The sequence below is a fragment of the Salvelinus alpinus genome, chromosome 6 (genome assembly GCF_045679555.1).
Source record: "Salvelinus alpinus chromosome 6, SLU_Salpinus.1, whole genome shotgun sequence".
Classification (NCBI taxonomy): Eukaryota; Metazoa; Chordata; class Actinopteri; order Salmoniformes; family Salmonidae; genus Salvelinus; species Salvelinus alpinus.
Window position 1 is genome coordinate 31,331,296 of NC_092091.1, and position 72,089 is coordinate 31,403,384.

Sequence of the window (72,089 nt, forward strand, 5' to 3'; positions counted from 1 at the left end):
CATGGTCTTGAAGCGGATGCGAGCTTCAACTGGAAGCCAGTGGAGAGAGCGGAGGAGCGGGGTGACGTGAGAGAACTTGGGAAAGTTGAACACCAGACGAAATCAGATCAAATCAAATCAAATTTTATTGGTCACATACACATGGTTAGCAGATGTTATTGTGAGTGTAGCGAAATGCTTATGCTTCTAGATCCGACAGTGGAGCAGTATCTAATAGGTAATATCTAACAATTCCACAACGAAACCTAATATCTAACAATTTCCACAACAAAACCTAATACACACAATCTAGTAAAGGAATGGGATGAGAATATTTAAGTATAAAATATGTGGATGAGCAGTGACAGGGCGGCTAAGATGCAATACAAAGTAAATAATAGATAGTGAAGGATACAGTATATACATATAAGATGAGTAATGGGAGATATGTAAACATTCTTAAAGTGGCATTATTAAAGTGACTAGTGTTCCATTTATTAAAGTGGCCAATGATATCAAGTCTGTAGGTAGGCAGACACTTCTCTGTGCTAGTGGTGGCTGTTAAACAATCTGATGGCCTTGAGAAAGAAGCTGTTTTTCAATCTCTCTGTCCCAGCTTTGATGCACCTGTACTGACCTCGCCTTCTGGATGAAAGCAGGGTGAACAGGTAGTGGCTCGGGTGGTTATTGTCCTTGCTTATCTTTTTTGCCTTCCTGTGACATCGGGTGTTGTAGGTGTCCTGGGGGGCAGGTAGTTTGCCCCCGGTGATGCGTTGTGCAGACCGAATCACCCTCTGGAGAGCCCTGCTGTTGTGGGCGGTGCGGTTACCGTACCAGGCGGTGATACAGCCCAACAGGATTCTCTCAATTGTGCACCTGTAAAAGTTAGTGAGGGTTTTCGGCGACAAGCCACATTTTTTCAGCCTCCTGAGGTTGAAGAGGCGCTGTTGCACCTTCTTCACCACACTGTCTGTGTGCGTGGACCATTTCAGTTTGTCGGTGATATGTACACTTTCCATTATTATTATTATTATTGTCTATGATTTTGTTGACTTAACCCATTGTATTATATTATATTATTATTATAAACTATTAAAACATATAGAAATGCTGTTGTTTGTCTTTTTTATTCTTCAGGAATGTTTAGCATGGCTATAAATGATAGAGAAGTTGACTAAAGCACAAAAAGACCTGGCCACTAGGCATGAGAAAGAAACATGCAGTTTTCATGTTTCTTATGACATTTTGAATGACATGTAAATGTTTTGTTGTTGCTTGGTTGAGTTATGGTCTCATTGTGCCTACCTATACTTTTATTCCTGTAACTACGCATGTGAAGTTGCAAGAAAATAATATTTAAATGTATCTCAAACCATTTTTAAATGTTGACCCTGATGTCAGACATTGGCCCCTTAATTTATGGGAAGACCCATAAGACCCCCAGGTTATGGGACTTGTCGGGGAAATGGCAGTCCCTGATGGATTCTATTAATAAGAGCAGCACCCTCTGAAAGGGTTTCATCTCACCCTCTTTCTCTCTCACACATAAACACACTGTTTACTAGAGACAAACACACATGGAAAGATGTTGTTTACTGCAGATAAATGGAGGTGTAAATGAAGAGTTGCTCTGATTCTCAGTGGAAGAGGAATGGAGTCAGGGATGGAAAAGAGGTCTATCTCAGTGTCTGGCTGCTCAGAATGCCTGGCATATCCTCTGTATATCAGCCTGTTACACATCTTAAAAATATTCACATATGATACATTTATATTAACATTCCAGTGAAGAATGGCGTACACCAATCATTGATCCCTTTATGACATGAAATAGGCTACTTTGATCAATATTGTAGGGAAGTTTAGGGCTGAACTTGGAATGGAGGGAATGGAGGGCAGTGCCGTGGTGTCGGAATGGAGGAAGATAAGGGGGTGAGCGGTGGTACTGAAATAAAGAACCACAATGCCATGATATATTTTTTTTCACCATACTTGCACCATGTGCACATACTTTCTGCAAGCTGACACAAATCTAACCTTTGAGCAGTCATGTGGATAATACAGATGTTATAGTGGTTGTTCTGAGAGGGAAGCAAAAATAGACTGTTTTTGTGAAATGTTGGTTATTTTTGATCTCTTCAAATACATGATTCTCTTCCATGGGAAGGTTTTACTACTACTACCGTCTACCATAGGGCTTATTATTGTTGCGGGCGTCCATAACAATCTAACAGTATTACAAAGAAGGGTTGTCCGCTAGGGGTTTCAAATACAGTAGCCAATCAGGATGAATTATCGATGAAATGTAAATTGTTTCATGAATTGAATAAATAATATCACAGGGAGTATTGTTAAACATATTTTGAGTATGTGTGAAATAGACTATCTCTTACATATTGACTGACATCCCATCACGCCCTCCCGCCTCGGTGAAGTAGCTTCGGCGTCTTCCATAGAATCAATCTAATTCATCATGGGGTTCGGAATCGGATACGGCAGCTGGAGTTTGTTACTCCCGTCGGTCTTTCCAAAACCGTGAATTTCCCGGTTTAGATACATGCTCTCTTGGACTAGGACAGTGCAGAATAAAATGTCGTGTAAAGATTTTCTCTCCGTGGGGCAGAATAGAGGGTGAAAACTATATTACCCGCCAAATAGGCTATTTCCCAAATCGCTCATTCGCTATCCAAGTCGGAGAGAGAAATTGTTTGGAAAGGAGAGGTGGAAGAGGCCCGACTTTGAGGTAAGATTTATGTTTTCAAGGGCGATTGTTTTTCTAACTTCAAACATATAATACACAAAATGGTAGGTGATTCAATGGCATTATTTAATCATTTGTATTGGTTTACACACTAATAACTAGTAATCACACAGCTACAACTAACTTTAAAATCCCTCCCTCGTTTTGACACTGTTGTTTCTCAACAAACTAACCTAGCTAGCCAGACAAGTAGCGAACAAGCTAACCTCGGTTATCATACATATTCCTATGGGACGCACTTAACTTTTTTCTTATGACCAACACTTAGCTAGTTGTGGCTTTAACTAATGTCTATTTCGTACTGTGTGACATTGTAGCAAAGTTACGCAAGAAATTGTTGTTTTTCTTATTTTCTAAAAGGCATTTGTTGTGAACGTTCTTTTCATAACGTAACCATTCTGATCCCAAATCTTGCGTTCTACGAAGTGGTCGTATTGTGTCGCACAAGGTCGTTATATTTCTTTCAATTGTACCTATGTAGTTTGGCCATAATCCCTGAATGTAACATCACAGCTCTTTCTTATAACATTCATTGGCACAGATACGCTTTCCTCCCGGACACAGAAATGCACACAAGTTTTGAGTTTTGCGCGGTTGTAGTGTATGTAATCCTACCGCTAGAACGTGTCAACATCTCTTGCCAGGGTTTCAAATGGTCTTTAATCTAATAATGCACGTCTGTGAATTAAATTACATTCTCCCAAATTAATATTTTATGTTGCGTTCTCCAGTCAACAAACGGTAAATGTTTTGTTGTGAAAAATATTTTATCAGGATATATTGACTGGTATAAATGGGGAGAAGGCGATCGAACGTATCTATACCACTTTAGTAGACGAGGTGAAGTCATTCTGTGTTTCTTTTACCTTTGGATGTGACTGGCATGATGACAGAGAACTTTGGAATGTAACAGTCTTGAACTTTGCTACATTCCGTACATTATAGTAGCAATACCTAGCATAATAGCACCCCGTTATATGCAGGAATCAGACTGTTGCCATGTAATCTTTTTATATGTGGAATAACAAAGGATTTACCCCCATACTACAGCTGCTGCAGGCGCTATGGCCATAGCTGCGGCATGGGAGTGACGTGACATTCAGTACGAAATGGCTTCCTAAACACAACCCCTAACCAACACTACCATCATGCTTGTCCCACTGAAGTAGAAGCAAAGCTCAGAGGTGGAGGCAGAAAGCATGGATGAATCAGTGCTGTTGGACTTGCTGGAATGCCCAGTGTGTTTGGAGCGGCTGGATGCCACAGCCAAGGTCCTCCCTTGCCAGCACACATTCTGCAGGCGCTGCCTTCAGGGCATCCTGAGCTCCCGGGCAGAGCTGCGATGCCCAGAGTGCCGTACGCTGGTGGAGTGTGCTGTGGACGAGCTGCCCAGCAATATCCTCCTGGTTCGGCTGTTGGATGGCATCAAACAGAGACCCCGCAGGGCGGGCCCTGTAGCTGGAGTCTGCACCAACGGCACAGCTGGAGTCAGGATGCAGGGCAACGGGCCCAGAGACTCAGGCGCTCCAGGAGCACAGCCCCAGAGAGGCCAGGCAAAGAGCACCCCAGTGAGGGTAAGTAGTCCACTTTCAGGGGGTTGTTAAATATGGATGAGTGAGCATGTATGTGGTTTCTCATAGTTTGAGCCAGGGCTGAAACAAATCAGAGCAAATCTGCAGGGATTAAATAGCAGCATGTTGCATTACTGGCTCTAATCTTTGGCCCAGATGAACAGTTATCATAGTGATCCTACAGCTGGCCAGCTGACTAACAGCCCAGTGCTGAATACAACAGGGACTACTGAGCAGATGACAGTTGAGCCAACAAATGTTTCCGTCCTCCTGGCTGCTAAATACAATAGTGTCATGAGGTTCATATTGAACTGTTGTTGAACCATTCGTTAGATTGGAACATATGTGTGTCAGGTCCATGTTGTTGTGAGGGTTTTGGAATGAAGGTGATGCAGGTGTTTGTTAGGACTGACAGTTACTGTGCAGCACAGAGAGATAGTCATCAGGGGTGATGCAGAGCCAGAGGTAAGTGCTAGAATCCTATTAGCTCTCCGACAACCAGCTTGGTGCTCTGAAGGCCAAGTTATGCAGCTGAGAGAAACCGTCTCCACTAGAGGTCAACCGATTATGATTTTTCAACACCGATACCGATTTTTAAAAATATATAAAATAAATAAAGTTTTTTATTTGTAATAATGACAATTACAACAATACTGAATGAACACTTATTTTAACTTAATTGATTTTATTGATGTATTATATTAAGCCTCAAATAAATAATGAAACATGTTCAATTTGGTTTAAATGATGCAAAAACAAAGTGTTGGAGAAGAAAGTAAACGTGCAATATGTGCCATGTAAGAAAGCTAACGTTTAAGTTCCTTGCTCAGAACATGAGAACATATGAAAGCTGGTGGTTCCTTTTAACATGAGTCTTCAATATTCCCAGGTAAGAAGTTTTAGGTTGTAGTTATTATAGGACTATTTCTCTCTATACGATTTGTATTTCATATACCTTTGACTATTGGATGTTCTTATAGGCACTTTAGTATTGCCAGTGTAACAGTATAGCTTCCGTCCCTCTCCTCGTTCCTACCTGGGCTCGAACCAGGGACACATCGACAACAGCCACCCTCGAAGCAGCGTTACCCATGCAGAGCAAGGGGAACAACTACTCCAAGTCGCAGAGCGAGTGATGTTTGAAACGCTATTAGTGCGCACCCTGCTAACTAGCTAGCCATTTCACATCGGTTACACCAGCCTAATCTCAGGAGTTGATAGGCTTGAAGTCATAAACACCGCAATGCTTGAAGCGTTGCGAAGAGCTGCTGGCAAAACGCACGAAAGTGCTGTTTGAATGAATGCTTACGAGCCTGCTGCTGCCTACCACCGCTCAGACTGCTCTATCAAATATCAAATCATAGACTTAATTATAACATAACACACAGAAATACGAGCCTTAGGTCATTAATATGGTCAAATCTGGAAACTATAATCTCGAAAACAAATCGTTTATTCTTTCAGTGAAATACGGAACCGTTCCATATTTTATCTAACGGGTGGCATCCATAAGTCTAAATATTCCTGTTACATTGCACACCCTTCAATGTTATGTCATAATTACGTAAAATTCTGGCAAATTAATTCGCAACGAGGCAGGCGGCCCAAACTGTTGCATGTACCCTGACTCTGCGTGCAATGAACTCAAGAGAAGTGACACAATTTCACCTGGTTAATATTGCCTGCTAACCTGGATTTCTTTTAGCTAAATATGCAGGTTTAAAAATATATACTTCTGTGTATTGATTTTAAGAAAGGCATTGATGTTTATGGTTAAGTACAGTCGTGCAACGATTGTGCTTTTTTCGCAAATGCGCCTTTGTTAAATCATCCCCTGTTTGGCGAAGGTGGTTGTCTTTGTTAGGAAGAAATAGTCTTCACACAGTTCGCAACGAGCCAGGCGGCCCAAACTGCTGCATATACCCTGACTCTGTTGCAAGAGAAGTGACACAATTTTCCTATTTAAAAGAAATTCATGTTAGCAGGCAATATTAACTAAATATGCAGGTTTAAAAATATGTACTTGTGTATTGATTTTAAGAAAGGCATTGCTGTTTATGGTTAGGTACACGTTGGAGCAACGACAGTCCTGTTTCGCGAATGCGCACCGCATCGATTATATGCAACGCAGGACACGCTAGATAAACTAGTAATATCATCAACCGTGTGTAGTTAACTAGTGATTATAATTGATTGATTGATTGTTTTTTATAAGAAAGGTTTAATGCTAGCTAGCAACTTACCTTGGCTTCTTACTGCATACGCATAACAGGCAGGCTCCTCGTGGAGTGCAATGTAAAGCAGGTGGTTAGAGCGTTGGACTAGTTAACCGTATGGTTGCAAGATTGAATCCCCTAGCTGACAAGGTAAAAATCTGTCGTTCTGCCCATGAACAAGGCAGTTAACTCACCGTTCCTAGGCCGTCATTGAAAATAAGAATGTGTTCTTAACTGACTTGCCCAGTTAAATAAAGGCGTAAAAAAAATCGGTGTCCAAAAATACCGATTTCCGATTGTTATGTAAACTTGAAATCGGCCCTAATTAATCGGCCACTCCGATTTTAATCGGTCGACCACTATTCTCCACTGACAAGAGTAAGCAGAATTATGTTCTTCGTTCTTATCCTTAGGAGTCACAGGGAGAAGACTGGTTGACGTGTTTGGTTATGTTAGGTGGATATTTGGGATCATATGTAGCATGAAACCAGTCCATGATGTTCTTTTCAGATGGTGCCTTCAGAAGGTATTCACACCCCTTGACTTTTTCCACATTTTGTTGTGTTACAGCCTGAATTTGAAATGGATACATTTAGATTGACATTATGGGGTAGTGTGTAGGCAAGTGACAAAGTGGAATTGTGTTTTTTGCAATTTTTACAAATGAAAAGCTGAGATGTCAAGTATTCAACCCCGTTGTTATGGCAAGCATAAATAAGTTCAGGAGTAAACATTTGCTTAACAAGTCACATAAGTTGCATGGACTCACTCTCTGTGAATGTTTTGTATATTTTATGACTACCTCATCTCTGTACCCCACACATACAATTATCTGTAAGGTCCTTCAGTCGAGCAGTGCATTTCAACCACATAGACCAGGTGGGTTTTCCAATGCCTTCCATAGAAGGGCACCTATTGGTAGATGGGTAAAGAAAAAGGCAAACATTGAATATCCCTTTGAGCATGGTGAAGTTATTAATTACACTTTGGATGGTGTATCAATAAACCCAGTCACTACAAAGATACAGGCATCCTTCCTAACTCAGTTGCCAGAGAGGAAGGAAACTGCCGAGGGATTTCACCTCGAGGCCAATGGTGACTTTAAAACAGTCACATAGTTTAACGGCTGTGATGGAAAAACTGAGGATGGATCAACACCATTGTAGTTACTCCAGAATACTGACCTAATTGACAGAGGAAAAAGAAGCCTGTACAGTTTTTGTTCTGATTACAGTGTTTGTTTGGGGTAATTCCAACACACTACATTACTGAGTACCACTCTTCATATTTTCAAGCATAGTGGTGGCTGCATAATGTTATGGGTATGCTTGTAATGGGATTTTTTTTTCAGGATAAAAAAATAAACGTAATGGAGCTAAGCACAGGCAAAATCCTAGAGGAAAATCTGGTTCACTCTGCATTCCACCAGACACTGGGAGAGGAATTCACCTTTCAGCATAAAAATAACCTAAAACACAATCTACACTGGATTTGCTTACCAAGAAGAGAGTGAATGTTCATGAGTGGCTGAGTTATTGTTTTGACTTAAATCTATACTGACCAAAAATATAAATGCAACATGCAACAATTTCAAAGATTTTACTGTTACAGTTCATATAAGGAAATTGGTCAATTGAAATACATTTAATTAGGCCCTAATCTATAGATTGTTGGTCACAGATACTTTTAATTAAAAAAAGGTAGGGGCATGTGTCAGAAAACCAGTCGGTATCTGGTGTGACCACCATTTTTCTCATGCAGCGTGACACGTCTCCTTCGCATAGTTGGCTGTTGATTGTGGCCTGTGGAATGTTGTCCCGCTCTTTAATGGCTATACAAAGTTGCTGGATATTGGTGGGAACTGGAACATTCTGTTGTACTTGTCGATCCAGAGCATCCCAAACATGCTCAACGGGTGACATGTCTGGTGCAGGCCATGGAATAATTGGAACATTTTCATCTTCCAGGAATTGTGTACAGATCCTTGCAACATGGGGCTGTGCATTATCATGTTGAAACATGAGGTGATGGGTGCGGATGAATGGCACGACAATGGGCCTCAGCATCTCGTCACGGTATCTCTGTGCATTCAAATAGCCACTGATAAAAAGCAGTTGTGTTTGTTGTCCTTAGCTTATGCCTGCCCATACCATAACCCCACTGCCACCATGGGGCACTCTGTTCACACCGTTGACATCAGCAAACCACTCGCCCACACAACGCTATACACGTGGTCTGCGATTGTGAGGCCAGTTGGACGTACTGCCAAATTCTCTAAAACAACGTTGTAGGCTTATGGTAGATAAATTAACATTAAATTCTCTGGCAACTGCTCTGGTGGACATTTCTGCAGTCAGCATGCCAATTGCACTCTCAACTTGAGACATCTGTGGCATTGTTGTATGACAAAACTGCACATTTTAGTATCCTTTTATTGTCCCCAGCACAAGATGCACCTGTGTAATGATCATTTAATCCACTTCTTGATATGCCAAACCTGTCAAGTGGATGGATTATCTTGGCAAATGAGAAATGCTCATTACAGGGATGTAAACAAATTTGAGAGAAATAATATTTTTTGTGGGTATGAACTTTTTTTGTAATAGGCTAATGTTGCACAATCCAGGTGTGGAAAGCTCTTAGGGACTTACCCAGAAAGACTCACAGCTGTAATCGTCGCCGAAGGTGCTTCTACAAAGTATTGTCTCGGGTGTGAATACAAGTATAAATGAGATACATTTGCAAAAGTTTTCACTTTGTCATTATGGGGTGTTGTGGGAAAGAAATCTATTTAAATTTTGAACTCCGGCTGTAACACAACAAAATGTGGAATAAGTCAAGGGGTATGAATACTTTCTGAAGGTGCTCTAGTTGTCATGGCATCTGCTCTTTCTCACCCGCCAACAAGAACTAGCATTATTTTCTTTTTAAATGGAATAATCTGGGAAAATGTTAAGTACAATGCTTACTGGCACGGCATTCTATCACTCATGTCATATGAAATGGCCTACCAGTGATGCAACATAAGATTACTGCATGTACTGTAACAGACAATCTGTAATGTTTAGCCTAGGTATTGTATGAGCTGGCTTCACTCAGTATTTAGGTATTGACAAGTTGTGTTTGGTGTATTGTACCTCATTCAATAATACTCAGTGAAGAAGCTGGGTCAATGGACAGGTTGTATGTAGTCAGTGGAATGTTGTTACTGTGTCTGTTTTAACCGTTCAGGTATAGAGATCCCATCTCCGCTGGGTGAAACTACCTAATGCTGGTTGAGCTGCCTCATTTACTGTAGTATCACTTCAAAAGTCAGCCCATTTCAAGCTGGGCCTGTTGGAACTTCCCTCTTTTGAAAAGCCTGTTTATTGGAGATAAGAGCTAGTCATACTTGTGACTGCTCCATTATATGGTCCTTTTGAGGTTTATATGATCCCCTCAGTAAGGGGATGGAACTCGCAATGCCCTGAGCTATCATGTTTAGCCTAAACAACCGCGTAACGCATGAACGCACGCACGCACACCCACACACTACACAATACTGGGAAATTATCCAGACTCCTTCGCTTTTTCCACATTTTGGTAAGGTTATAGCCTTGTTCTAAAATTGATTTAAATTTGTTTCCCCCCCCCCCCATCAAGCTACACACAATACCACATAATAGCAAAGTAAAAACAGGTTCTTTCAAATGTTTGCTAATACTTTATTACATAAGTATTCAGACCCTTTACTCAGTATTGTGTTGAAGCACCTTTGGCAGTGATTACAGCCTCGAGTCTTCTTGGGTATGACGCTACAAGCTTGGCACACCTGTATTTGGGGAGTTTCTCCCATTTGTCTCTGCAGATCCTTTCAAGCTCTGTCAGGTTGGATGGGGAGCGTTGCTGCACAGCTATTTTCAGGTCTCTCCAGGGCTGTTTGAGTTGGTGTTTTGGTTGGGCCACTCAAGGACATTGAGACTTGTCCCGAAGCCCCACCTGCATTGTCTTGGCTGTGTGCTTAGGGTTGTTGTCCTGTTGGAAGGTGAATGTTCGCCCCAGTCTGAGGTCCTGAGAGCTCTGGAGCATGTTCTCATCAAGGATCTCTCTGTACTTTTCTCTGTTAATCTTTGCCTCAATCCTGACTAGTCTCCCAGTCCCTACCGCTGGAAGACATCCCCACAGCATAATTCTGCCACCACCATGCTTCACAATAGGGATGGTGCCAGGCTTCCTCCAGACATGACCCTTGGCATTCAGGCCAAAGTGTTCAATCTTGGTTTCATCAGACCAGAGAATCTTGTTTCTCATGGTCTGAGATTCTTTAGGTGCCTTTTGGCAAACTCCAAGTGGGCTGTCATATACCTTTTACTGAGTGTCTTCTGTCTGGCCCCTCTACCATTTTGGCCTGATTGGTGGAGTGCTGCAGAGATGTTTGTCCTTCTGGAAGGTTCTCCCATCTCCACAGAGGAACTCTGTCAACGTGACCATCGGGTTCTTGGTCACCTCCCTGACCAAGGCCCTTCTCCCCCTACTGCTTAGTTTGACCGGGCGGGCAGCTCTAGGAAGAGTCTTGGTGGTTCCAATCTTCTTCCATTTGGTTGGTACCCCTCTCCAGATCTGTGCCTCGACACAATCCTGTCTCGGAGCTCTACGGACAATTCCTTTGACTTCATGGCTTGGTTTTTGCTCAGACATGCACTGTCAAATGTGGGACCTTATATAGACAGGTGTGTGCCTTTCCAAATCATGTCCAATCAATTGAATTTACCACAGGTAAACTCCAATCAAGTTGTAGAAACATCTCAAGGATGATCAATGGAAACAGGATGCACCTGAACTCAATTTCAAGTCTCATAGCAAATCTTATGTAAATAAGGTATTTCTGTTTTGCTTTGTCATTATGGGGTATTGTGTGTAGATTGCTGAGGATTTATTTTTTATTTAATCAATTTTAGAATAAGGCTGTAACAAAAAAAAATGTTTTAAAGTCAAGGGGTCTGAACTTTCCGAAGGCAATGTGCGTATTACCAAGTGTCTTCAAAGCACGTTCAGCATCATTTCTCTGCTGTAGCATGTTGTCTTTGTGAAGTCTGTTCTGCTCTCTCCCAAGGCATCTTACTGTAGAGAGAGAGAGAGAGAGAGAGAGCTGAATGGGAGAGGGGAGGGTAATGCAGGTGGAATATGTCAAAACATGAAAGGCACAGATCAAAGCCTGGCTGGGTGCTAGAACAGTTTTATCCCTCCCTCCCTCCCTGCCCAGTGAGTCAAGGAGTGCTGGTCGACTCCTCAGGGACCCTTCGCCTCGCTGCCCCCACTTGGTTCTCCTCATATTGAACTCAGTCCTCCACCACACCACACTGACTCCCTCTCTCCTATTGGACTCAGTCCTCCATCACCCCACACTGACTCCCTCTCTCCTATTGGACTCAGTCCTCCATCACCCCACACTGACTCCCTCTCTCCTATTGGACTCAGTCCTCCATCACCCCACACTGACTCCCTCTCTCCTATTGGACTCAGTCCTCCACAACACCACACTGACTACCTCGCTCCCTCTCTCCTATTGGACTCAGTCCTCCATCACCCCACACTGACTCCCTCTCTCCTATTGGACTCAGTCCTCCATCACCCCACACGGACTCCCTCTCTCCTGTTGTCCTCAGTCTCTCCTTCAGTTGTTGTGCGTCTCTCGTTCTTTGAACTGGCCCCTTCAGCTTGGCGCTCCTGTCCAGCCCTGCCTGCCCCTCTAATTATTATCTGGCCCAGAGAATGGACTTGAGGGGAGAGAGGGTGGAGCCTGACCGACAGATGCATAACAGGGTTTTGTTTCTGCTCTCCTCTGATCTGACTGACTGACATGGGTGTCAGGAGGGACTTGGGGAGAGGGGGCTGTGTTTTTTGGGGGGGGGTGCTGCCAGTGGCAGACAAAGGGTAAGGAAGGAATGCTATGGGAAAGGTGTTAATTGTAAAAGGGTCAATGGTCCCTCCCCTTCCTTGACCCTGGCCTGTCACAATGTAACAGAAGTCACCAGTGGTGTGACACCGTGGCCCTGGCATGTCTCTGAATAATGGGGAATAAAGGAGTTGAGCAGGCAGCCTCAGGGAAAGGCTGTGTGACTGTGGAGGGGACCTCATCACTGATGAGTCAGGTTAGCTCTATGGCTCTCCGATTACTGGGATGTTCTGTCCTCCTGGCTTTGTTGTTGAGTCATACTAGAACAACACAGTAGTTTTCCATCCTCCCACAGGTTTGGATGAGATGATCATTATCATGTGATGTGGGTAAAAGCCGTTGTAAGTGGAAGTCAGGGGTCAGGCTCAGGGGTCGTGGCTGTGTGGGGTCGGAGCCAGCAGAGACGGATTAAAATAACCTGCTCATTAACACAGAGGGGGAGAGGTCCCTCCCCCTGGATGTCTTTCATTTGCATTTTAGTCTTAGAGAAATTGTTATTCTACTGAAAGCTTAGGCTGGTTTTAAAACATAATATTTTGTCAGCAATGGATTGCTATAGATGTGTGGACGATTGGCCAAGTGTCTTCAAACTGAAAACTGATTTAGTAGAATGAATCAGTGTATCTGAAATTGTTCCACAGCTGGTGTCATTATCACATTGCCACTTTTGATGGGACGTTAGCTTTGTGTGAAACCCAGCGCGTACATTTTGTAGAGGAGGTTGTCTGACATCCTGCTCGACGGCAAATGTTGATTTAACGACGCCGGAGGAGAGTTGTGTGAGCTGGACCTCCTGTCGTGTGGGCACGCTAGCGTGTGTGCGTTGAGGGGAGAGATGCAGCAGTATCCTCTCCTGTCTAGCTGAAGCTCGGGGCTAGAATTAGGCCGTTGTTTCCTCTGTAGTAATGATGCGTTAGTAGAACTCATGGCTGCTTCCCTCTCTTTCTAGGGCTTGTAATTGCCGGAGACCTATTATCACGTTAGTTAGGTGCCGATACGATATGTATTACGATTCTCACAATTCTACTGTATTGCCATTCTCTATTGCGATTTGATGTTCCAAACATATTGCTCACTATATGTCTGCTGCAGAGAGACGAGGGAGCCATGAGTGAACGAGTTTTGAACAGTCAGTGCTTATAAGTGCTTTTTATCTTTTTGTTTTGTACTTGTTTTTTTTTTTTATAGTGAGGAATAATGTTGTTTACTGTTTTGTCCTGGTATAAGTGTCTCATTCAATTCCAGTGCTCCTCCTTGCGTCTGAGTCCTGCTGCTGCTGGCCCTCTTTGATGACGTCATATTGTTGTTGGCGGTGTTTTCTGCTGGCTGTCTGGCTCACTTCGGCCTGTGTGATGGAACCACCTCATTACACCCTCACTCTGCCCACACACTGGCAAACGCATACTTACACCTCCACTGGGAACAGATGAACAGGCCCTATACTTTTCCCTCTGTCTTTCTCTCTCCTTCCTCCTCATTTTTCTCACATTGCCTATCTCTCTTCTCCTCTTTACATCATTCAAAGAATGTTTTCAGCTCAGAAATGTAAGGTGTATGTAGGTCTGTCTCCCCGGACAGAACGGTGTGTCTGTGTTAATGTATGTCTGATCTTTTTATCTGCCTCCCCAGACAGACCTGAGAAGCTGTGCGTGTGTTCAGACAGAGCTTAGTGTGTGTATGGAATGCCACAGGTGGTCAACATCTCTGTTTTCCTAAACACTGGGCCTGTCTGGTCTCGTCCAAACGGCAAGCTCACACACTCAGCTTCTGCTTTTGTGCTTGTTGTTCGTGTGTGTGGTTTTCTGTGTCTGTCTAGTGAAGTTTGGTAACTGTTTGAACTTTAGGTTATGCTCTGGTATGATATACGGTGGCTGTACATTAATATGGCTTTAGCAGTGTGTGTTGAGAATCAGGCAGGCGGGCAGATGGGGAGGGGGGGCAGACAGGGAGGGGGGGCAGGCGGGAAGGGAGGCGGGCGGGCAGACTGGGAGGCGGGCGGGCAGAATGGGAGGCAGGCGCCAGAGCAGCTGTTGCCCCCAGGGCAGAGTCACCTGCAGCATCTGCCTCCTGTCCTGACAGACTGACACTCTCATATTCATGGGGGGGATGAGTCGGCCATCTTTACTTTCATTATGTAATGTAAGGCTTAAAGGGACATTTTTCTTGTAATCATTGGCGTTACTAAAACAACTGTGTAATTTTATAGACTGTAAACAGTCACAATTCAGTGTGTATGTATTTGTTCTGTTGTCTGTGAAGGTGTGGTAGGAATGTTGGTCTCTGTGTAAGCACTAGACTCTGGGTGGCCTAAACTCAGCATTTGCCAACCCCAGGCCCCCCTCCACATGCCCCCCAGGCCCCCATCCACATGCGCCCCATACCCCCAACAGCTCTGTCAGCATGAGGTTGGGGGGGGGGGGGTTGTTGTCTGACCTCTATTTTAATGCAGTGCTGACACACACCTGTGATGACCAACCAAACTCTGTCTTCCATCTACTGGGTCTCCAGAGTGACTGTGTGTGTGGTCCAGCCACAGAGACTTCCTGATTTTTATATACTAACAAACTCATGGCGCAAGTGTCTCAAACACACAACAGCAGGCGCCTGGCTATGCAGCCTTGGGTTGATCATAGGGTTGCAAAGTTCCGGGAACTTTCAAGAAATTCCCTGGTTGTCCAGAAATTGATTCTGGGAATTGGAGTTGGGCGGTATCCAGATTTTCATACCATTTCTGTACCATACCAGGGTATACGGTATTACCAGAAGTGCCCACGAGGGGCGATATATATATATATATATATATATATATATATATATATATATATATATATCTCTAGTCTGGGTACCAGTCTTGGCTAACATTCCGCTCCTTGCCACCCAATCTCATTGCCAAAGAGTCTGGCCTTTCGGCAGTCTCAACGTGCAGCTAACTAGGCACGTTGTTGTATTGTGAGGCTTAAAATCAAAGCAGAGGTTCTGTGATTGGGATTTGCAGCATGTGAGCTAGCAACTTTGTGCAGACTGGTTTCGTCTGGACAAACAAACGGTTGCTTAGCAACTGGATACCAACGTGTTCTGCTGTGATTGGAGGATGGCTGTGAGGGTTAAATCGAATCAGGATCAACTCCTCGGTTCTCCTCTCTCATTAATGATATAATACATTTTTGAAGATGGCAGAAAGGCCTGTCTTTGGCAATGACAAGAAGTGGCAAGGAGTGGAATGTTAGCGAAAGAGACTTGTACTCCAACTAGAATGTCTCTGCTGTAACCAAGAAGCTTGGTATTGACATCTAGCCACTTAATTAGCAAGTTAGCAAACCAAATGCAAAGCTGGAGCCCTGAGCTGGATATCATTTATTTGGTACTTCTTAGATTTCTTATAGTTAAAAGCAGTGGCACAGCAGCCCCCGGGTGCCCCCAACAACCCCTCTCTGAGGTATACGTTATATACGTGTATGGTATAAATCGTCCAAGCCTACTGTGAAATCTTAAAGCAGGATTTGAGAAAACCAGGGAATTTGTTGAAAGTTCCCGGGATTTTGCAACCCTAGTGGATCATAACCCCATATTCACCCTGAACTTTGGTCGGTTAGTCAGTGAAATGAATGTTTGACTGTGTGTCAGATGTTTGAAATCAATCACATAGTGGTGCGCCATCTCAATTCCTCTAGTCCCTCTGGCCCTGTAACTCCACAGCTTTAACAGAGCAGCTTGACCTCTGACCTTGTGGTGTTATTGGTCTGTGATCGGTTGACCATTTGCTGGCCGTCATGTTAAGTGTCCAGTTCCCATCCCCAGGGCTGAGTCATGATTTGGTGGGAGTTTCTTTTTCAGTTGATTGACCTCTGACCCCTTGCCCATTACTCCCACTGTGGAAGGTGTGTGTGCCTCACCTTCGAGGTTTTGCATACAGATGTGTGGTCCATCTTCTGGAAAGGAGAGATAGGAAGGAGGTAGAGCTGGGTGATATGGCCTGCAAATCATAACTCATTTCCTTTCAAACCTATGGGCGATTCACGATATCTCGACCAGTCAGCAGTAATCGGATAAATTCAGGGCTTGTGAAGATATACCTAGGCTAAATATAAGCCTTCCACAACCATAATACCCAATAATGATTATCAAAATAGTCCAACCTGCTTTTCTTTTGCAATCACTGATCTCTCAAGTCTGTCTATTTAAAATTCATTTTTTGTTAAAAATGTAACCAGAACCATGCATAATGCACATTCACTAATAATGATTAACTTCTTGTAGCAGTCTTTATAGAAAATTAACACCGGTCTCATAAACAATCTCTTAAGCACGAGCTAGTGAGGAAGTAGGCAGGCATTCTTTATTTTTCAAGTTTAGTCAACTTGGGTCTACTTGCTAGCTAACAAGGTAGAACAGTTGAATTGTTATCAACACACCCTTCTGTCCATCTCCAACTGTTTGAACAGCATGCTAACCTGTCCACTTTATTCAGATGATGAAATCAAGTGATCTACCTTATTTCTCAGAATGAGAACGAGTTTCCTATTCCTTATGTAATTGTTTTATGCTTACTGCACATTTTATAAAAGACTAGACAGCTAGTATAACAGTATTTGGTTAAAATGCTACTCGCGGTGCCGCAATGGCGCACCGGTCGAACTGAGCATTCATTTCCCAGAATCTATGTTAATTGGTACACACGTTTTAGTAGTGTCTGCTCTGCTCGCAATTTTGAATAGTTGAGACATGAAAAGGGTATCGTTAGAAAGGTTATGTTCTCCTCTATTACAGTAAAATAATGTCTCCATGTGTCCCATTCTGTTGGACCAAACCTCAAATGCAAGTAGTGAGTTGAAACCGCTTGTCAGAGGAATATGTGATCTCTCAACTTTGTTGACTTGAGTGTCAGAGGGAGGGGCTTGGTGTGTGTCTAAACCATAGAGGAAGAGGCCATGCGAGAGGTTTCAATTGCGCTAAAAACAGTCCCAAATAAGCCTGATGTGTTTCTATGGGCTTATTTTGGACCTAAACTTGTCGCCCGCCTTTGGAACAACGACTCCCACTCCCATTGTTAGGGTGGAGACGTGCATCTTGTCATTACACATCTCTGGTGTAGATGGGAAGGTGCGCACTGCACAGAAGAGTGAAAGAGACGAGACCAAAAAGACACCCACTCGTTACAGGCATTTGGAATATCGAGCAAAACATGCATTCAAATGAATTGGATTATATCGCCCAGCCCTAGAAGGAAGGCAGCCACACATGCAGGCTTCCTCTACCCCCTCCACTCACTTTTCTCTGACTCTCCTTTCAGATCCCTTTCCTTCTTGCAAGGGAAATCAGAGCCCTGTGTTTGTTTATCTGCAGTGTGCCGATAAAGTTACCAGTTTGTGCTATGGGGCCCAGGGGCACAGTTAATCTGCATTTGTCCCCTGAGTGACATCCCTCTCCCCATCAGAGGGGCACGGGGGAGCCAGCCAGGCACTGAGACCAGGGGATGTGGTGGGGCTTGATGTGCTTATGGGTGATTATGGATGATTATGTATATGGGCTATAACAAGGACTATAGATATGGGATTACAGTACAGCCACCTCTCTCCCCTTTCTCTCTCTCTGTCTGTCTGTGGGTGGGTGGCCATAGAAACACTTCTCTTCTGAGGGTCAGGAATCAAAGCCCTTGGTGAGAAGCACAGAGCTAAAGAGCCTGGGAAACTGTGTGTATGGGAGATTGTTAGAAGTGGGTATAATGGTCAGTGTATATTGTTTGTTACTGAAGCGGTGATTGAGTGATCGAGAGGGCCCTATGAAGCTGCTGCTGGTGGGAGCTCTGGGTTTCAGGTTGATGTTGGCGAAGGGGAATGTGTAATTTAGAAGGCTACTCTCTTAACCTCTGACCTGTCTCCTTTCGGCGCCTTGTCACACACACACCCGCTGCAGTATGTTTTAACTTTACCAGACTGTTCCTCTGCTGGTCCCACTGGAGCGCTGACCCTTGGCCTGTCTGATACTTGTTACTGATGACTTGTGTCTCCTAGAATAGATTGTATTTATTCACATCCAGTCCCAGTGTTCTGAGTATGGAGAGAGGGGATACCATTGGATACCGCTGTGAATGGAAACCAGTGGATCTCTCAGCTGCTCTTCATCAGCCAATTGTTGCATCATTTGATCACCTCCCACCAGTTCTCTCAGCACATACCACTACAGTTGTATGATTCTTCGATACTGAATCTATTTCACACAGAGCCACGGAGTGTGTGTGTGGACATCCCGTGTGAGGGAGGCAGTGAAGGAGATATCAAGTGTTCTCACTCTTCATGTGTGGGGCCTCCTGCTGACAGTGTGTGATTTAATTATTCAAGTTGGTTTGAATAGAAAAGAGGAGCGCTGTTGAGGACCGAGGGAAGGCTCTACTTGTTGGTTATTCTGTTTTCACACACGCTCTCTCCTCTCTCTTGCTCTCTCCCGCCACCCTGACTAGAAACAATCTACCTGGGCACACCTAAGTAATGTCACGCACGTCTTCCTCCCTGGCGGGCTGACCGACCTACTTCGGGAGCCTCGGAGACAAGCATGTCTGTTTTAGTTTGTTTATCTGGGTGACTCCCACACTGATCCAGTGGATTTGAATGTCGTCATTGGGGTGCACTCATGGCTGATATAAAATCACACCCACACAGGCGCAGTGAGACCCAGGTGTCTCGGCTCTGTAACCATGCAGATGCGGTCAGTGCACAGTGGCAAACAGTGTTGGAGTCTGTCACAGTCCAGGTGTATTGATATTGTGTGAGCTGGGCTCTGAGCTGCTGATAATGGCAGTGTGCGTCCCTCGTTAGCTCCTACTGTATCTCACAGCCTGTCCTCTGGAGCCAGAAACACACAGCCCCTCCCTCCCATAAGCTCTTTCCTCCCTCCCAGTCCCTTCCCTTCTCACCACCAGGCAGACCAGAACATAAGCCCCTGCCTGCCTGTTATTAGTCTGCCCTGACACCCTCAGTCTGATAAGCTGATGAAGTCCAGCTGCTCTGGCCTCTGAGTTCTGTTTGTACAGACAAACAAAACCATTTTATTTGTTTTGCTTACGTAGCTGTGATTCGATGTGTTGCTTCAGGTGCAGAGACTCAGTCAAGGTCTTGGTAGACAGGACAGGGGTCAGGTCTAGTAAGGGGTTGCATAAGCTGGTGGAGTTCATAACGGGCTGACTCTACTGGTCTAGCTCAGGTCTGCCAAAATATGGGGGGGAAAACGAGCGTAGAGCAGCCAGTCCGTTGTCCCTGGCTCTCTCTAGCTCCGTGGCTCTAGAGCTCTGCCAGCATTCATCAGAGGAGAAGAAATGCTAGCTGTTCGATCTAAGCTGTGGGTGTTTTGGGAGAACACTGCACACAACACACTCCCATACTGGATTACACACACACAAACGTGCGCTTTCTCACAGAATGGTGAATGATGGACATAGCTGTGATGGTCTTTGAAAGGGGGAACAGATGCAGCATTTGTATACTGGTCCTTTGCCGAACTGCTTTGTTTGTCCACTGTAGAGATGTCCAAATACCAGCCAATGCAAACAACCGTTTAGCTGCCCACTGTTTCCTTTCTGTCCCCAAAGGCTGATGCCCACAGGTCTGAGGCCCGAAAGGCCAAGCTCAGGCCTAAAGGCCAGTGGTCTGAAACTGCCAGGATCAACCCACAACCTAAAGTCTTAACACTGGCCATTGGTCAAGGCCCATCAGGGCCCAATCACAGCCCATGTAAATTGACTGTGTAGTTTCAACTCTGTTGGTGTGTTCCTCTTGTCTAAACGCTGCTAATTCAGGTCCTGCGGTGCTGCTGTCTGCCTAGCAGATGATCCAGTCCTCTTTTAAACAATTAACCCTCCCAGTGCCACTACCACGGCCAAGGCCAAATCAGTCCAGTCTGACTCAGCAGGACAGGAACAGCTGGCTCTGCCTCAGTTTAACTGATTGACTTGACTGGAACAAAAGCCTACCGACAACCATGCTGCACCCGCTTCCTTCTAGGAGCTGAGCGGTAGTGGAGAGTTCTGAAGAGGCACTTAGTATTCAGCTCACACCGAGCGGCACTAGATACACCGATAACTATGACATTTCGTAAAGTAATCTCTGAGTTAGTCCCAATCTCACTTTATTTATTCTAAAGCCTCTGTCAGAGCTCATTCTCGATTAGGAGATTGAAGATTCCTATGTTCTCTCTTGCATTTTCCCCTGAATAGGCAGAAAACTCATGGATGGAAACATGAGATTTTAACGCTGACTTCCCTCTAAACTCTGTGGTTCCAGAGTGGGCCCAAAGGCTGACATCTGTGGGAGAAATGGTGAACGAGAGGGAGGCTGAGCAGAAAACAAGCCCTTCAGAGAGGGGAGATGTGAACTTGAGAGAGGAGTTAATGTGCGGATGTTGAGCCTCTCGGGGCCGCTCTTAAAGCCTGCTCCTCTACTCACCAAACACAAAATCCCAGCCTCCTCTCCTTCAGCCTGGAGCAGCACGACGCAGCCCGTTTAACATGCCTCAGCCAGAGCAAGATGGACTGGGAGAAGAGGAAAATAGACAGATAAAAGTGGAGGAGTTTTTGATTCATTGCTTTTAGTGACTGCATGGTCTTTGCGTGGCCAAACTGGCCCAGTGGAAGATCCCTGGTGAATTACTGGGAGAACTTGTAGTGTACTGCTCTTGCGCGCCTCACTGCAGGCAGGGATATAAAGTGAACAGATTTCTGTTTGCTTGTCCTTCTGGCTCCCCCAGCTGTTTCTGCTACATTATATTAGTCCTGGCCAACAAGCCTGCTGGGGCCCCGTCTCAACGTGTCGCTGTGTGTTTCTGGCTCCTGTTGGAGTGGAGGTTCTGTCAGAAGCATCACCATCACACTGACACTCCTTTCTCAGTGTCTCTTCTCGCCCCCCCCCCCCCCCCCACCTTCCTCTACTCCCGCTCTTCTGTCTTTTGATCATGCTTCCTCCCTCCCCCTCTTTCTCCTGTGTAATGTGAGTGGGCTCTTTCCTATGAGAGAGAGTCTTTAAGCCCACTCAGTGTATGAACTGGCACAGGCATAGAGGGTTCTGTTCTCAGTTCTGCTGCTTTAGCCAGACAGACCATGTGATTCCCCCAGCCACCCAGAACCAGCCTCCACCGCTGGAATGGGGCCAACCAGCCAGGTAAAGGCTAGACACGCACATGCACTCACACGGTCCATGCACACGCGTGCTCATGTAAGATGGCAACTTCACTACAATGCATCGCACCTACACACACACACACACACACACACACACACACACACACACACACAGAGCCGCTCACAGCTTTATCAAAACCGTATGGTCTTCCATAAACCCAGACCCCCTTCTTGGCAAACTGGTTTCTTTTTGATGACTAATCTGTAGCTTACTACTAAATGCTCCTGCCTCAGCAACGTCTTAGTTGTACTTCCTTGTGTTGAATTTTTTTATGGATTTTTTCCCCCCTCTCTTAAAGTGAATTCTGAATGTAGCCTAGTCCCTGGTTTAGACCTGCACATGGCTGCCTCATGGGCCCTTGCTTTGTCCAGACTCCAGGAGAAAAAGCCAAGGACTGCAATTCCCAGGAGCCCTCACACTGCAGCCCAGTGAACAGGCCGTAAAGGGAAAATTTGTTTGGGTCATCGAGTGGCTACTCCTGAGGTGTGTGTTTATAACTGACACTCAGGGGAAGGGAAGCAATGGCTCTTTGTATGTGCATTAGTCTGGATGAGAAAGACCTTTAGTAACCTGACCTAGGGATGAGGTTTGGGCGGTATCCCGGGATTTACGGTATTGCTGGTGTAGCACACAAGGGGGTGGCAAAAAATGCAAGGTAAGCCCATTGGGCCTCTATTACCAGAATACCCCCAAATTACACAAGTAATAGCGAACTCGCATAGACGATAGCTGAATGCTAACTAACAAAAATGAACATATACTAATTGCAAAGACCGACAACTCCAGCTAATAAAGTAGTACAGGCATAGCTAGTAGCTACTGAATGTCATTTTTCGGTGAGTGTGGACATTTACAAGCGAAAGTGTGAGATTTTTCAGTTGCACAAAGTTGTGATTCATGCTTTTCTGACGGAAGAGCAGCATGTGTACACGGAGGGGAGAGGAGGAAGAACAGAGGGGAAAAACGTTAGTGGGAAGCACAGGGAAAAAATAACTCATCCAGAGCTCTTTAGCTTCTCAAACATGGCAGAAAGCCGGTATAAGATATCTGTTGGCAAACATTTAATAGTAATGGCATACAAGTATGACTTCATCACCTCATATGCACAACAGAGACTCGTGGACTCACCAGCTCCCGCTTTCTCCCGTTGTGCTATTTACAAACACTGGCTTAACTGTTCTGGGGAACTACGGTAAGCTTCATAATGTGAAGAACGCAATCTGCTTCATATCTTAACATGTTGCACAAGTTGACTGCATATATTAACTTAAAAAGTAACTACAAATATTCACATTTTTGGAAAAACCTACTAGGATAGCAGGAGGAACCGGAAGATCGTTAGTGCAGTACACCGAGCCAGTAGTAGAGTTGAGGACTAGTGAGATGTTCTGTTCATGTGTGAGCCAGACCTCCATCTGTTCACTCCTCTATGGTGTGTTACTGTAGCTTTTACCCCTCTAGAGAAGGTGATAGTCCATTAACTTCAGCACTGCCCTACGCCCCTCCCCTGGCCCCACCAGGCCCCCCAGGAACTGCATACCCCTCTGACTTTGAATGACTCTCTTTCATAAGATTCACTACATTGTAAAGAGGCCCATAAATAGCCCTCAAAAAGGCTTGCTGAGACGAGTTGCCATAGAAACCAGTGGTTGGAAGTTAGTCTTTGTCTTGGTTCCGTGCAGGGGCAGTAGGAGCAGTAACGCTAGCTAGCTGCTCAATGAACAGACCTGTTTGAGGTCATCTGAGAGCGCTGGAGGTAGACTCCGATCTGTCTGGCTTCCTGAGGTAACCTTTACAGGACTCGGATAACCTTTTAGAGGACTCAGACAGGACGAGTAAGTCTATTTATGGCTAAGACTTACTAGCCCTCTATCAGAGTCCTGTTTAACGGATCACCCACTCATCTTTTCTCCTGATCCGTGCTTTCTCCATGTGTCCGGACTGATCTGCTCATTCTTACCTCCGATTAGAGACATCAAACGTTCAACCTGCTGCACATACCCTATGGACCATCCAGTCTAGAGTGCCTGGTTAAATTGTGCTTGGGAGCATTTTTTTTAATTAAAAAAAAAAGTGGTTAAACTAGTGAGATATCTGATTATTGAACAATTCTTACCTTCATTTAGGATAGGAAATTAAGCTATTTAATTGTTTTGCCATATCTAATTCATGTATATTCCGCTGCTTTCATGATGTGTACAGTATGTGCTACTACATTACACAAGCTGGTGTTTTGACCACATTGAATTGGGGGGAATTAAACATCGTTTTTACCTCCGATTGGGTGATGTTAGTATAAAAGTCTAGTCAACAAGATGACATGATCATTTGCTTAAACAGAGCAATATCTTTATTTTGGTACTGTTGATTTTGTCATCCACGCTGGAGGTTGCAGGACTTAGAATGCAATTGTCATTTTCTTTCTCAAATGGCACCGATAATTCGGGGGAGAGGGATAAAAGTTGCTGGCCACACCAATACATGGACATGACAGTCAAACTATCACTTAAATAACAGTGACAACCAACCGTTGTCACTAGGGATCTAACGATCCACCGATACGCATCGGTCCCCAGTTCGAATGTTTAAGATATGAGTGTATCGGTCCGCAGGAGCCCAAACCGCTCCAAATGTAGCATGCATCTGTCAGAAAATCTATTAAGTCCCAAATCGCCAGTTCACAAATGTCTTACTCATTACTTTCTTTCTACCTTCTGAAAATATCAAATTTTGTGACAACTGTGTCCTCTCCTTCAGTGTGGAACTAAGCATGTCACTGATCTACAAGTAATTTTGCATGCCGAGCAACCCCAGTATTAGTAGCATAGTCAAACTGCGAGTTGTGTGCCGCCTCACGCGCTGACCAATGAGAGGAAGGCCTGTTCCTGATCGGGCACATCTGGTTGTCACCTTCAGCATTCGAATGTTTGAAGTGTCCTGCGCAATATTAGGCTTTACTAGTTGAGTGACAACCAATGTAATTTGCTAGGCAATCATTTTTTTCTTCAAATGCGCTGTTGAAAATGGTGTTTTCCAGGTTTAAAAGTAGCCTTAGCTAGCGCTGGAGACCAACTCTCATCTGGCTATAACTTACATGCTGATCAGGGCTTACGCACGCAACTCAATGTTAGGAAGGTGTTCCTAATGTTTGGTATACTCGGTGTATAGTCATTGGCTATGTCATACACTACATGACAAAGTATGTGGACACCTGCTCGTCCAACGTCTCATTCAAAAATCACGGGCATTAATATGGAGTTGGTGCCCCCCCCTTTGCTGCTACAACAGCCTCCACTCTTCTGGGAAGGCTTTCCACTAGATGTTGGAACATTGCTGTGGGGACTTACTTTCATTCAGCCACGAGCGTTAGTGAGGTCGGTCGCTGATGTTGGGCGATTAGGCCCGGCTCGCAGTCGGCATAACAATTCATCCCAAAGATGTTCGATGGGGTTGAGGTCAGGGCTCTGTGCAGGCCACTCAAGTTCTTCCATAGCGATCTCGACAAACCATTTCTGTATGGACCTCGCTTTGTGCACGGGGGATTGTCATGCTGAAACAAAGGGCCTTCCCTAAACAGTTGCCACAAAGTTGGAAGCACAGAATCATCTCGAATGTCACACTGTTGACATTTCCCTAAGGGGCCTAGCCCAATCCATGAAAACCAGCCCCAGGTCATTATTCCTCCACCAAACTTTACAGTTGGCACTATGGTAGCGTTCTCCTGACATCCCCCAAAGCCAGATTCGTCTGTCGAAGTGCCAGATGGTGAAGCATTACATTTACGGCGTTGGAGACCCACTGAATATAAATTAAACACTTTTAAATGCAGATGGCTGTCTTCTACAAATCGTCCACTAACCAGTGACGCACACATTATTTCCAGATTCCGTGTGGTTTTTGAGCTGTGTTAGTATTAACAGGATGCGCAACCTCATCTCCCCCTCTCACGCAATTGATTTCTGTGTGATAATCGATAGGAGTGATTGACAAACGTATTGCATTTCTCTTTTGGTGACCCACTTATCAAAATGCAATATTCCAAAATGTTGCTGACTGTGTTCTGCAGGTTGTCTTCTAACCAGTGACGTGAAGGACCCCCCCCCCCCCCCCTTCCCCCCCTAATATTTGAGTGATTTGAGTGTTTTCAGAAAGTATTCACACCCCTTGACTTTTTCCACGTTTTGCTGTTATAGCCTGAATTTAAAGTTGATTACATTTAGATGCTGTGACACTGGCCTACACACAATAACCCATAATGTCAAAGTGGAATTTGTTGTTTTTAGATTTCTTTTTACAAATGAATTAAAAATGAAAATCGGGGATGTCTTGAGTCAATAAGTATTCAACCCCTTTGTTATGGCAAGGAGTAAAACATTTCTTAAGTTGCATGGACCCAGTCTGCAATAATAGTGTTTAAGATAAAAAAAAATATGACTACTATCTATGTACCCCGCACATACAATTATCTTTAGTGTCCCTCAGTCGAGCAGTGAATTTCAAAGGGCAAGGGAGGTTTTTTTTTAGGATAAAAAGAAACGGAATAGAGCTAAGCACAGGCAAAGTCCTGGAGGAAAACCTGATTCAGTCTGCTTTCTGACACACTGGGAGACAAATTCATCTTTCAGCAGGACAATAACCTAAAACACAAGGCAAAATCTATATTGACTTAAATATGCTTGAAAATCTATGGCAAGACTTGAAAATGGCTGTCTAGCAATGAGCCACAACGAGCTTGAAGATTTTTTCCCCCTTTAAGAATAATGTGCAAATACTATACAGTCCAGGTGTTAGACTTACCCAGAAAGACTCACCGCTGTATTGCTGCCAGAGGTGCTTCTACAAAGTATTGATTTAGGAGTGTGAATACTTATGTAAATGAGATCTGTATTTCCTTTTCAATAAATGTGCAAAAATGTCTAAAACAAAGTTTTCACTTTTTCGTTATGGGGTATTGTGTGTGTAGACGGGTGAGACAAATTGAATTCAGACTGTAACACAACAAAATGTGGAACAAGTGAAGGGGTATGAATACTTTCTGAAGGCACCGTCTCAAATATTATTTTACCATATCAAAATATATTTTGGCATATAGTGTACTATATCTGCAGGTTAGCGTTTTTTGTCATGGTGAGATTCATTTATTGAAATAGCAGACATCACAACTGGTTCACCTTGCCGACTCTGACGAGCTCAAATGAACCACATTAACCCCCAATTGAAGTATTCATTAGGTCCTAAACTATGGATTTCAAATGACTGGGAATACAGATACAGTGCATTAGGAAAGTATTCAGACCCCTTGACTTTTCAACATTTTGTTACGGGCGGCCACTGTGTTCTTGGGGACCTTCAGTGCTGCAGACATTTTTTGGTACCCTACCCTTCCCCAGATCTGTGCCTCGACACAATCCTGTCTCAGAGCTCTACGGACAATTCCTTCAACCTTATGACTTGGTTTTTGCTCTGACATGCACTGTCAACTGTGGGACCTTATATAGACAGGTGTGTGTGCCTTTCCAAATCATGTCCAATCAATTGAATTTACCAGAGGTGGACTCCAATGAAGTTGTAGAAACATCTCAAAGATGATTAATGGAAACAGGATGCACCTGAGCTCAAGTCGCATAGCAAAGGGTCTGAATACTTAAGGTATATTTGTTTTGTATTTTTTTATAAATTCAAAAAAATTCAAACTGTTTTTGCTTTGTTGTTATGGGGTAATGTGTTTAGATTGATTTAGAAAAATGTTTATTTAATCCATTTTAGAATAAGGCTGTAACGTAACAAAGTTTTGAAAAGTCAAGGGGTCTGAATACTTTCCCAAATGCACTGTATGTGTCTGTTGGTCACACACTTTTTTTTTTTTTAAGTAGGAGTGTGGATTAGAAAACCAGTCTGTATCTGGTGTAACCACCATTTGCCTCGCGCGATTGTCCCAGCACAAGGTGCACCTGTGTAATGATCATTCTGTTTAATCAGCTTTTTCATATGCCACACCTGTCAGGTGGATTATCTTGGCAAAGGAGAGATGCTCACTAACAGGGATATAAACAAACATTTTAGAGAAGCTTTTTGTGCATATGAAAAATTCCTCAGATCTTTTAGCTCATGAAACATGGGAACAACACTTTACATGTTGCGTTTTATAATTTTGTTCAATGTTGTTAATTATTTCCTTGACCTTCCTTAGTCCTTTCCCTGCTTATGATCCACAATCAGAAGACCCCCCCCCCCCCCCCAGGATTGTATGTACAGAGAGGGCGCAGAGAGAGAAGGCAGGGAACAGGGAAGGCTGCGCTCTCCCAGTGGTCATAAACGAGACCATTAGGAAGCAATTTAAAGTAATGGCACTTTAATGAAAACAAGATGGCTACTGCCTGTAGAATTCCACACTTTCACATTGTGTCACTCCCTTCCTGTGTGCTTTCTCAACTCTAGGGGAGACTCATCAGTAAATGGTGACATGTTAACTGAAGACCGAATGCCACGTGCTGGTTGGAGAAAGATACTGTTTTGTCCAGGAATGTCTGGGATCTTTCTGGCTCCGGGGGGGGGCTGACAAAGACCGAGCCCAGGGGCGAAAGACATGGCTGGAAGAAGAACACCTCTACAGTCCTCAATCCTCCCAAACTGGAGACTGGAGTTTTCTTTGGCAAAGGGTTTTTTGTCTACGATCTGCGTAGACCTCACTTCCCAAAAGGCACCTGTAGTCAAAGGACTGTGTGTCCGATGGCCATCTATGGCAGTTGCTTACTGTTACTTGGTAGAGTAGCTGTGTGATGAGCAGCAGACATTTTCTTCATAATCTACTACAGTAAATATAAATCATGGCATGTATACAGCCTATGATTGCTTAGTTAAAATGGCAGATTGTTTTTCTAGTGCTGCTGTTGTCAGTGGTGGTTAGGGTTAGTCTAGTCCACAGGCAATGACCTAAGCTTACCCCTGTCTGTCTTTCTGCGTGTGTCTTTATGCATATAGTGTTTTGTGTAGTTGTCTGTTTGCTCGCTGGTTGTTGACATCTGGCTATGCTTTGGAGCAGAACAGTGTTGTAATTCTGTAATGATTCGATGCTGTGGAAGTGAATACTATTACAGCCAAATCCACATAGCACTCCACTCAGGTCTAATTGCATTATCTTTGATGAAGGTAGGATTACACACACCATCTGATGCCAGACAATATTGCCTTTCACCAGGGTTCCCCAACTGGCGGCCCGTGGGCCAAATCTGGCTTGCGGGTGACTTCTATTTGGGCCCCCCCCAAGTTTTGAGCAAAAAAAAGTTACTCTACTGCCAATGTTTGTCAATGGAGATTGCATGGCGGTGTGCTCGAATGTATATACCTGTCAGCAACGGGTGTGGCTGAAATGTCCAAATCCACTCATTTGAACGGGTGTCCACATGCTTTTGTGTATATATAGTGTATATGTGATCATATACAAATGTAAGCAAGGTTTGAAATTATTGTTTTAGTCAAATATGATATCTGTTTGGACTTCTTGCGGTCAATTTGCAGTTATTTGTAATTATGTTCCAGCCCCTGACCATCTGCTCAAAGAATCTTCCCGCGGCTGAATCTATTGATGATCCCTGCCCTCACACGCAGCCTGTTACTGCTGCTCTTGCACATGCACGCACACAAACACATTTTCTGCAAATTAGAGAGTGCATAGTTGTGGATCGAAATAGTGTGTTTGTGTAGTCGGCCTCTCTCATGTGTGATGTGGAAGTATGTTCAACCGTAGTCCTCACACCACCACACACTCAGTAGGTCTGTGATGGTGTACTGTCAAATCATGTGCTTAAATCTATAACCAGGGCAGAAGTGATTAGTTGTGGCCTATAGTCAGATTCTCATTAGAGGTGCAGTGGTGAGATAAAGCTCCCTGCTCGGCTCTGTCTGATACAGAGTTATGCTGATGAATGATGACTTCCATTAAACATTTCATTCAGAGCAGCTGTTAATGTGGGCGGGAGAGGGGGGAGAGGTAGAGGGAGGGAGGGGACTAGAGCGAAAGTTTACCCTCTTCCCTTGGCTGTATTTAAAGCCTTAGTATCTATTGATTTCCATCTCATTGCTCTCCCTGGGAAGGGAGCCCCAGCCACCTCAACACACAGGTATCAAGGCTTTATCTGTGGGAGCGGAGAGGCTGAGGAGCAGGGAAGATGTTCCCTGACGCAGTCTGTTCTGTCTGCCTCTCTCCGGATGGGGGTGAAAAGCCATAAGAGATTGTACCATTTGTGTGGGGGATGCTCTCCCTCTTTTATAAACAAGAGGGCATTGGCATAAACTGGTACATTGTGAAACCCAGTCGTACAGTGACTAACACAGTCATGGCGGGAGGGCTGGCGGCCAGTTGTTTGGACTGGACTGAAGCCTGGATTAGACTCCTTCATGTTGGTCCAGTTCAGACACATTAGCATAGTTTCCATGGTTGCAAAACGGAAACGACCCCCCCCCACCATCCTTTTTCCATCTCATTCATGCAGACCAACTCTTCCATTCAGAAGCCCCCTCCGTCTCTTCAACCCCCCCCCCCCCCCGCCCGACCCCCACTCTACGCTATCTCTCAAACTGGGGTGGAACAGGGAAATGTAAATCTGCTGACGGCTCCTCTTGTGTGAGGCAAATCGAGTTGAGAGGGAGAGAGTCTGTGACTGCGTGTGTGTGGAAAGCACTACTGGACTGCAGAGAACTGGGTTTGTGAGGAGAGTAAAGTCAATACTCAATACACTGACTGTAGTTGGTGTGTACTGACCATTGTTGAGTTTAAAGGGCCCTACACACCCTATGCAAACAGAGCGTCGTATACGGTCCGTTCCAACATTTTAGCCACACAAAGGTACACAGAAAGCGCCGCTCAGTCACTGAGTTTGCGTACGGTGTGTAGCGAGCTTAAGGGTGGTTAACGAACAGCCATGTCATGAAAATGAGGCGACCTGAATGTGCCAACAGTCTGAATGTACACAGTTTTATATCAGTTTGTCCTTTTTCTTCGTCCTTTTCTCCTCTCCCTCTTCTGCACAACATGCAGTGTTATTTTTAAACGAGTAGCAGCGCTTTTAATGTTAATGTGCATTTACATCTGGGGGGCTGCCTGCCCCCCTCTTCTCTCTCCCCCGGACCCCCCTTAGCCCTGACCATCCTGTGCAGCGTGTGATTGGCTGTGAGGTCCAGGCAAGACGGAGCCCAGGTCTAAGCAGGGCTGTGTGATTGTGCGCGGGCGGGGTTATGTCTCCCTGGCTCAGCATCACAGCTCTGTGTTCTGTACTCTCGTTCTCGTCTCAGCCGCGAAACACTTCATTAGCCTTTAACAAGACCACAGTGCCTGCCTGCGCCAAACTCTACTTTCACCTCTCTCTCGTTCTCTCGTTCTCTCTCTCTCGCTCTCTCTCTCTCTCCCTCTCTCCCTCCCTCTCTCCCAGACCCTCTTTCTATCACCCATTTCTCTTTCTCTTTACCTTTGACTGTATCTTTCTCCGTTCTCTCTTTAATGCCTAGTTTCTTTCCTGTCAGTGTTTGGATCCAGGCACTGTTGGTAGTGATTGTGATTCTGAGCACTTCTAAAGGCCTCTAACAGGGTACAGGGAGGGATAGGAAGGGGGTAGAGGATTTTTGGATGGGTGCCCTCCTCTTGGACAGCCATCCTGAATGGGGCTCATTGATCCCCCTGGTCCCCCCTCTGTGTTCTCACCCCTGAATGGTCCTTTCAGGGCTCCGGACTAGCAGGTCGAGACCACCAAGCCTTCCTGTGTAAGAGAACTGGGCCAGGCCCAGGGCGTTTAGACTGCTGCATTACACATACACACACAGCCAGCCAGCCACAAACACCCAAGCTCACCACAGTCTCACTCTGATCCTGTACTACAACCGACTTTCTCACTTAAAGGGGCCCTAACAAGACACATTCAGTGTCTCTCGCGCGTGCGCGCACACACACACACACACTCAGACAGATGCAGGTTTTGTTAACTGCATTCCCAAAACAAGGAGTATTCTTATCTATTGCTTCTTCTTTCTTCCTGCTCCTATAGCAAGTAGGCCTTCCTTTGGTTCCCATAGTATCTGGTGTCTGTTTTGGGCCAAGCTTCTTTTAGGTACATCGTTTGAGTCTCTTTCTCGGTTAGAGAGAAACTGAGAGGTGAATGCCGGTGAGAGCGGTGACTGAGGCCCTCTCTGACTTGGAGGAAGCCGATGATTCACCTGAGGGAGGGATGATAGGCTAGTGGTGAGTGAGGGCGTCGCGGTCTGTCTGAAAGTGTTCCTCTGCTCAAGTCAGGATGGTTTATTCCTGATTCCCTCGTGTGTGTGTGTGTGAGTGACCCATCACTACTACCCCTCACTGTGCTCTCTACTACCCCTCACTGTGCTCTTGTCCCTAGTGGCTCTGGTCTTCAGTTACACCTCTCTGGGTTTTGAAAAATGTATGTGCTTCTGAGTGGTGCTCCATCAGTCCTGATATTTTGGGTCTAGCCTGAACTCTCGTTCTCTCTCTCCCTCTACAGGGTGTACCCCAGCTACCCTGTGCCAAGGCCCTGTACAACTACGATGGCAAGGAACCTGGGGACCTCAAGTTCGGTAAGGGTGACGTCATCATCCTGCGACGTCAGGTGGATGAGAATTGGTACCACGGGGAGATTGGCGGAGTCCACGGTTTCTTCCCCACCAACTTTGTCCAGATCATCAAGCCACTGCCGCAGCCCCCGCCACAGTGCAAGGCCCTCTATGACTTTGAGCTCAAAGACAAGGAGGCAGACAAGGATTGCCTGCCCTTTACTAAGGTGAGTTATAGACAACTTTACTAGTGTTGCACGGTATACTAGTATCACGGTACCAAAGTGTAATACTACTTATGATACCAACATTTTAGAATACTGTAGTACCGTTTTCATATAGTACTACCAACTTTTTCGGCCCTACCAATCTAAAGAAACCCACTAGCGCCTGTTATAAAATGTTTCTAAAGTCAGTTGTTTAAGTTCAGATACATTTTTGAAGCAACAGCAACTAGTCTCTTGTCTGCACCGGTCCAATGTGCAGTTCACTTTCATGCGCATATCACATGTGGCAGATGTGATCAGCCAGCGACATCCTCTACCAGCCCTCACCCACCTGCTTCTCTCAGCATCCCCTACCAGCCCTCACCCACCTGCTTCTCTCAGCATCCTCTACCAGCCCTCACCCACCTGCTTCTCTCAGCATCCTCTACCAGCCCTCACCCACCTGCTTCTCTCAGCATCCTCTACCAGCCCTCACCCACCTGCTTCTCTCAGCATCCTCTACCAGCCCTCACCCACCTGCTTCTCTCAGCATCCTCTACCAGCCCTCACCCACCTGCTTCTCTCAGCATCCTCTACCAGCCCTCACCCACCTGCTTCTCTCAGCATCCTCTACCAGCCCTCACCCACCTGCTTCTCTCAGCATCCTCTACCAGCCCTCACCCACCTGCTTCTCTCAGCATCCTCTACCAGCCCTCACCCACCTGCTTCTCTCAGCATCCTCTACCAGCCCTCACCCACCTGCTTCTCTCAGCATCCTCTACCAGCCCTCACCCACCTGCTTCTCTCAGCATCCTCTACCAGCCCTCACCCACCTGCTTCTCTCAGCATCCTCTACCAGCCCTCACCCACCTGCTTCTCTCAGCATCCTCTACCAGCCCTCACCCACCTGCTTCTCTCAGCATCCTCTACCAGCCCTCACCCACCTGCTTCTCTCAGCATCCTCTACCAGCCCTCACCCACCTGCTTCTCTCAGCATCCTCTACCAGCGCATCTATTCCTCCATCAGTTTTGTAAATATAATATAGCCTTGATGATGAGTGGGGATGGAGAGAGACCCTGATCAGTCTTCTGTTACATGTGATACATTGGAGCAGTGCACAGAGCAAGCAAAGTTGATACATTGTATATCATTTCATCCCTGATATAACCAAGAGCACAGGCCAGTCTGAGTATAGGCTTTGCAAGTTCGCTGCCATGCAGCAATGCCAGAGAAGAAAAACAGCTTTGCAACAGCATGGAAAAAGGCATAGAAAATGTAAAATGGTATGAAAGAAATGTTGACTCATATAACCGGAGCTAACGTTTATTCTTCCTGCACGATTTTGCGCGCATTTGATATAATTTCACAAACCATGTCGCGAGACATTTTTAAACCAATCCCTGACTGCTAATTATTGGTTTGATAACACACAATTTTCAGTTATGTTACCAAGCTAGCTAACAACCTGGTAACTTCACAGTAGATCTAGGCAAATTTGATTGGCACAGGAAGAAAGGAAAAGGGTCTGCTACTCACAAGATGTTTATTCAAAGTTAGGATTCATATAGGCCTAACTATATCAAAAACCTATATTTTTCTGGTGCACCTTACATTCTGTTTGGTGCCTAACATTTTTTAAAGTTGGGAGCAGTGTGTGTTTGTGAGTGTGCTTATGAGTGGTGTGTGTGCTTATGAGAGAGAGAAAGAGAGCGAGGGAGTGTGAGTGTGTGAACTGATGAGTAGGTTTCATGCAGTGTTTTCCCCTTACTGACACAATGACATGCAGATCATTATGCATGTATATTCCTTCCTCCAGCAAATCACAGGTAGACCTTTGCAAATATGAGAAATTAGCCATTCTATGTTATACATTGAACAGTGTGACGTTATGTTCAGTATGTGTTTTATTGAGTAGAAGTGTGAACATCAGTCACAGATTGGTTGTGTAGCACATGAGCATAACATTCCCCCCCTCCCGATACTACTTGGTATCGTGATACTTGGCCTCGCATCGTTTGTAAAATGTGGGTATCGTGACGACACTAGACTTTACAGACGTACCACATAGGACATAGTAGCAAGAGTTTTAATTACAACGTATACTGTTTTTTTCTAAGCTGTCATTTTCCTGTTTTTGGAGCGTCTAACCGCTCAACTGTTGATTGTAAAAGCTCTGTGGCTTAACCCTGACCACACTGAGTGAGTTCGTGGCGGTCTTTGTGGACGTGTCCTGCTGATGCAATACATTTTCCCTCCTAGTGTAGAGGACCAGTTATCCACGCTCACACTGCACCTACTGTACAATTGCTAAGCGGGTTGGAACAAATTATTTTCCAATCGAAAACAGAACCCAAAAAAATTTCATTCCACTGTTCTAACCAGAAAAATAAAGTTCTGAACCGGTTCAAACACCCAAAAATTACCGGTTTATATTGTTCCTTTTTAAACCTCAAATACATTTCTTAAAAAAAAAACATTTTTACATTTAGTTTGACATTAAATGGCTTCACCAATCAGTGCGGATACAGCAGCTCATAATGGAGCAGGTAAGCTATTTAATCTGTATAGGAAGGTTGTTAAGAGCATATTGTCTTTTGCATGGTTTAACCATAATGAAAGACAAACACACACTGTGCTGCCAGTCACTATGGACAGACACATGTAGGGCGTGAGATACAACTGAAATTTTGCAGGTGGGGAGTAGGAGACTTGAAGCACTGGGCATCTTATGACACACGTTATCTGAATTAGATGACATTATAGTATCCTTAACTAGCATTGAAAAAGTTAAATTCTTCTCTAATTAAACATTTCTCTTCCTAATTTCTGAATCACAGTTGTAACATCGTCAGCATTCTACAGTAACCTATGCTTCCGCAGGGGCAGGTAGCCTACACACGCACTGACAGGCAGACACTGGAACACGTTTCTGAGTGACAGAGTGAGGGCTTTGCATAGACGCTAAAAACTGTCACATGAATAGAGCTGTGATGCGATTTTTGTGGGACAGGGAAAAAAATGCCCAGAACGTAAAAGAACAGCATTAACCGGTTCCCATGTGTTTAAAATAACGGTTCTGTTCCAGAACAGTATAAATGTAAAATAATTGTGTTATTTTAACGTATCCCTGAACCGGTTCCAACCCCTGTTGCTAAATTACTTCATTCCTGGATCTATTCAAATATACCCAATGGGTCATTACTTTCTATCTTTGACTTTTATAAGCTGTCTGCTGTTTTTTATGTCTTATGAGCAAAATCTGAAACAAAGGAAAGTGCTTGGCTTGTTCCTTTCTAAACAGGATCCAGTTTATTGCTCTTATAATGCAGTCTAGCCTTAATGTGGGCACTTCCTTTTAGTTTTTAATAAAACATGTTCTCTCTCTCTTCATAAAGGATCTAAAACTCTGCTGGTTAGCAGCATCTTTAATGACAGTCTGCCCAGTAACAACCTCTCTCTATTTTCTCTTCTAGGATGATATTCTGACTGTGATTCGCCGAGTGGATGAAAACTGGGCAGAGGGAATGCTGGGGGATAAAATAGGAATCTTCCCCATATCATATGTTGAGGTAAGCGAAATGTTCCTCCAAGTGTTAACCGGAGCGTCCCTGATATGTCCAGGGGAGCATTTTACCTCAGGAAGAGTTTGGAAAATGCTGAGTGTGTTAGTGCTATAATTTTTGCTTTGTTAGACATCTTGCGAAATGTGCACATTAGTGCTCTCTCTGCTCTCCCCTGTTGCTTCGCCCCTGAAAACGGTCAAAATATATTTCACCGAAGTACTAAACATTCCAGTAGATTTACTGCTGATTGGGCATCCTGAGGTAATTCACTGTCCTACAAAAGCCTTACTGATCACTGCTGTTTTAGTAGAGAACTGTCTGCTGGGATGATGAACCTTACCTGTGTAATAGACCTGAAACATAACCGGAGAATGTAGAAGTAACATGCAGAAGTAACCAGTGGCACTATGAAAACCTTTTCGAACAGCATTTCTCTCTTAATGGAGGAGCATGGTAGAGAGAAACACAGGAGTGGGCGGAGACATGTCATAAAAGGAAGCACAATTTGAGGAAGGCAAGACCTTTTTCCGTGTGAATGCTTTTGTGAAGGTAATCTTTGATTCTGACGTCGAAAGTGACATTCTTAGAAGCAGAGGAGGAGAAAAAGGCCCCATTCATGTGACAGATTTTTAGGTTTGTCTAATATCCCGACGGGGGCGTTTTTGAAGGGAATGGATGCGAAACCATTCGTGCATATACAATTGGCTGTGTTTTCACAGCAGACATACTATGTTTTCCTCCAAGGAAGACATTTTTTACTCGTGTCTCGCACAGGTTACACAAATATCCAAATGATGAGTACTGTACATTCAGCATATGTCACACAGTAAATAGCTTTTTAAAAGAAAATATGAACAATTCTGGCACTGTCAGAGGACAAACTCAAATCTAGGTCTTGCATAACCACACTTGATTATGGATGGGGAGTTCTGTCTGTGCAGTGATTCTATACTGATACCCGTTCTATATTTGGCTGTACATCTGATCTAGTGCTACGTGTGTACACGGGACCACTTGGTGAACCCAGCTTAGCACTGCCTCTCCTCAGGATTGGTGTGAAAATTCTCCGCTTTGATGTTCTAAGTAGAGGAAGAGCAGCTCGGGGCTATCTGTGTCGTGGAGTGCTCCCTCGTCCTCCCTGTGATTAGCTAAACCCTTTTTAGTGTTCCTCCTTTGATTCCTGCCTCACACGAAAGAGGCCGTGAAGGCCTGCAGTCTCCTCCGCTCGCTGGCTGCCTGAAAACCCTCCACTCCCCCTGAGCCCAAGGTCTTCTCTCAACCCCCTGGCACTGGCAGCATTCTCAGCACACTGCTTTCTCCCATCAGATAACGGCAAAGGGTGGTTTTCACTATAGCTAGTTTCATTATGAAGAGTGACAGCTTTCATTATCATATTAACAACTCCCTTTCTCTCCTATCTACCCCTCTACATCCTGATCTCCATGTTCTCCCTTCTCCTTTTCCCGCCTTCCCTTCCCTATGTCATCCTGTTTCCTCTCTCCTTCTGTAGTTTAACTCTGCGGCCCGCCAGCTGATTGAGTTAGACAAGCCTGGGGACTCTGGCGAGGGGGCCTCGTCGGGCCCCCAGAGTAACGGGGGCCCCCACCATGCCGGGGAGAAGAAAAACAGTAAGAAGCGCCACTCGTTCACCTCCCTCACCATGTCCCACAAGCCCTGTCTGGCCCCGCCCCCCCAGAGACACTCCATGGAGATCAGTGGGCCGGTCCTCATCAGCTCCTCCAACCCCACGGCAGCCGCACGCATCAGCGAGATCAGCGGAGGACTGTCCTGCAGCGCACCCTCACAGGTGAGATAGGAGGGAGAGGGAGCTACTGCGTTCCCTCTTGTCCAGTGTCTTTGTACTGTTTGGTTAGGGGCCTTGTATTCAACGAGGAAGCCACTAAATCGAGAGAACCTTATGTCTGAAGCACTCTTGTATATGATGAATGAAATTAATTTACCCATAACCCAAAGTCTATTGTACCTAGTAATGAATTCCTCCACAATTTATTGTAGAACTTTGTTCTGAACAACCCCCTTAAACCAGAATTGTAAAAACCATCCTGTTGGCCAGCATAACAGCTCATCTGTCTATGGGTGGGTGTCTGTACTATGGACTAGTGTATAATCACTGCCATTGATTTCATGGGATAGGTGATGGACTTGTCACTCTGTCACCAGATCTGTCATAACCCTCAGTGTGTGTCCTGCTTCCTGTCCATGTCGGCTCCACACTGTCCATCTGGGCTTGTTAATCAGGCGTAATGAGTGAGGAACCGAGGGAAACTATGTGCACTAAAGACGCTCATGCAACAAGCACAAACAACAAGCAGATTCCACACTTGTTTTCATCAGATGTTTTTGTTCCCCGATAAAGATTCCCACTCTCCTTATGTCAGCAATTACCCACACTTCCCTCCCTCTCTCCACACGTCATGCCGAACAGGCCAAGGCTTCGTCCAAGCGTTTGAAATTACGGCTGCGTGACTCCACTCGCCCGCAAAAAAAGACTCCAGCTTAGCCCCCGAGGTTTCCACAGCAACCTCGGAATGGCAACCACTCACAGCTGCTCTGTGGTTGTCAGGCTCTGTAGAGGGAGAGGGAGAGGGGGGGGTGGCTGGGGGCTTGACAGACACAGACAGGCAGACAGTTTAGCAGGCAGACAGACACACAGACTATGAGATTGACAGACACACAGACAGACAGATGATTCGTTAGCGTGTCAGGCAGGCTGAAGCGTTCTGTGACTGACGGGGGGCTGTGAGAACCTTCAGTAGGTTGCTTAGTTTTTCCCCCCATTTTTTTTCTCCAGTGGAGAACAGCATAGAGGAGCATTGAGACGACAGCTGCCTCACCCCAGCCTGCTTGGTGTACAGAGTAGGGACTTCTATACTGACATTGCCAATGAGCATACACTCTCTTCACATGAAGGTTAAATGTTGACTTCATTTCATGAGTGTTATTTTGGTTTGAAGTACACTATATATACAAAAGTATGTGGACATCCCTCCAAAGAGTGATTTTGGCTATTTCAGACACACCCGTTGCTGTCAGGTGTATAAAATTGAGCACGCAGCCATGCAATCTCCATAGACACACATTGGCAGTAGAATGGCCTTACTGAAGAGCTGTGACAACGTAGCACAAGGATGCCACCTTTCCAACAAGTCAGTTTGTCAAATGTCTGGCCTGCTATATCTGCCCTGGTCAACTGTAAGTGTTATTGTAAAGTGGAAACATCTAGGGGCAACAACGGCTCAGCCGTGAAGTGATAAGGCACACAAACTCACAGAACCGGAACGGCGAGTCCTGAAGCGCGTAGCGTGTAAAAATCGTCTGTCCTCGGTTGCAATACTAACTACCAAGTTCCAAACTGTCTCTGGAAGCAACGCCAGCGCAATAATTGTTCGTCGGGAGAGTCATGTAATGGCTTTCCATGGCCGAACAGCCGCACACAAGCCAAAGATCACCATGCGCAATGCCAAGCGTCGGCTGGAGTGGTGTAAAGCTTGTGCACCATTGGACTGGAGAAGTGGAAATGAGTTCTCTGGAGTGATGAATCACGCAGTCTGACGGACAAATCTGGGTTTGTCGGGATGCCAGGAAAATGCTTACGGCCCCAATGTTTAGTGCCAACTAAAGTTTTGATGAAGGAATAATGGTCTGGGGCTGTTTTTCATGGTCCAGGCTAGGCCTCTTAGTTCCAGTGATGGGAAATCTTAACGCTACAGTATACAATGACATTCTAGATGATTCTGTGCTTCCAACTTTGTGGCAACAGCCCCGTGCACAAAACGAGGTCCATACAGAAATGGTTTGTCGAGATCAGTGTGGAAGAACTTGACTGGCCTACACAGAGCCCTGACCTCAACCCCATCGAACACCTTTGGGATGAATTGGAATGCCGACTGCGGGCCTGGCCTAATCGCCCAACATCAGTGCCCGATCTCACTGATGCTCGTGGCTTCTTGAAAGCCTTCCCAGTAGAGTGGAGGCTGTTATAGCAGCAAAGGAGGGACCAACTCCATATTAATGCCCATTCTTTTTTTTTTATGAGATGTTTGACGAACAGGTGTCCATATACTTTTGGTCATGTAGTGTATCTTAAAAAATTTGACATTTCTTTACGTATTAAACCAACATGGCTTTATCGTCTATCGTCTGACAGCATTCAGTGGTCTCCCTCGTAGTCCCCGGCTTCTTCTGTCTGTTGCAGCAGTCAGAAATTGAGCATTTATTTTGGAGGGTGTGATTCTCTTCTTGGTTATATTTTGAGTAGGAGAATAGAATGTACCATTTGAGTGTCTTCTCGCTGTCTCACCCCCTTGGGCATTGGGCCGCAACACATTTCAGACACACTAACATGCTTTACCCACAGCTTCTCCTGGGAAACGACAGCCTCACAAATCCTTTCTCCAACTGCTGGCATTCCTCTCTCTCTGTGTGTGTGTGTGTGTGTGTGTGTGTGTGCCGACAGCTTCTCCAGAAACAGATTATTTTTGTGCATCCATATACCTTTTCATTTTGGGAAGATCCAGCTCTCATTAAAGCTTTGGCCCCACAGGGAGAGGGGAGAATGATGTATTTTAAACTCTTCAGACTTTATCTGCCATCATTATGAACGAGACACACTCTTTATTATAAAACCTCCGTTCCCACCTGGGAGGTGAGCCTGCTCTTTGAAACAGGCGCTGTACGACTCACGATGGGTTTGATTTATTAATGGGCTTAATAAAAACACATATAAAGATGGAGCGAGACCCCAGGTGGAATCTGTGGCTCGGCCTCTCGCCGCTCTTCTCTCGCTCCTCTTCTCTCGCTCCTTCAAAGCAGACTGAAAATCAACAATGGGAAGCAGTCGTTGCCCGGGGGGCCAGAGGGAGGGAGTGTATGGGAATGAACACGCCCTATGTCCACTGCTTTTATTTTAGAGGGAATGGACTTGAAGAGACTGTTGACTAAAGGAGCCTGTAGTATATGAAAACAGAACTGCTACTCTTTAATGTGTTGTAAATCGGGAACACTTATGTTGTAACTGATGTGCTGTACACATATACACTAACATATGTGGCTCATACACATATAGCTAAATGCTCAATGCAGACATCGCCTAGTACAGTACTGCAAGTGTGGGTACTGCAGCCCCTCACGATGAGACGTTTTTGTGGCCGTCTTGCCTCATTGCACCTTCCCCTGCTACACAGTTGATTTGAGTTTGAGGTGGGTCCTCTGTAATGATTTACCTTGAGGCTGCTCTGTCTGGGGCAGTCACGCATGGTTTGTGGGGAGTAAAGGGTACAAGGAGACATTGTGTGTCCAACAGTATTGCCCTGTGAGTCAGTGTCATGCAAAGCGTGAATCACTGTGGTTCACTTTCTCTTAGCAAGGGACCTCAGCAGTTATCCGTCTTCACCCGGCCAATGAAAACTTGTTCTTGACAGTCATATGACCTCACCCAGCCAAGCGTGTCATCAGGACACCAGCACAGCTTGACTTAGCCAATTGGGTCCACCGCTGCTGTGAAGGCGACATTTCCATTCAATGTGGCATTTTAAGGCCGTGTGTGACATGTTTTAGAGACTGGGTTGGGTAGGTTACTTTCTAAATGTAATCCGTTACCTGTCAAATTGTTATCAGTAATGTAACTGTTGGATTATCCAAACTCAGTAACGTAAATTGCTGACTTTCCTTATAAGAGGTATTAGAAGAAGACAAAAAGGATCCACCAAATGCATTTGGTGTGTCATCCTAGTGGTCTCTGACTTGTGGTTAGATTCGCTCAGTTGGGAAAAAACTTAAACCTGCGCCTTTTTTCAAAGCTGAATTGAATGTCATTGAGAAAAAATATATTGACACCTTTCTGTTTTCGTGAACATCCTTTCTGAATTGAAAAGTAATCCAATAGGGAATCATCTAGTTTTTTTTAAAGTATCTCTAATCTGATTACTATATATGTGCTGGTAACGTAACTGGGTATCGTTTTTTTGTAACCCAATTGCATGTAATTGATTACATGTAATCAGTGGCTTACATGTAATCAGTTACTCCCCAACCCTGTTTAGAGATTAAATAACTAGTCTGTTAGATCAAACATAAGTCTTCTGCCCATGTGAGACTGGATGCAAGGAGACAGACTAGTACAAATGGAGGGTTGCAACTATCGTTGAAATGCCATAGTTGTTCTAGCACACAGTCCTGTGCCCTGTGTGTAATGCTATTATATTGTATGGGAGTAGTGGTGGTATTGAGGAAGTTGTCTGACTTTGTCCATCCTCAACAGGTACACATCTGCACAGCTGGACTCATAGTGACCCCTCCCCCCAGCAGTCCTGTTACTACGGCAACTGTCTTCACGTTTCCCCCGGAGACGAGCTACGCATCCATCCCTGTGGTAGGTGGAGTTCTCTCTTCAACTGAAACTACGCTACTGGGCCTCTAATACTGGCTTTAAAAGATTTTAAATTGGCCCATGGCACTTCACTTACATCAGGTTCCTCTTAAAACGGAACCTGCATACAGTAGCGTATGGGCGCCTGCTGCCATGGCTGTGCCGTGTTCAGCTGGGTGTGTGGCTGTGTTGCTATGTGGTACTGCTGAGAATGTATACATAAAGGTTGAGCTCTCCGCTTCAATGGAGAACTCCTACATGATGTTTCTCTACAGATGATTTCTCTGGCCTGCAGGCAGTCTAATTATCTCCGCTCTAGCGTCAGCAGTGCACCAACACACACACACACAAGCATGTAGGCCCTTCTGAATGCTGTGCCACTCCCTCCCCCATTGCTCCATAGTAGTTATGTCTGTCTGCTCCTCAGGCCTGTTAATGTCAAGTTGAGACACATTTATCTTGTTCCTTGTTTATTTCTCTGCAGATACAGAGCTTTTAGAAAGTAGTCATACCCCTTGAATTATTCCACATTTTGTTACAGCCTGAAATCCATTTATTTTGTTTTTCTGTCTCACCTATCTACATGCAATACCCCATAATAACAGTGAAAACATGTTTTTGGAAATGTTTGAAAATGTATTGAAAATGAAATATAGAATTCTCATTTCCATAAGGATTCACACACGAGTCAATGCTTTATCACCTTTGGTGGCGATTGCAGCTTTGAGTCAACTTGGGTATTTCTGTTTCAGCTTTTGCACATCTGGATTTGGGGATTTTCTTCCTTGCAGATTTTCTCAAGCCCTGTTAAGTTAGATGGGAAGTGGCTGTGAACCGCAATCTTCAAGTCTTTCCACAGATTTTCAATGGGATTCAAGTCTGGGCTTTGGCTTTGCAGGTCAAGGACTTTCACATTCTTGTTCTGAAGCCATTCCAGCGTTGCTTTGGCTATATGCTTAGGGTCATTGTCCTGTCGGAACGTAAATCTTCGCCCCCAGTCTGTTTGCACTGTGAAGCAGGTTCTCATCAAGAATTTGCCTGTATATGGCTCCATTCATTGTTCCCTCTATCCTTACCAGTCTCCCAGTCCCAGTTGCTGAAAAGAATCCCCATGATGCTGCCACCTCCATGCTTCACGGTAGGGGTGGTGTTAGACGGGTGATGAGCTGTGCCTGGTTTTCTCCAGACATAGCGCTTTGCATTCAGGCCAAATAGATGAAAAAAATTATCATCAGAAGACTATCTTTCACGTGCCTTTTTAGTAAACTCCAGGCGTGCTGTCATGTGCCTTTTTCTCGGGAGTGGCTTCCGTCTGGCCACTCCCATAAAGCCCAGATTGGTGTAGTGCTGTAGAGACTGTTGTCCTTCTGGCAGGTTTTCCCATCTCAGCCAAGGTACTCTGTAGTTCTGTCAGTGGTCATTGGGTTCTTGGTCACCTCCCTGAACAAGGTCCTTCTTGCCCGGTTGCTCAGTTTGGTTTTGACGTCTGGGTAGTTACATATTTTTATCATTTCCCAGTGATGGAGACCACGGTGCGCTTGGAAACTTTCAACACTCTAGAAATTGTTAAACCCTTCCCCAGATATAAGCCTCATCACAATTCTATCTCAGAGATCTACAGACTTCAGACTTCATGGTGTAGTGTCTGCTCTGACATGCACTGTCAACTGTGGGACCTTATAGACAGGTGTGTTTCTTTCTAAATCATGTCCAAACTATTGAATTGGCCACAGGTGGAATCCAATCAAGTTGTAACGACATCTCAATGGTGATCAAAGGAAATTGGATGCACCTGAGCTCAATTTGGAGTGTCATAGCAAAGGGGTCTGAATAATTATGTCAATTAGATGGTTCTGTATTTCATGTTCAATAAATTAGCTAACATGTTTTCATTTGTCATTATGGGATATTGTGTGTAGATGGGTGGGGAAAAATCCATTTGGAATTCAGGCTGTAACAAGAAAAAGTTGAATAAATGGGTATAAATACTTTCTGAAGTCACTGTACATGGATAGTTACACATGTTTAGAAGAAACCCACCTCTTTCTCAGTACACCAATGTGTATGATTGTGTAATAGTTGTTTAGGTCTGGTTTCTGTCCCGTTAGAGGCAGAACAAGGATGAGAGCCCAGAGGAATCTGCTGGCCGGTGGGCTGAACTATATAATGTTTAAAGAAATGTTTTTACTTTCATATGGTCCTCATTAAACACAGCAATGGATTCACCAGGCCCCAGTGTCGTTTCTATAGCAACAAACAAGCAAACAAGCACGCTGGAGATTCCTTCCCAGATCTCGGGGGAAGTTGGGGACAAGACCAAACCTCTGTGCCAAGCGATACTCTCCCTCATTGAACAGAGTAAATGATATCCCTCTTTCACTGACCAGTTTCTCTCATTATGTAACACCTAGTCAGTCATTGGTTAAAAGGCCAGGGGTGGGCCTCCCGAGTGGCGCAGCGGTCTAAGGCACTGCATCGCCATGCTAGAGGCGTCACTACAGACCCGGGTACGATCCCAGGTTGTCACGGCTGTGATCGGGAGACCCATAGGGCAGCGCACAATTGTCCCAGCGTCATCCGGGTTAGCGGTGGGTTTGGCCGGGGATGCTTTACTTGGCTCATCGCGCTCTAGCGACTCCTTGTGGCGGGCGCCTGCAGGCTGACCTCTGTCATCAGTTGAACGGTGTTTCCTCCGACACATTGGTGCGGCTGGCTTTCAGGTTAAGCGGGCGGGTGTTAAGAAGCGCGGTTTGGCGGGTCATGTTTCAGAGGACTCATGAGAGCTATAACAGTAATGTAACACTGTCATGTTGTGCTAAAGGCATGTAATTGTTTATTTGTGGTTCCGGTCTTTCTTTCGGCTCCATACAAAGATGTTTTTGTATGTGAGAGATTTGATTCAAGCTTACTGTAAACTGTTCTAATATGCTGTCTAATCTCTTTCAGACTGTCGTTGTTGATGTTTGTTGTTTTCATTGACAGGATGCTCTCCCTCCTCCCCCGCCGCCTCCACCACAATCCTCAGCGGTGGGAGCAGCCTCCTCGTTGGCTGCCAGTCAGAGACCCTTCCCCAGCACTAGCGAACAGTGTGGGCGGCAAAGACCCACAGTGTGAGTACACACACACAGATGCATGTAACACTCTTCCACGTATAAAGTACAAGCACGCTAAACCCGAGAGAACATGCAGTGAAACAGCAGGTTCCACACATGGCTAGGGCATGGGTCCTTCTGGGTGGGTTCTGGGAGTTCTCCAAGCCTCTGAATGACCCCTAAGCTGTCAGTGTGGAGCACCAGAGGTTGACCCAGAGCTCTGTTGACGGATGAAAGGACAACACCTGTGGGGGACAGTCTCCTGGGTCCTATCAGAGACCCTGTCTGTCACCTTTGACCCCTGGCCCCTCACATCATTACTCCTCTGAGACTCCAGACACCTGATTGGAATTAAATACGGCCCACCTCCCCAAAGCGTGTATCTGTCCGTGTGTCTACATTCTTCTTCATTTCCCCTCCCCTGACACCAGTGAAAGTGTCTGCTGTCTTTTAGCAGTGGTTCTTTAAAGCCTCTGAGGTTCCTGGAGACATGCCTTTCCCACTCCCTTTACAGCACATCTGTGGTGCTCTGACCCACATAGCTGTGTCATTCAGAACGTAACCATAGCATTCCTCTATAGTAGTATAGTGCAGCTTTCTCTTAATGTACTGTAGGAAGACCAGTCCAGAAGGGACTGTCTTCCAGTAAGGGTTTCAGAGAGAGAGAGGAGATGTTGATGAACATTCTTTAGACTGTGGTAGGGGGGTAAATTTAGCTCATGTGACAGACTAAATGTTCGAAACACACAACACGTCTTCGATTGACTCATTTCCTCCTGAGGGTAATTGGACAGTCCCCGTGTGTGTGTCCATATGTGTTTGATGTTTCCCGTCTCTCTCGCCTCCCTCTCCAGCTACGTGGCCCTGTTTCCCTACACCCCCCGTAAGGAGGATGAGTTGGAGCTGAGGAAGGGAGAGATGTTCCTGGTGCTCGAGCGCTGTCAAGATGGATGGTTCAAAGGCACATCCATGCACACTGGCAAGATAGGAGTGTTTCCTGGCAATTACATGAGCCCCGTCAGCAGGTCTGACGCAGACCTTACGCACCACACCACACACACACACCATACATACACGTGTGTGTGTATATATACTATATGTACACGCACACACGTACACACTGATTATCTCTGTATATGCAGCGTTCCTAAGGCTCCCCAGCCCTAACCCTCCTCCCTGTCCTCTGTTTGTCCCATTAGGACGGTGTCCGGCAGCACCCAGCCCAAAGTGCCCCTTGCTCTGTGCACCCAGGCTGGGCGAGGGGTCACCATCGTCAGCCCCTCCACTCCTCTGGGGGCCATCGTTCCAGGGCCTGACTTCAACAAGGCCCTCCCCATCTGCCCGGGCCCCGCCCTCTCCAGCCCTTTACCCGCGGGCATGGTGACGGCTGCTCACGTGACAACGGGACAGGCCAAGGTGCTCATGCACATGACGTCCCAGATGACTGTTAACCAGGCACGCAACGCTGTCAGGACAGGTAGGGTCCCCTGGGGGAAGAGGAAGGGTGCAGGCATACATGTAGCCAGTGTAGGATAGTGTATGTGATTGTGAATATATGATGAAAGGGGCATATGGTTCTGTGTGTATAGTCTAACCACATGCCTCTCTGCCCCCAGCTGCATGCCACAGTCAGGACCGGCCCACGGCTGCTGTGACGCCCATCCAGTCACAGACATCTGTAGCCTACCTGGCAGTGTGCCAATCCCAGACCTGCTCCTCCTCCTCCAACCCTGCCCAGGGCTGTGTCCGCGCTGGGGTGGCTCTGGGATGTGCTGCTGCCTCCCTCACCCCCCCAAACGTCAGCGCCGCGTCCCTGGATGGCGATGCCCTGCGACAAGTGGCAGTCCTCACCATGCCTGTCGCCCCCGGCAACGGCAACTCCATGTCAGCTAACTCCTCCCTCGCCTGTCGGCTGGACAAGGATGGCAAGGTGGGCTTTCGTGATAGCACCCTAGTAGGGATGTGCATCGATCCCTTTCCAGATGATTCTATACGTATCTAGATACTTGGGATCCGATACCATACAGGAACGATACGTTTTAGTTCGGTTTGATGTGATACGATTCGATGCACTAACATTTGATGCATGAACACATTTATTTTCCATTCTAAATTAAAATCTGCTGATGGAGCTCATATATAGCACAACTTTGGATTTCACCCCTATCTCATAATAAACATTAAGAACACCTGCTCTTTCCATGACAGACTGACCAGGTGAAAGCTGTGATCTCTTATTGATGTCACTTGCTGAATCCACTTCAATCAACTTAGATGAAGGGGAGGAGACAAGTTAATTGAAGAAGGATTTTGAAGCCTTGAGACAATTGAGACATGGATTTTTGTATGTGTGTCATTCGGAGGGATTGATGGGCAAGACAAAAGATTTAAGTGCCTTCGAAAGGGGTATGGTAGTAGGTGCCGGAGCACCGGTTTGTGTCGAGAACTGCAATGCTGCTGGGTTTTTTACACAACAGTTTCATGTGTGTATCAAGAGAATGGTCCACCAGCCAACTTAACACAACTGTGGGAAGCATTGGACTCAACATGGCCAGCATCCCTGTAGAACACTTTCAACTACAGCTGACCCCATTTAGTCGACTTGTTTGATCGATAATATTGTGCCAGCCATTTTACAAACATTTGAATGCTGAAGGTGACGTGCAGATGTGCCAGATCAGGAATAGGCCGACCTATTGGTCAGCACGCGAAGCTGCGCACAGTTTGGGCTCCCGCGGACCGATGCACTCCATATCTTAAACATTTGAACTGGGGACCGATGCATATCAGTGAATCATTACATCCCCACAACTTAGCCATCAGTATTCCTATCTGCAATGTTAGCATATCTCTCACGTTTGTATATAAAGTGTCAAGAAAAAGTATGTGAACCCTTTGGAATTACCTGGATTTAATTTAATCTGACCATCTAAGTCACAACAACAGAAAAACATAGTGTTCTTTACAATAATTTGTGTTATTAGTTTATTTTTCTTGTCTATATTGAATACATAATTTAAACATTCACAGTGTAGGTTGGAAAAAAGTATGGCTAATGACTTCTCCAAAAGCTAATTGGAGTCGGCTAACCTGGAGTCCAATCAATGAGACGAGATTGGAGATGTTGGTTAGAGCTGTATTACCCTATAAAAAACACTCACAATAAGCGTTGCCTGATGTGAACCATGCCTCGAACAAAAGAGATCTCGGAAAGCCCAAGATTAAGAATTGTTGACTTGCATAAAGCTGGAAAGGGTTACAAAATTATCTCTGAAAGCCTTGATGTTCATCAGTCCACGGTAGGACAACTTGTCTATAAATGGAGAACGTTCAGCACTGTTGCTACTCTCCCTAGAAGTGGCTGTCCTGCAAAGATGACTGCAAGAGCACAGCGCAGAATGCTCAATGAGGTTAAGAAGAATCCAAGAGTGTCAGCTAAAGACTTACAGAAATCTCTGGAACATGCTAACATCTCTGTTGACGAGTCTACGATATGTAAAACACTAAACAAGAATGGTGTTCATGGGAGGACACCATGGAAGAAGACACTGCTGTCCAAAAAAACATTGCTGCACGTCTGATGTTTGCAAAAGTGCACCTGGATGTTCCACAACGCTACTGGCAAAATATTCTGTGGACAGATGAAACTACAGTTGAGTTGTTTGGAAGGAACACACAACACTATGTGTGGAGAAAAAAAGGCACAGCACACCAACATCAAAACCTCATCCCAACTGTAAAGTATGGTGGAGGGAGAATCATGGTTTGGGGCTGCTTTGCTGCATTGGGGCCTGGACAGCTTGCTATCATCGACGGGAAAATTAATTCCCAAGTTTATCAAGACATTTTTCAGGAGAAGTTTAGTCTGTCTGCCAATTGAAGCTCGACAGAAGTTGGCTGATGCAACAGGACAACAACCCAAAACACTAAAGTAAATCAACAACAAAATGACTTCAACAGAAGAAAATACGCCTTCTGGAGTGGCCCATTTAGAGTCCTGACCTCAGCCCGATTTGAGATGCCGTGGCATGACCTCTAGAGCAGTTCACACCAGACATCCCAAGAATATTGCTGAACTGAAACAGTTTTGTAAAGAGGAATGGTACAAAATTCCTCCTGACCGTTGTGCAGGTCTGATTCGCAACTACAGAAAACGTTTGGTTGAGGTTATTGCTGCCAAAGTTGGGTCAACCAGTTATTAAATCCAAGGGTTCACATACTTTTCCCACCCTGAATGTTTACACGGCGTGTTCAATAAAGACATGAAAACGTATAAATGTTTGTGGGTTATTAGTTTAAGCAGACTGTGTTTGTCTATTGTTGTGACCTAGATGAAGATCAGATCAATTTTTTTGACCAATTTATGCAGAAATCTAGGTATTTCCAAAGGGTTCATATACTTTTTCTTGCCACTGTAGCTACTTCTATCATGCCTAGCATATTTGGCTGATGTGAAACACGGCTACAGTGGATTGGTGAAATAGTTCACATTTGCACTGAGTTTCTGGTTCCCTTGTTTTGAATACCAGGCGCTCAGTATTTTTGTTGAAGACAGGAGTCCTTCCAGTTTATCTTTAGAAACAAATTCTCACACACAGCTCTGTCTTTCACGGGTGGGCCCTGGGAATTGAGTTAGAGAGTGAGAGAAACTCTGCTGGCGGCAGCCCTGAAGACATCATTACACAACAGTGATTAGTCTGGAGCAAATTCTCATCAGGCCCTAATGACCATGACAATGGATTATGTTTATGCAGATTTGACTGTCCACACAGTGAGTTCCTGTAAGACAGTCTATATACAGCTTACATCATTATCGTTCTTTCATTCTGCAGAGGGAAAAGAAAGGTATTCTGAAGCTGTTGTCGTCTAACAAGAAGAAGTCTCGCCCCTCTCCCCCCTCATCCCCCACCCTGGAGGCAGAGCAGGCTGCTACGGGGGAGGTCTTCCAGGGGGCCATGGGCCCCGACATCACCCCTTCTCCCTCCTCTGCTGGCGTTGTCGTGGGTAACCATGGCCGTGCAGTCCCCTGCCCTGTGGATCCTGAGTCTACTGCAGCCACTGCCTCCTCTTCATCCTCCTGTTCCTCAGCCCCGGAGTTAACACACCGTAAGAGCAGCCCCTTGGATGGATGTGCCCCCATTGCCCCGCCCCCTCGCCAGGCATGTTCCTCCCTCACCTCCCAGCAGCACGACGCTCGGCCAATCCTATGCGAAAGGTACAGCATTTCTTATATTGTAGAACAGTGACATATTGTTAAAGGTCTGTCTGATGTTGTGATTCTGCTGGAATTGTGGTGTGTGTGTGTGTGGCGTCTCTGATCTCCTGTGCTTCTGCAAAGTGTGTCAGTACAGTATCCCCTCTGATCCCCCCCCCCCCCTCCCTCAGGTACAGAGTGGTGGTGTCCTACCCCCCTCAGAGTGATGCAGAGCTGGAGCTCAAAGAGGGAGACATAGTGTTTGTTCACAGGAAGAGGGAGGACGGCTGGTTCAAAGGAACACTCCAGAGGAACGGCAGGACCGGACTGTTCCCTGGCAGCTTCGTAGACATCATCTGACTGACCATCTGACTCACACTTGACCACAGTAGACCGACCGTGACCTGACCATACCATGAACTGACCATCAATGGAACCACGTCTGACTTTGTTGTTGCCTTGTTTTGGGGCCAAGCTGCGAGCCAACCAGCTGAAGTTGCTAGGGACAGGATGAGATGGATACATACACAACATTCAAAGTGGTCCTCTAAGCACAGAGGAGAAGAATGATGAAATCATTTAAACAGAGCTGAAGAGGAGCTAGCTGTCAGTTGGAAGCACGGTGGACCGAGCTGGAGGAGAGCACACTACTCCTGTTGATTTTCTTTTTGTCAGTTATTTATATCTGTAACAATTCAAAACGTTAAATGTGTGCCTTGTACTGTTCCTCACTTTAGTGTATATAAAGAAACAAAGACCAGAGAGTCAGAACTAATAATATGAACTGTTAATAGATGGAAGTATGACAAGTTGTAACTTATTTTTGTGGGGAGTTTTTTTCTGGAAAAGATGTGCTTGACCTTTCGTCGTTTAGGGGTTTTAGTCGGCGCCTGTCTTATGACATTTTCCTACATCACTTTGTGCTTGTCTCTCATTGGCTGCCGTATTGCATGGTGTCTCCACTGATTGGCTGTTTGAGCGCAAACGTAAAGAATACAGCAGATGGGAGAATCAGTGATGTCATCATCAGCACATGCAGTGAAGCAAGAAAAGGTGTAGAGGTGGGCCCAATTCCAATCTGATCCCTTGAACCTATTCTTCTATTGACTGGAAGGGAAGGTAATCAGCTGGATGTCATTAGCTCCATACCCTCTGGTTGGGTAGTTGGAGTTTCTGACATATTGCAAACACCCATCTATTCGTTTGACATCCAATTTGGCCCAGAACCTCTCTCCAACAATGGAATATGCACAACCTCCTCCTGTATCCCGTGGACCTTTTGGTGTTCCAAATGGCTTCTCCTTTGGCTCCAGGACCTCTTATTGGAGAGCGGGAGAGTCATCTTGTTGGAATTATTATACCGTTGATGATCTGATGCCTGGTGAGGTTTTCCAAACATTCCCATAACGTTAGGAAAGCCAGCGTCTGCTGTTGATTTACATTATTATTAGGGATTTTGTTTTGGTCTTGCCTTGACATGTTAACTAAAACTAAAACACTCCATAGATGTTGCAATCAAGTGTTACTTACTGTATATTGTTCTATGTGTACTTATTGAACATTGTAGCTGTTCCCCCACTCCTCTAATAGTAGACCAACCTCATCGGACATACTGCAGCTCAAGATCTCAAGTGAACGACAGACACAATCACATACAACACAGGAACCATATCATGTGACTGATAGTTACGTCTTAATAATATATGGATATCTCTATTCACTTGGATCTATACGACGCCAGATGCTCTGGACAGCGCCTCCTACAGCGTGGAGATGCAGCAAGACATCTGACAGGCCTGCTCTATGTATGACCTTCACGGGCTCTCAACCCTCATTTCAAAGATGAATTCATTCCTAACGTGTCGTCAATACAAGACAAAACACTGCTTGCTTATAAAGCAGACTGTTTTCCTAATGTAACATATCACTGATATCACTCCCCCCAATGCAATCTAGTGTGTTTCTCCTTGAAGTTGCGAGTGGAGTTTTTTTTTAATACGATCAATGACTTGGACAACGTTGATTCTTGGTTTTGTCGGGTTTAGCTGTACAGTGCGTCTATACAATGTGTGTGATGTTAGGTGTTCTATTGACTTGAATATGATTTGTGATGATTTGTGTGTGGCTGGTTTGAGTTTTGGTAGCCGTTTTCTGTTTCAAAGCACAAAAAAGAGAGCGAGGTGCGATTTTGATTGGGTTTGGAGGATGTGAAACCTCAGAGCCCTGGGTCCTACTTATTCTCAGCTACTTTCGATTTCAAAATAATCCAGTCCCACTCCACACACTCTCCACCTCATCCTCCTCCATAGGCCTTCAGTCATTGTAATGAGATTGACAGCACTGCTAGTAAGAAACACCAGACACCACACGATGATGAGTTGATTTGATCCAATCTCATGTTTTTTGGCAGTGTAGAAAAGTCTAAAATGGATTATATTAGTCAATGATGGACAGTAAGTGGCTGTTCTATTGTTAGTGTGCTCCCTTCACTATAGCACACCAGGCAGACACCAAGAGGCTAGTGTCCTTGGTTTTCCTCCTGCTGCAGCCTCTTCTATCAGATGTTATGGTGCAATATCAACAGCTGAGGCCGCTGTGTCTAAATGACAGGTTGGACCTGTAGGCACTAATCCACCGCAACAAGAGATTTGCTCTTAGTTTGCTCCTAGCAACTGAGTATCAACAGTCTTAAGGGAGTTGGAAGGTCAAATTAAAACATTTAAAGATTGAGGACATTTTAAACACCAGATAGTGCTGCATTTTGGAGATTTGATATGTCAGACCTGAGGGGAATATTTCCCAAAGCATGTTTAAGTGGGTGTTTGTGTCATACAGTAGCTGGGACCACTATGTGTGACTGTTGGATATGTTGTTGTTTTGAAATAACATTTGAGTTGGGAGTAAAGGCTCTATAAAGTGGTACGAAACACTGTTCAGACCTGTTTGCTTCTCAATTTGCCTATGTAGAATGAACCTAATGTTCCACTGTTGTCTTGGCATTCACCAGCTCCACCTCACCTCTAATGCTGAACTGGGTTTTGCATTTCTGTTACTGATGAGGCTTTTTTAAATATGTTTTTTTTCATACATTACACACACATTTAACTACTGTACCATCAGTATATACAGATGTAGGATCTTAATTTGAGCCAGTTTGCTACAGCATGGAGATGGTCCTGCAGCAACAGGAATTATGTGGATTACAATTAGTGGATATTCTTGTAGGGGCTGATACATTTTTTGTAATTGTACATTTCAAACCTCAAATACACTGCAAGTTTTACATTTCCTGCATTGCAGCAAAGATCTTACATATGTACCTTAGTCATATTGATTTTCACATATAGTTTAATGATCAAATAATGACTTTCTCTGTCGAGAACTGAAGCAGAAGGCAGAAGTGTACTCCCAGAAGTGGGAGTTCCTGTGAACATGTTGTTACTGTAATCTCATGCCTTGTTGGAACACAAGGTAGCACTAAAGTCTGCTTTATTAAACTAAACAGATTCTCCGTATGCCAAGGTGACTTGCTTGATTTTTTTTGTTTGTTGCCGGGGGTGTTATTAGTTTTATATAGTTAGTCTGATCATGGTGAAATTGGCATCCATTCAAAACAAAACATTCTTTAAGTATGAGGGAATAGCACATTTTGTAAAAATAACTAGAACAATAAAAGCTAATGGTTTCCATGGATTTTGTCAGTCCTCTTAATTTCTGTGTGTGTGTCATTGCATTTAGCTGGTCTCTTCCTGCCAGTGTAGAGGTGTCTGAAAGCATTACCACAGACATGAGGGACTGAAGACACGACAGCAAAGTCACCTCTCGTCTCTATTCTCATCCCTTTGCAGGATCTGCTTAAGATTGTGCGTATGTATTGAAGCAATCCTCTCTATGTATGAGCCATGTTACAATCCCCACCAAGTGGGTTTACCTTATTGGCGCGATGCGTAGGGTGTTTCCCTTTTACACCAGGGTTCGCTTCCCGCTCCTTCCATTCACTACATTGGTGTCAGAAGTGGGATGGTGGCCGTGGGGCCATCGGAACGCACAGACCGGGACTTGTGGGGTGGGGCTGAGATTAGTCAAAGCACAGGGATGTGCCTTCCTGTTCAGAGGGGGCAGTGTAGCGGTCCTCGCTATATGAGCCATGTTACAATTCCCACCAAGTGGGTTAACCCTATTGGAGCGATAGGTAGGGTCCGACTTCTGCCTTTCACGCCAGCAAACCAGGCTACAGTAAGTTTGTAAAATGCCAATTGGTCTGTCTGTCTGTATAGCCCTATATCAACTGTGTGTGTACATAACATGGAGATCAGGGCCTCGTTTCAATGTTTTTATATGTTAAAAAATTTCTAAACCTGTTTTCGCTTTGTCATGGGGTATTGTGTGTAGATTGATGAGGGGGGAAATTAATTGAATCCATTTTAGACTAAGGCTGTAACGTAACAAAATGTGGGAAAAGTTGAGGGGTCTGTATACTTTCCGAATGCACTATATACTCTAACATCACTTTGTCAGGCAAAGACTCAACATTAAAACTCAAAAGAACAGAAAATGACTCTTCTGTTTCACTACTCACGCCACCCTGTCTGCGTCTCACCAAACGACGAGCATTACAAACAGGGAATCTTCCCCTTCGGTTGGTCAACTTTCATATTTCCTGCTACCTCAGTAATCACTCCCTTCAATGGAGCCCTTTTCTTGAGATAAAACATCTCTTGCCCCCATTCGTTTAACTTGGAGCGGCTGCTCCCTCTGACCAGCAGAAATACAAACAATTATCACAAGACCACTTCTAGTCACCTTCACCGAGTCCGCAGCACCCTACTCTGTTTTCACCCACCCTAAAACCACAAATGGGTCCACTTTTTCCCAAAATGTCACTCCTACCGTCAGACTCATCTTTATCCTGACACTCAGTGCAAGCCTCGGGCTCTGAGAACCTCACCACACTTACAACCTCACTCACTTCCATTTCTCCTCCTGTCTTCAATACGGTGTACTGCTCACTCTGCTTACACTTTCTACCATTCTTTAACAAACCATCTCCCTTTTTTCCACCATTTTAACCGATTCAAGCTCACCCTCTTCCTCTCTCTCTTCGACCTCCTCTGCCTCTCTTTTTCCCTCCATTTCCCTTTTTCCCTCCATTCCTCCTCCGTATTCCAAGTATACGTCTTCTTATGATAATACTGCACTTTTCCTGACATCTTGTTCTTGCCCTCTCAAGGGATGCAATTTTCCCCTGGGATAATCCTTTCTCCTCAAGCACTCTGGATGTGTACTGGGATTCTGAAAACTTCAATGTTGCCTTCAGCTGAACTTGCAAACAGCCCCGTTCTTCTGTAGCAGCAATGCTAACTAGCTAGCTGTAACTGTCCACCCAATGGGAAAGAATATTTGTGGGTGTGGTCGAGGGGAATTTCTTATTATTACTTGAATACGGACTCAGACTTTCTGATAGGATCGAAAGAAAAGCAACACTGCTCCCGGATCAGCTTTCTCCATTCAAATCTTACCTTAACATTAGAATTATTCCACAATTTTGACGGATCAGCTCCTAGAGAGATATTTTTTTTTATTTTTTATTTATTTAACCTTTATTTAACCAGGTAGGCAAATTGAGAACACGTTCTCATTTACAATTGCGACCTGGCCAAGATAAAGCAAAGCAGTTCGACACATACAACAACACATAGTTACACATGGAGTAAAACAAACATATAGTCAATAATACAGATGAAAAAAAATAAGTCTATATACAATGTGAGCAAGTGAGGTGAGATAAGGGAGGTGAAGGCAAACAAATATATGTATAAATAAATAAAAATATAAAAAGGCCATGGAGGCGAAGTGAGTACAACACAGCAAGTAAAATAAAAACTAAAAAACACTGGAATGGTTGGTTTGCAGTGGAAGAAAGTGCAAAGTAGAGACAGAAATAATGGGGTGCAAAGGAGCAAAATAAATTAATAAATAAATACAGTAGGTAAAGAGGTAGTTGTTTGGGCTAAATTGTAGATGGGTTATGTACAGGTGCAGTAATCTATGAGCTGCTCTGACAGCTGGTGCTTAAAGCTAGTGAGGGAGATAGGTGTTTCCAGTTTCAGAGATTTTTGTAGTTCGTTCCAGTCATTGGCAGCAGAGAACTGGAAGGAGAGGCGTCCAAAGGAAGAATTGGTTTTGGGGGTGACTAGAGAGATATACCTGCTGGAGCGCGTGCTACAGGTAGGTGCTGCTATGGTGACCAGCGAGCTGAGATAAGGGGGGACTTTACCTAGCAGGGTCTTGTAGATGACCTGGAACCAGTGGGTTTGGCGACGAGTATGAAGCGAGGGCCAGCTAACGAGAGTGTACAGGTCGCAGTGGTGGGTAGTATATGGGGCTTTGGTGACAAAACGGATGGCACTGTGATAGACTGCATCCAATTTATTGAGTAGGGTTTTGGAGGCTATTTTGTAAATGACATCACCGAAGTCGAGGATTGGTAGGATGGTCAGTTTTACAAGGGTATGTTTGGCAGCATGAGTAAAGGATGCTTTGTTGCGGAATAGGAAGCCAATTCTAGATTTGACTTTGGATTGGAGATGTTTGATGTGGGTCTGGAAGGAGAGTTTACAGTCTAACCAGACACCTAGGTATTTGTAGTTGTCCACATATTCTAAGTCAGAGCCGTCCAAAGTAGTGATGTTGGACAGGCGGGCAGGAGCAGGCAGCGATCGGTTGAAGAGCATGCATTTGGTTTTACTTGTATTTAAGAGCAGTTGGAGGCCACGGAAGGAGAGTTGTATGGCATTGAAGCTCGCCTGGAGGGTTGTTAACACAGTGTCAAGAGAAGGGCCAGAAGTATACAGAATAGTGTCGTCTGCGTAGAGGTGGATCAGAGAATCACCAGCAGCAAGAGCGACATCATTGATGTAAACAGAGAAGAGAGTCGGTCCAAGAATTGAACCCTGTGGCACCCCCATAGAGACTGCCAGAGGCCCGGACAACAGACCCTCCGATTTGACACACTGAACTCGATCAGAGAAGTAGTTGGTGAACCAGGCGAGGCAATCATTAGAGAAACCAAGGCTGTCGAGTCTGCCAATGAGGATGTGGTGATTGACAGAGTCAAAAGCCTTGGCCAGGTCAATGAATACGGCTGCACAGTATTGTTTCCTATCGATGGCGGTTACGATATCGTTTATGACCTTGAGCGTGGCTGAGGTGCACCCATGACCAGCTCTGAAACCAGATTGCATAGCGGAGAAGGTGTGGTGTGATTCGAAATGGTCGGTAATCTGTTTGTTGACTTGGCTTTCGAAGACCTTAGAAAGGCAGGGTAGGATAGATATAGGTCTGTAGCAGTTAGGGTCAAGGGTGTCCCCCCCTTTGAAGAGGGGGATAACCGCAGCTGCTTTCCAATCTTTGGGGATCTCAGACGACACGAAAGAGAGGTTGAAGAGGCTAGTAATAGGGGTGGCAACAATTTCAGCAGATAGTTTTAGAAAGAAAGGGTCCAGATTATCTAGCCCGGCTGATTTGTAAGGGTCCAGATTTTGCAGCTCATTAAGAACATCAGCTGACTGTATTTGGGAGAAAGAGAAATGGGGAAGGCTTGGGCGAGTAGCAGAGGGGAGGGCAGTGCTGTTGTCCGGGGTAGGGGTAGCCAGGTGGAAAGCATGGCCAGCCGTAGAAAAATGCTTATTGAAATTCTCAATTATAGTTGATTTGTCGGTGGTGACAGTGTTTCCTATCTTCAGAGCGGTTGGAAGCTGGGAGGAGGTGTTCTTATTCTCCATGGACTTTACGGTGTCCCAGAACTTTTTTGAATTTGTGTTGCAGGAAGCAAATTTCCGCTTGAAAAAGCTAGCCTTGGCTGTTCTAACTGCCTGTGTATATTGGTTTCTGGCTTCCCTGAAAAGTTGCATATCACGGGGGCTGTTCGATGCTAATGCAGAACGCCATAGGATGTTTTTCTGTTGGTTAAGGGCAGTCAGGTCAGGAGAGAACCAAGGGCTATATCTGTTCCTGGTTCTAAATTTCTTGAATGGGGCATGCTTATTCAAGATGGTGAGGAAGGCATTTTTAAAAAATGACCAGGCATCCTCTACTGACAGGATGAGATCAATATCCTTCCAGGATACCCCGGCCAGGTCGATTAGAAAGGCCTGCTCGCTGAAGTGTTTCAGGGAGCGTTTGACAGTGATGAGTGGAGGTCGTTTGACCGCTGACCCATTACGGATGCAGGCAATGAGGCAGTGATCGCTGAGATCTTGGTTGAAAACAGCAGAGGTGTATTTGGAGGGCAAGTTTGTTAGGATGATATCTATGAGGGTACCCGTGTTTACGGAATTGGGGTGGTACCTGGTAGGTTCATTGATAATTTGTGTGAGATTGAGGGCATCAAGCTTAGATTGTAGGGTGGCTGGGGTGTTGAGCATGTTCAAATTTAGGTCGCCTAGCAGCACGAGCTCTGAAGATAGATGGGGGGCAATCAGTTCACATATAGTGTCCAGAGCACAGCTGGGGGCAGAGGGTGGTCTATAGCAGGCGGCAACGGTGAGAGACTTGTTTTTAGAGAGGTGGATTTTTAAAAGTAGAAGTTCAAATTGTTTGGGAACAGACCTGGATAGTATAACAGAACTCTGCAGGCAGTCTTTGCAGTAGATTGCAACACCGCCCCCTTTGGCCGTTCTATCTTGTCTGAAAATCTTGTAATTGGGGATGAAAATGTCTGAATTTTTGGTGGTCTTTCTAAGCCAGGATTCAGACACGGCTAAAACATCCGGGTTGGTAGAGTGTGCTAAAGCAGTGAACAAAACAAACTTAGGGAGGAGGCTTCTAATGTTAACATGCATGAAGCCAAGGCTATTACGGTTACAGAAGTCATCAAAAGAGAGCGCCTGGGGAATAGGAGTGGAGCCAGGTACTGCAGGGCCTGGATTCACCTCTACATCACCAGAGGAACAGAGGAGGAGTAGGATAAGGGTACGGCTAAAAGCTATGAGAATTGGTCGCCTAGAGCTACTAGAGCAGAGAGTAAAAGGAAGTTTCTGGGGGCGATAAAATAGTTTAAAGGAATAATGTACAGACAAAGGTATGGTAGGATGTGAATACAGTGGAGGTAAACCTAGGTATTGAGTGATGATGAGAGAGATCTTGTCTCTAGAAACATCATTGAAACCAGGTGATGTCATCGCATATGTGGGTGGTGGAACTGAGAGGTTGGATATGGTATAGAGAGCAGGGCTAGAATCTCTACAGTGAAATAAGCCAATAAACACGAACCAGAACAGCAATGGACAAGGCATATTTACATTAAGGAGAGGCATGCTTAATCGAGTGATCAATAAGGGTCCAGTGAGTAGAGGTTGGTTGGGGTCGTGGCGATCCAGACAGCTGGCCGGGTATATGGCTATCGGTAGCAGCATAGGATGGAGGTCTGTTTGTAGATACCTCGTGCGTTTCCGTCGGTAGGTTCCGTGTAGTGGGGTTTTGTTCAGATAGCAGCCGATAAGACAGCTAACGATTAGCGGGCCTCAGATGAGCGTTCAGGTAACGTCGGGACGGAGGTGCCGGTTGGATAAATCCCTCGGGCAGATAACGTCGGCAGTCAGTCGCGGCAGTCAGTCGTGAAGGCCCGGTGGGGTTCCGTATCTGCAGCAGCAACAAAAGAAACGGGTCCGGATGGTGATGGAACTCCTCAGCTGGCTAGCTCCAGCATGATTTGAGTTTGCTCCGGGGTCGACGTAAGCCAATAGTCACACGGTATGCAGCTAGCTAGCTGCGAAATCAAGGTGCAAGTGTCCAGAGCCTGCGGCTGGAATCCGGGGAAACTGAGAGAAAAAAAGTCCCGGAATGCTCCGGTCCGAGTCGCGTTGCACAAAAGTGCCGGTAGATTATCGAGCTAAAGGAATAGCTGATGACCACAAAACGTGGGCAGCTGAAACACCAACGCTAGCCAGCAAACCGGCTAATTTCGGGGCAGCTACAGATTAGCTTCTGGCTAGCTATCGGAGTAGCTTCTGGTTAGCTTTCAGGCTAGCATCTGAATTAGCCCCTGGCTAGCTTCCACGATGGATTTTCAGATTGAGGTAAATAATACTTTTTGTAATTGGTGAAGCGGGTTGCAGGAAAGCTTTTGTAGTTGAGTTCTTGAATAATAAAATAAATAAAAGATATGCGAAGAAAAGGTGTAAATATATATATATACAGGACACGACACGACAATACGGAAAAAGACGTCTGAACTGCTAAGCCACCTTGGACCAAAAAAATGTACAATGTATTACCACCTATGGCTGCAAATACGCTATTGAGGCGGCTTATTGGCCTATTCTTACCCAAAAATAATGCACTAAATCAAAGATTGGGCACATCATTGCGAACATGTCACACATCATGAAACGCGTTGAGTCAAAAATGACAGATAGTAGCCTAGTCACAAAATAGAACTCAATTTATTGAACATGAAATTGTTTTCAATATGGTTGAAATAGCCTATATAGCTAGGCCCATGTATGCCTATGTATCTTTTGATGCAGTCATCTCAGTTTTCATTTGAAGCCTCATTTTATCCTTCACTTGTTTGTAGCGATTGCAAATACTTTGGCAACTTTGTATTTCTAGTCAACTTCGTTCTGAAGTTATTCGCAGTCACGGTCAGACAGCATAAACATCTTGATTCTATGTTTAGCTGAGATCTTTTTTTGAAGATCCACGTTACTAACAAAAGCTCTGGAACACAGCTTGGCTACTAAAGATGCATTGCAAGAAGGTTCTAACGATGATCTTAACGCTATGAAGGATCTGGGAAACGAGATCCTAGTCACAATACAAAGCCAGGTGTTCACTTTAACTGAGGTCAAACACAAAGCCCCAACAGCCAAACACTGCATATAGAGTATATATAACAATGCATGGCTTAAAGCTCCTTGCCGTGGCTGTGCGGTTCCCAGAGTGAAATAAACTCCACAGTGCTGCTCTGTGAGGTGGGTGAGTCATGCAGTAGCCTCAGCTCCTGTATTTTTGTGTGTGATGATGCTGAGCTGGAAAATGTTGAAAAGAGCTGAAAGGGGCTCTGTGAGGTCACTGGTGCACTGACGCTTCCTCTAGATGATAGGTTGCCATGGAGATTGGTTATTCCAATTTGTGAGCATGACTGGTGGAAAGAGATGGTTAAGTGGCTCGATGGGGGGTACGAAGACAAACAGTTGGATATTGAGATAAAGAGAACGTGTGTTTTTCCATTGCTTGCTTTTAATCTGACTTGGCTCAATTGGCTGCTCTTTTCCCTCCCTCTCTCCTGCCTCCCCTATATCAAGGTGTTTTGGTACCTCCCTTATGTACTACGCTTTTTGCATGCTAGACTTTTACTATAACACAGGTCAATATACTGCCCTAACAAAGGCAAAAGCAGGTAGCCTAGTGGTTAGAGCGTTGGACTAGTAACTGTAAAGTTTGCGAGATCGAATCCCTGAGCTGACAATGTAAAAATATGTCGTTCCGCCCCTGAACAAGGCAGTTCAGGGGTTCCTAGGCCGTCATTGAAAATAAGAATTTGTTCTTAACTGACTTGCCTAGTTAAATATAGACAAAAAAACGCAGTTACTACACTTTTAGTCAAAATTGAGTTACGACTGAAATCAGACTTTGCAGTATCTGTTTTATCTTGTGACATAGTATACAGTGATGTTCCGTTTCAGAGAAAATTTAATTTGAAATTTGCAGGAACTACAAAATCCAATAAAAACCAAGGCAACCAGCAGTAACTGAAGTTACTGCACTTTGGCTTTGTTCCACTGTGTTTTGACTGCAGTTACCTGCTCTGCCATACAAAGGCAAAGAGCAGTAACTATGCAAACAATAAAACTGAGAAAAATGTCTTTAAAGTTTATTTGCTGTTCAGCCAAATATGTTGTAGGTAGATCAGTTATAATGATATATTGTCTTATTATGACATAATTTCTTATGCATATCAAGCATGACCACTGATTTGACCTATGACCCCTAAGTCAAATAAAGTTCGATAAACACTTTTAGATTGAAGATACTGCACAAAGTCAAATATTTCAAGTATACACATTCTTTGTGATGAAATAGTCCTTACCTTATGGTGAAAAAATGCTTGAGGGTTACTAGAATACAACATTCTAAAAATGAAAACAGCTACATCAAACCATTAAATACAGTTGGAATGTAGTTAAAACTCTCAAACTGTTTCCATCAAACAGAAAGAAAAAAAAGAAAGTTTGAGAAATACAATTAGATTGTAGATACTGCACTTTGCCATTGCATTACCCATAAAGTTGTTTATGGTCAAACAAAGGCAGATTTCAATATCTGCATTTTAGAGGTCATACCCACACGGTGCCAGAGAGGGTACACACCCTACAGCCACACCATTTTCTTTTTTGTGACAAAACAATGACTAGATCTAGAGTTGAAAATGCAATGGAAACCCATTGAACTTGTATTTTTTATTCAGTACATGGGGATTTAACCGCAAAAGTAATTTTTATATGCACTAGGTATTTATGCACAGACTTTAATCCGCAACAAGTCAATTTGATGGAAAAACAACTCTGATGGGAAAATTTGCATATTGTTTTTATGCTGATTTTTGAATATTCACATAAATCTGTGGCCAATTGGAAGGAAACGTAGCTATAAAGACCTTAAAGACTCTGGCAACTGCGCTAGTCCAGTGTCACTTTGATTATGCCTGCACATCATGGTCCACCAGCAGCCCCAAACATCACTGAGGCTCGCATGCTCCTATTATGCACAACAACAATTTCAGAGACATAGGACATAGACACACGGAACTCCAACATAAACCGGGAAATATGAACAAAGGAAGCCATACACCTGATCCTATATATAGCAAAGGCACCCGATCCTATAGCTGTACAGCAAATCAGCAATCTGTCCGCTAGCTCACCTGACCTGTGTTGATTGACAGTTTGCTCGTCCAATCAGAGTGTGTGTTTCACTAGCCAATCTGTTGCAGGTTTTTTTGCAAGGGCGATGCTGTGGCTACTGTCTCTGGCTGCATGTAGAGTAATCCACATAGACTCTGTGAGACAAAATGAGTGACAAAACATGACAAAACCTGGCCAGATAATTTCAAGTCATCAGTCTCAAGATAAAGTTGAGTCCCGAGTCTTGAGGCTCCAAGTCCAGTCTCAAATCATCAAATTTGTGATTCGAGTCAACCTCGAGTCCAAGTCGTGACTCGAGTCCACAACTCTGCTACTGGTTAGTACCAATGGATGCAGAAGAAATAGATGAAGTCTGTAGCTCAAACACACAATGTTTAAAAAGGGTTAGAAGTTCTAAATAACACCAGTGTGACGATGGGACTCATTACGTTAAAAATAATGCCTAAAGCTAGCTAATGTGTGAACAGTATAACTTTTTTTGTCTGTATATCTGTAATGTGTTTGTATCTATGTATTTATGTAAAAATGGAAATAAGTCCTCAACTTTATTGTGCAATCCCGGTCATAAAAATAAAAAAAAGTACTGTGTATATATATATTTTTTTTTTATTGACAAATTAAATGAATCAATCAATCCAAACTGTGCCGCGACCATTTAATAAATGGAAATGGAGCTATATGGAATCATTTTAAGAAGGCCATACCAAGGATCATTTTTCTATTTGATTTTAAATTTGAAGACCCCTTTAAGTATGAAAAAATATGTGAAAAATATCAGGAAAACTTTTACATTTTTTACATGTATTTAACCCCTTATTTTTGTCACTAAACAGTCTCCATATATACTTCCAATTATGTTTTCAACTGGTACAACTGAGTCTTGTGAGGCCTGTGTGCATCCTAGAACAAAACAACTGACATGAACGTGTTCGTGAGAGACTTCAGCCAAATCCCAAGATGCTTGTGGGGGTCTTAGAGCAAAACGGAGACACCACCGTGTTTGTGAGTGTCTCATTTTTCCATAGAGGGGTCATAATAGTTTGTAGGCGAAACCGAAGTTACAGACGAGTTTGTGAGAAGACCGATTTTCGGGATGTCTCATGGTCTGACAAACCCCACTCTATCTCTGTCTTTTATTTGTATTTTCTGTTTGTCGAGATTGACATAGTGTTTTATTGTGGTGTTGAAAGCGCAAACCATGATATTGAAGCACCCGAAGTTGGTATGCATTGTTCATTGGTTGTGTGTTGCAATGGCACAGAAACCTGTTGGTGGAAAATATGTTGCATATATTTTATATAATTATAAATATGGCATCAAAATGTTGAAAATCTGATTTCCCCCTAGCTAATCATTGTCTGCAGCCGGCACTGATCGTAGTGTAGGCCTAATGAAACAGACAGGAGGGTGAGCTCGTCCTTGGCGTGTCATCGACTGTGCCACAAAAGTATGCTGAAGTGCCAGTCGTGTCCATGTTTCTTAACACAATAAACAAACAATTAACAATAAATAACAGTTATTATTATTTATGGCCAGTTAATACAGTTAATTCTATGAGGGGGACAGTCTGCAAAAAAAATGTAAGTACAAGGGGAGGGTCATCTGAAAATAGTTGTAAAATTGGGGTAGGGGGGGGGGGGGGGCACATTTTTTTTTAGGATACCTTGATGTTGGACCAGCCCTCCCCCATTACATTGTGAACTGTCCCTAATGGTATCGGCTACTGTAACAGATTAAAGAGGTGTCTGCTTTATCAATAAGCCTTGCTCTGGCATGGCAGGGCCTTCCTACTGGAGAAGGAGGGAGGAAATCATTATCCCTACTACAAACAGTGTGAATTTTGTGTTTGTGTACATGTTGATGAGGAGGTGGGGGGCGCGTCAGTGTGTCAGATACGCTATATATTCTTGTGTGAGGGAGGAAGTGTAAATATGTGTAAGATGTGACCAAGATTGATAAAGTGTTTATGGATTGGTCTCAGACTCTGAGCATGTGTGTGTTGTGAGGAAGAGAGCAGAACGTGTGTCTATGTTGGCAGGCGTCATTAGACCACAGGAGTGTGAAGGAGGAAAATGAGGTCCTGATGTTCAGGATGATGATCTGAATACAAATTAAGCCTTGTGTCACACACACGTTCTGCTCTCTTCCTCACAACACACACACACACACACACACACACACACACACACACACACACACACACACACACACACACACACACACACACACACACACACACACACACACACACACACACACACACACACAAACTGTCTCCTTCCATACAAATCATAATACATTTCAGTCAACACCTAAACACTACAAGCAACACCAAATGTTGCTCAACAGTTTTTTTTGTGAGTGGGGAGATGTGCTTTGTATTTTCTTACAACATCTTCTGTGTTTTTTCTGAGGGCGTAACTCATAAGACAGGGGTCAAATGTCAGCTTGTGATTTACCCGCTCCTTTCCTGGAACCAGGTCACTGAGGACAGCAAATCAATCCTGAAGAACTTCCAAATGATTAAAACCCTCCAGCTGTGTTTGACCATCGTTTTTCCACTGGTGACCAGTGGTTACATTGAGCTGGCCTCCTGGACCTCGGGTCAAAGGGAGAGGCAGGCGGAGCCAACATCCAGTATCTTACGGGTACAAAGCGAAAAGTAGGATAAAAGTATGGTAAACCAAAGTTAGGGTTGAAGTTGGGGATAGGGTTCAATAACGTATGTAAACCCTGGATTATTGATGCTATGTTTTTGCCAGGCTTTGAGAGAGGCTTTGAAGACACCGGTCGGCCATATTGGCACTTCCCAGAAGAAGCAGTCCTCCGTAGGAATGAATGGAATTCTACAGTACTTGAATGAAAGGTTTCAAGGACAAAATTACATGTATTTAAGTATTTTTGTTGTTGTAGTGTGAACAATAACATTAAAACTTCCTAAAAATTATACTTAAAGGATTTAGTTTTTAATAAAAATAAGCATTAAGGTGTCTGTAACAAAATAAACGTGACAAAAACAAATGTACACATTAATAAATTAATTTCTATAGCTCCCAAACTATGTTTTACATCATCTAGTGTATATATAGATAATTGGTAGAGCTAGGGTGTGGACATCAGCTAGGATTAGGGTAAACCGGTGAGGATAAGAGTTGAGCTAAGGTTTTTTAAATGTATTTATTTAACCTTAACTAGGCATGTAATTTAAGAACAAATTATTTTTTACAATGACGGCCTACCAAAAGGCAAAAGGCCTCCTGCTTGGTTGGGCTAGGGGTTGAACATAAGGCTAAGCTCAGCCCTTATCCCAACCCAAACCCTAGGTTCACATACACATCTGGTTCAACCCTAACCTCATGTCCACATCCTGGTTGAAACCTAACCCTAAACTTAACCCTAACCCTAACCTAGGCGAATAAAATAGTGGTTAACTTTTCCCATCCACTCCGAATTCCAGCTCCTTCCCTCTGGTCGCAGGATAAAAAAACAGGGCCTCCGCAACTTAACAAAATGTTGGACTAATTGCACTTGGAGGTGAAATAAACGCACACCTGCTTAGGTGAGGTGCAGGCTAGCGGAGTAGAACACCTGCTTAGGTGAGGTGCAGGCTAGCGGAGTAGAACACCTGTTTAGGTGAGGTGCAGGCTAGCGGAGTAGAACACCTGTTTAGGTGAGGTGCAGGCTAGCGGAGTAGAACACCTGTTTAGGTGAGGTGCAGGCTAGCGGAGTAGAACACCTGTTTAGGTGAGGTGCAGGTGTTACACCCCTGAAAAAGGGGAGAAAGAATCACGATAGTGATACGGAATGTTTACTCATTGAACGTTTAGTGCAATGAGAAAAAGACCGCGAATTCTCCGTGAACTTGAGTGGAGACCAGAGCAATCGATCTCAGGCTCATAGATTAAGAGCATTTAGTAGATCACAGATTAACACTTTTATCCACGACAACATAAAGGAATCAACATAACGTTTACACATTCCTCTCACAATTCGTACCCTTTGTATGCTTGACGGATTTTAACAGAATTATATAAATGTTATCAATCTATCAACTAATGCTGACTGCATGATCTTCTTAACCTTAGATGTTTTAAGATCCTCACATACTATGAATTTACTAATACTTTTTAATGTATAACAGGCTATTAGTATTTCCTTTAACCTGTCACACTCTCCCCGACAAAATAAATGTTGTCCCAACATTACCAACATTGTCTTCTTCAACAGTCTGTATGCACTGGACCTAGAAAATCCTCTTCTGTAAGGTAGTACTTGAGCAGAGGTCAAGGGTCACAGTTCAAATATAACTAACAAGTTATTCACAGTCCATATTTGTTGACCAGCTGTATAACATAAACAGTCCTTTCTCATACTATTGATCAACAGTCCATCAATTTTAATGATCTAAATGCATAGTCTGCAAATTGTCTCTTGTGACAGTCTGTGAAATCAGTCAGTAGTCCATGGTCACACATGTCAACTCTGTAGCCTCATGTTTGCTGAAGCCCATACATGTAAGGTGGCTGAAAGTAACATTGCTGTAGTAATGGCAGCCGTGGAACCAGTCCTGGTGCAGAGTAGACAGGGAACAACTGTGGCTGTATACTGTAGCAGGAAGGGATACCAAGCTGATCATAGGTGATACGTCTTGGAGGGTGTCTCTCTCTTTGTGGCAGCTGGTAGGCTGGTTCCTCAGGTTCAGCAGCATCAGTTAATGAAGGAAAGGCACTTGGTGGACGATCATCACGCAAATTTTCAGCAGGCAAGTTCATCTCCTCAGCAGGCAGGTCTTGAACTGTTGTTGTCTCCTCCAGCCGCTTTTCAACAAGAGGCTGTGCTGGTAGCGTATCAGGGACTGGCACCGCAACTGTCTGTTTCACTGGTGGGGGCCTGTGTTCCCACTCTCTCGCTGGTTCAGCATTCCTCTCCTCAGGTACTGTAGGAGATGTGGGAACCTGTAGCGGCTCATGATGAAGGTCATATTCATCCCCGCTGTCTTCATCAGAATCTAGAGGCTGTGATGCAGGCTGATGTCTCCTTTTTTTCTGACTTTTGTCATCTTTGGTCATTTCTGGTTGCGTCTCAAAAGGTAAGTGGTCACAGGACATGAGCAGGTTTCTGTGCAGGACCCTGGAGCGTCCCCTACCCTTTTCTGGTCTCAATTCATAAATCGGCAGGTCTGAACCCATTTGTCTCACTACTGTGTGAATTGTATCTTCCCAATAGTTACGGAGTTTGCCTGGTCCTCCTCTTGGTGTCAGGTTTTTAATCAGAACTCGCTCGCCAGGCTGTAGCACTGAACTCCTAACTTTAGTGTCATAGTACTTCTTACTTCTTTCAGCGGCTTTCTGAGCATTTTCATTTGCAATGGCGTATGCTTCTTCCATCCCTCGTTTCCAGTTCTCCACGTAGTCTCGATGGTTACTGGAACCTGCCTCTGTGCACAATCCAAAGAGCATATCAACTGGAAGCCTGGGTGATCTCCCAAACAGAAGATAAAATGGTGAATAGCCAGTCACTTCGCAACGGGTGCAGTTATAGGCATAAACCAGTTTGTTCAGAGACTCCTTCCAATTTGACTTTTGTGTCTCAGTTAGTGTCTTTAACATTTGCAACAATGTTCTGTTCATGCGTTCCACTTGACCGTTCCCCATCGGGTGGTAGGGTGTTGTTCTGGACCCCGCCATGCCACTGAGTTTCTTTAACTGATGGAACAACTGATTTTCAAATTCTCCCCCTTGGTCATGGTGGATGCGGGACGGGAACCCAAACTTCAGGGCAAAGTCATTGAAGATGAGATTTGCAGCAGTTTTACCTGACTTTGATGTGGTGGCGTATCTTCAAACTGGACTACACTTACAGTTGTAGCAGGCTGTGGGGCATGAAACCGCTTTTTGTTTCGTCTTTCTATCTCATTAGCACAAGCAATGTTAAGCTTCTCTAGCAAAACCTCATCTGATGTTTCGCTATCTAGCAGGAGAGGCTGCATGTCTATCCTGATACTGTCACTCTGGAGACCTGTAAGGACTGTGTGTAAACACATGCGCTGGACTAGAGCAGGGTCATACTTAAGCCCCGATTCTGACTCCTGGGATGCAAACAGTACTTTTTGCCTCAAATCTAAGACGCGCATCAGGAAGCTTTGAGGGGTCTCTTTGCTATGCTGTGCTTCTGAAGCTAGCTGTTTGTAAAGCTCTGTTGCACTCTTCTCTTGGAAGTGGGAACGCAGGATACATCTAAGTGTGGTAAGAGTTAGCTGGGGTTTACCTTCCAAGTAACTGCGTAGCTGTGAGCCTGGAGAAATAGCCCTGACTACTGCATCTACTATTTCTACCTCAGGATAGCCTCTGTTAAGTCCATTCTCGATCTGATGGGCAAGGCTGGAAAAAATCAGTTTATCTTTCTGGCCCGGTTCACCTATCTGACCAGAAATTTTAAACTCTTTGCGCCAGTATGAGCTGGGCTGTGCATTGGGTGAGAGCGGCACGCTCCCCTGAAGATTGGCATGGGGTTGGGGCTGACGCAGAGAATCACTGGCTTTGGCTGCAGTAATCTGCTCAGTTCCCACCCTTTGTTGTGGGGTTACAGTTCTCAGTTCCTCTATTCTGTGATGTGTTCCGGCTGTTTCAATATCATGGTCAGTTTGCCATGTTTTGTTATCTATGCCACTGATCATCTCTGTCATTGTCTCTTTAAGTAGCAACAATTCCGACATGCCGCCATCTTCTAACTCTGCAACTTCCTCTCTTTCAAGGAACATCATAATGTGAGTCATCAATGATATGCGGGATTTGTCTTGAACATTTCTTATCTGTTCGCCTGATATGTCAAGGAAATCACATATCTCTAGTAACTTGTCTTTAGTCAGGGTGTGCAATTCTCCTACTACCTCTTCCTGTAGTTCTTCCAAGGCGGTTGTCATGTTGACAGAACAGTAGGAACTTTTACTGTGCAGGAGTTGACTCTGAATTAGATGGTCCTTACTGTCTCTGATGGTCGATCAATGGCCTCAGTGGACACGTACTTAACCACCAACTTCCAGCTCTCCTCGAACAGCAACACTTTCCTCACTGCAGCCTGCCTGAGTTATTATGTGGGGATTTAGCTGGCTCGGAATTCAGCAACCAGGATGTGGAAACTGGACATCTGAGCAGCCATCTCAGCGGAGCCTCCAAAAATGTTACACCCCTGAAAAAGGGGAGAAAGAATCACGATAGTGATACGGAATGTTTACTCATTGAACGTTTAGTGCAATGAGAAAAAGACCGCGAATTCTCCATGAACTTGAGTGGAGACCAGAGCAATCGATCTCAGGCTCATAGATTAAGAGCATTTAGTAGATCACAGATTAACACTTTTATCCACGACAACATAAAGGAATCAACATAACGTTTACACATTCCTCTCACAATTCGTACCCTTTGTATGCTTGACGGATTTTAACAGAATTATATAAATGTTATCAATCTATCAACTAATACTGACTGCATGATCTTCTTAACCTTAGATGTTTTAAGATCCTCACATACTATGAATTTACTAATACTTTTTAATGTATAACAGGCTATTAGTATTTCCTTTAACCTGTCACACAGGCTAGCGGAGTAGAACACCTGTTTAGGTGAGGTGCAGGCTAGCGGAGTAGAACACCTGTTTAGGTGAGGTGCAGGCTAGCGGAGTAGAACACCTGTTTAGGTGAGGTGCAGGCTAGCGGAGTAGAACACCTGTTTAGGTGAGGTGCAGGCTAGCGGAGTAGAACACCTGTTTAGGTGAGGTGCAGGCTAGCGGAGTAGAACACCTGTTTAGGTGAGGTGCAGGCTAGCGGAGTAGAACACCTGTTTAGGTGAGGTGCAGGCTAGCGGAGTAGAACACCTGTTTAGGTGAGGTGCAGGCTAGCGGAGTAGAACACTTCAAGAAGAAACCGGGAGCCGCACACTAGGAGCTCAGATGCAATCATTTAATTTTACATATCTGGCATTACTCATCTCATATGTATATACTGTTTTCTATACTTCTACTGTATCTTAGCCACTTAATAATGTTTACGTATCTTGCATTACTCATCTCATATGTGTATACTGTATTCTATACTATTCTACTGTATCTTAGTCCGCTCCGCTCTGACATCGCTCATCCATATACAGTGGGGAGAACAAGTATTTGATACACTGCCGATTTTGCAGGTTTTCCTACTTACAAAGCATGTAGAGGTCTGTAATTTTTATCATAGGTACACTTCAACTATGAGAGACGGAATCTAAAACAAAAATCCAGAAAATCACATTGTATGATTTTTAAGTAATTAATTTGCATTTTATTGCATGACATAAGTATTTGATACATCAGAAAAGCAGAACTTAATATTTGGTACAGAAACCTTTGTTTGCAATTACAGAGATCATACGTTTCCTGTAGTTCTTGACTAGGTTTGCACACACTGCAGCAGGGATTTTGGCCCACTCCTCCCTACAGATCTTCTCCAGATCCTTCAGGTTTCGGGGCTGTCGCTGGGCAATACGGACTTTCGGCCCCC

General features: G+C 44.6%; 1 protein-coding gene across 2 annotated transcripts; it reads left to right on the forward strand.

Annotated features, from left to right (window-relative positions):
• Positions 1–2,368: 2,368 nt before the first annotated feature.
• Positions 2,369–54,318, forward strand: LOC139578532 (E3 ubiquitin-protein ligase SH3RF1-like). 2 transcript variants are annotated; one of them, XR_011675570.1, is made up of 13 exons: positions 2,369–2,719; positions 3,788–4,311; positions 32,135–32,410; positions 35,864–35,959; positions 37,464–37,760; positions 42,234–42,344; positions 45,324–45,451; positions 46,288–46,458; positions 46,633–46,910; positions 47,050–47,363; positions 50,266–50,648; positions 50,819–52,008; positions 52,218–54,318. XR_011675570.1 is itself a non-coding variant. In XM_071406250.1 (12 exons), exons 2-12 carry the CDS (start codon positions 3,937–3,939, stop codon positions 50,985–50,987), a joined length of 2,598 nt encoding a protein of 865 aa, XP_071262351.1. In that variant the 5' UTR covers positions 2,369–2,719; positions 3,788–3,936; the 3' UTR covers positions 50,988–54,318. The 2 variants fall into 2 exon arrangements, 1 of the variants encoding a protein (XP_071262351.1); XM_071406250.1 differs by having other exon boundaries at positions 50,819–54,318.
• The last annotated feature ends 17,771 nt before the right edge of the window (positions 54,319–72,089 follow it).

Coding starts and splice junctions, on each gene's coding strand:
- LOC139578532 (XM_071406250.1), top strand. CDS start 3,937: ATGGATGAATCAGTGCTGTTGGACTTGCTGGAATGCCCAGTGTGTTTG. Junction 4,312..32,134: donor CAAAGAGCACCCCAGTGAGG/GTAAGTAGTCCA, acceptor CTCCCTCTACAG/GGTGTACCCCAGCTACCCTG. Junction 46,911..47,049: donor ACGCAACGCTGTCAGGACAG/GTAGGGTCCCCT, acceptor CTCTGCCCCCAG/CTGCATGCCACAGTCAGGAC.